Source organism: Pinus tabuliformis, chromosome X, assembly GCF_031772625.1.
Source record: "Pinus tabuliformis cultivar Carrire ecotype Pingquan chromosome X, CPIR1, whole genome shotgun sequence".
NCBI classification, from domain to species: domain Eukaryota; kingdom Viridiplantae; phylum Streptophyta; class Pinopsida; order Pinales; family Pinaceae; genus Pinus; species Pinus tabuliformis.
Genome location: NC_142308.1, coordinates 951,220,426 through 951,292,514, shown reverse-complemented (window position 1 = coordinate 951,292,514; position 72,089 = coordinate 951,220,426). Strand labels below are relative to the sequence as shown.

The 72,089-nt window shown below is 37.2% G+C and overlaps 1 protein-coding gene across 1 annotated transcript; it reads right to left on the bottom strand.

Moving 5' to 3' along the window:
- Positions 1-26,353: 26,353 nt before the first annotated feature.
- On the bottom strand, positions 26,354-49,467 carry LOC149142844 (uncharacterized). The gene is made up of 4 exons (XM_089451599.1): positions 48,770-49,467; positions 38,541-38,635; positions 38,200-38,289; positions 26,354-26,611 (listed from the first exon to the last, which is right to left on the bottom strand). Exons 1-4 carry the CDS (start codon positions 49,434-49,436, stop codon positions 26,354-26,356), a joined length of 1,110 nt encoding a protein of 369 aa, XP_089307725.1. The 5' UTR covers positions 49,437-49,467.
- Positions 49,468-72,089: the final 22,622 nt, after the last annotated feature.

Below are 72,089 nucleotides of genomic sequence, written 5' to 3'. Positions count from 1 at the left end.
TTTTGCTGAAATTTATTTGCTGAAAATTTTCTCTGTAAAAGGCATTTTCCAGAAATAAAGAAGAGCTCTCAAACTGGTTTTCCCCAAGAGTTGTAGGGGGTTTTTCCAGGGTCAAGTTGACCAAAAATCACTGAGTTTAAATGTGTTTTAATGGCTGTTTTAATTGCTGATTTTTTATTTCTGCAATTTCCAGCACTCTGAAAATTTTCCAGAATTTGTGTTTTCAGCAATATTTATTTTTTTCAGTCTGTTAAATGTATAGCTATGGGAATGGGCATTTAACTATATGGGAGAAATAAGGTGAAACTGAAAACCAGGGTGGGAAACAGAAAATTTTACAAGGGATGGGAAGTGTTTTTTAAGGTACTTTAAGGATAGGGGAAGGTGTATGAACATCCGGAAACAAGTTTTGCCGGTGATTTGACCATCCAAGAAAAATTAGCTTTCAAAACCCTAGGAGAGGGAAATGAGCTTGCCTAGGCACAACTGAAGCATGAACAAGGTGTTAAATGACCCATTAGACACTGACATGATAATGACAACCCTATGAATGATGATAGACTCAGCTGAATAGTGACATAGACTAACATTTGGGCAAACCCTAGACCTAATGCCTAGTGACCAAATTTTGCTTGAAAACTCTTTGAAATGACAAAATTTGACTTGGAAACTCTGAGACCACTTTGTAAGAGCATATTTTATCACTGGAGGAAGGCTGGAAAGACTGACACTAACACAACCCACAACAAAATGGAATATCAGAGAGGAAAAATAGATAAATTGTTGGGGCAGCGAAACCAATGTTGCATGATCAGGATTTACCCATGTTATTATGGGTAGAAGCATGAAATACGAAAATTTATTTCCAAAACATGTGTCCACACAAGGTGTTGGGGAGGATTACCCTTGAAGAGGCATTCATGATAAGAAACCATAGGTTAGGCATCTTCACATTTTTGGGTGCTTGGTTTATTACCATGTTCCATCAAATAATAGGACAAAACTTGAGCCTATTGCAGAGAAGAGTATCTTCATTGGATACAAAGAGATCTCAAAAGCTTACAGATCCTACATTCCTACACTTAGGAAGATAATGGTATGGAGGGATGTGAAATTCAATGAGGTCAAGGCTTTCATAAATTCTTGTGGCTTAGTGATAGCTATAGTAGAGGTTTAAGAGAAAGAAGCACCAAAGGAAGAAGGGAGACAACCATTATAGATTGCAGGACCCCAAACTTGTGTGTAGAATGAACAACATAAGCTTGAGGAGAAGAATATTGTTCCATTTACTTTGTTTGTTAGGATGAAGAGGCCAAAATGGGCATAACTTACCTAAGGGAAGCTCATGCGTAGGTGGATGCTCCTAGGACTTTAGTAAGGGAGAGCATACCACCAAGAAGATTTTCTAGTTACATGGCACTTATGAGTGAGTTGATTGAGGTTGAGCCTTCTAGTTTTGAGGAGTCATATGAGAAGCAGATGTGGAGGGATGCCATGGTGGAAAAATACTCTTCCATTATGAAGAATGATGTATGGAAGGTTGTGCCACGACTTGAAGGGAAATCAATGGTGGGATCTAGGTGGATATATAATATCAAACACACTATTGATGGCAGTGTTAATAAGTTCAAATCCCAATTCATGGCTAAGGGGTTCTCTCAAATAAAGGGAGTTTACTATGATGAGACATTTTCCCCTATAGCTAGGTACACTTCCATCAGGGTCATCATTTCCATTACTGTAGAGATGGGTTGGAAGATCCATTAGATGGACATTAAGATGACATTTCTTAATGGTGTGATTGAGGAGGAGGTCTATATAGAGCATCTAGAGGGCTTTGAGGTGCATGGGAGGGATTCTCATGTTTGCAGGTTGAAGAGAGCATTGTACGGACTCAAGCTAGAACCATGTGTATAGTATTTTAGGATAGACAACTATCTGTTGGGGATGGGCTTCACCAAGTGCAATGTTGACTCAAACTTGTACTACATATTAGTTAGGGTAGATCTGATCATTTTTGTGTTATATGTATATGGCTTCTTTCTTTAAGGTTCAAAGAAGCTTATTGCATATTACAATAGCGATCTTGCTTCAAAGTTCGAGATGAAGGATATGGAGTTGATGTAATTCTTTTTGGGGCTAGAGGTGTGACAAAGAAATGGGAAGATATTCTTGGATAGGGGAAGTGTGTTGTGGAGATATTAAAGCAATCAAGATGTAGGACTGCAAGCCTATGTGTATGCCAATGGTGACCAATTGGAAGAAAATTTATGATTCCATCTGAAGATTACAGTCCCGATAAATTTCCAGTAGAATTAATTTTCAGACCATCGATTCCCGATAATGTCACTAACTAGCGAGTATTCAATCATAATGACGACATTTTAAATTTCTTAACTTCTGATAAGTCCTATGATGATCAAATTATTGATGAAAGTGAGCATGATCTTCAAATGAAAGAAAAACTTGAAGAAAACTCAATACCCAAACCAGTGGTCAAACTTGAAGACCTTTATGACATCAAAGATAGGTTTAAACAGGCTACTAATTCAAAGCTTCAAAGCTCTACTCTGAGATTTGAATTAATAAACCTTGGTACTGAGGACAATCCACAAAACATCAATTTGGGATTAGGACTTACTTCAGAAGAAAAAATTGCATTTATCAAACTATTGCATGGGTATAAAAATGTCTTCGCTTGGAAATATGATGATTTGAAAATGTATGATACATCTATCATACAACATACAATTCCAATGCTATCTAAAGGAAAACAAATAAAGCAGAAATTAAGGAAGATTCATCCTAACCTAGAGAGTCAAATAAAAGTTGAATTAAACAAACTCTTGAAAGCTAAAATAATTTTTCCTATTAGACATTCAAATTGGGTGTCCAACATGGTGCCAATAAGGAAGAAAAATGGTGACATTAGAATTTGTATCGATTTCAAAAATATTAATAAAGCGAGTCAAAAGGATAACTTTCCTTTAGCAACCATGGAGCAGACTCTCCATTCAGTAGCTGGATCTAAATTAATATCCTTCTTAGATGGTTTTTCAGGGTATAACCAAATTTTGGTGCACCCAAATGACAAGCTTAATACTACTTTCAGAACCAAGTGGGGAACTTATGCCTACCAAAAAATGCCTTTCGGATTAAGCAATGCTGGAGCCACATTTCAAAGAGAAATGGACATTGCATTCAAATGTCTAATCAATAAATCAATAGTCGTTTATTTGGATGACATTATTGTTTCTCTAAGAAAAGATCAAATCATTTACATGACTTGAAACAAATCTTTAAGCACTGCAAAAGGTATGGAATGAAACTGCAAAAGGTATGGAATTTCATTCAATCCTAAGAAGTCCTTTTTTGCTCTTGATCAAGGTAAACTCTTGGGTTTCATTGTTTAAAAGGATGGTATTTATATTGATACAGATAGAATCAAAAAGATTTTTGATATTCCATTTCCACATAATAAAAAACAATGCAATCATTTTTAGGTCGAATTAATTTTGTAAAAATATTTGTTCTAGATTCTATAGAAAATGAAGCTTTTGATTCAATCAAGCAAGCAATTATAAATGCTCCTGCATTAAACACTCTTGATTTTTCAAATCATTTCATTTATATACTCTTGCATCTGATTCATCTTACGCAGCAGTGCTAACACAAATCAATGATCAAAACTCGGAAGCACCGATTTCATTTTATAGTTCAAATCTTCAAGGTGTTGAATTTAATTACTCCGAAGTTGAAAAACAAGTTTTTGTTGTATACAAAGCCATTAAACACTTTAGACCCTTTCTCTTAAAGGCTCACACAAAAGTTGAAGTACCTTTTTCAGTAGTAAGACAGTTACTAGTTCAAAGGGAATTGGGAGAAAAAATGGAAAATTGGGTCACGACATTACAAGAATATGATTTGGACATAAAACCAACAAAGATTGTCAAAGGCCAAAGTTTTTGTAGGTTGTTAGTAGGAGCTTCAAATATTCAGGAACATGAAGGTACAAACAATATTGAAGAAATCAACGAGATAAGTACCATTAATCCTGAATCCCAATATGCAAATTTGATATTCTATTTGAAAAATGGATTTGCTCCTTCTAATCTTTCGTATAAAAATAAACGTGTCATAAGACTGAAGGCAAAAAACTTCATGATTGTTGATAATGTGTTGTTTAGATGGAATTATGATTCAATTTTGTTAAGATGCTTAGAAAAACCTGAAGCGCAAAAGGTCTTGCAGGAACTACATGATGGTCTGACAGGAGGACATTTTGGAGCTGATACAACAACCCACAAAATTATTCATGCTGGATATTACTGGCCCATATTATTTAAAGATATTCATGAATATGTAAGGAAATGCCAAACATGTCAAACTACCAGTGGAAGACAAAGGATGCCAGCTTTTCCTTTGCAACCAATCAACATTGAGCAGCCATTTGAACCATGGGGATTGGATATCATTGGAGAAATTATTCCACATTCATCCAAACAACACAAGTATATCCTTACAGCTATCAATTACTTTACTAAGTGGATGGAAACAATTCTTTTGAAGACAGCGAACTCTGAGGCAATCATTGAATTCATAGATCAGTTCATCATTACCAGGTTTGGTGTCCCACAAGCTCTTATTTTTGATAATGCATCTTATTTCTCTGGTAATTCCATACTTGAATTTACTATCAAAAGAGGATTCAAATTTAAATATTCTGCAAACTACTATCCTCAGGGTAATGGTTTATCAAAATCCAACAATAAAAATCTTATCAGAATCATTAAGAGAACTATTGATCAGAATCATAAGAATTGGCATAAGTCTTTGATATTTGCACTATGGGCAAACCGTATAACACAGAAGGCCTCAATAGGAACTTCTCCATTTAATCTAGTGTATGGAAATGAGGCTATCATACCATCAAACTTAATACTTCTATCACTAGCCTTAGTGCAATTTATTGAAGAAAATACCTCATCTTCTATTCAATTAAGACATGATCAGATCCTGAAACTAGAAGAAGAAAAGGAGAAAACCCGAATTACACATGCAAAGCATCAACACATTATTAAATCTTCTTTTGATACAACTTCAACCGGCTCAAAACATTTACAGGTTGGCGATCTTGTTTTGAAATGGGACAAAGCCCATGAGGATAAAGGAAAACACACTAAGTTTCAGAAAATGTGGCTTGGACCATTCCAAATCAGCAAGAAGATAGACCCATCTACATTCATATTGCAAGATCTATCAGGAAAGAGTGATTCTCTTCCTGTCAATGGGCTTATTTTGAAAAAATTCTTCAATTGAGGAGGTAACCCCTGTTCACCTTGTAAATAATTAATTTTCAGCTATATTCGTGTGGATAATTAATTATTTTATGTCTTAGGAAATAAAGTTGTAAATAGCCTCCTAATGGTATTTACTATATTGAAAAAGTCACTCAAAAGAAAATAGTTTTAATATTTACTTTTGATAGATGGAAGCCTTGAAGGAAAAAGAAAATTCTAGGAAATTAGGTATAATTAAATTCTAAAAACCCTTTTCATTTTTGTGAAATCTTCTCAAAACTTGAAAATACTGTAAATTATTCAAAAGTTTTAGAAGCCTTAAAAAGGTTATCAATAGAAAGCAGAGACTCATTCAATCCTAGCATCTTCAACTCTTAAAATTGTCATCCATGTTCTCTTAAGGAGAAATTATTCACCCCATCCATCAAAGTTTATGATTTTCAGAGTGTAATTCTAAAATATATTTGATATAAAAGATAAGAGGTCTTATCATAAGCCTGCTTACCATGCTCATATGGGACTAGTTCAACTAACATTACGAACATTGCATACCAAAACAGGGTAATGGATTATAATTATAAGACAAGGGGTCTCATCACAAGCCAGCTTGTTCAGTTAAATTACAACCAGTGAATGGTATTGTCAACAATTGGCCACCAAACCAGGACAATGGCTTTTTATCTTACAAAATAGAGAAATAAGGAAAAAAGAAAATGTAATACAAAAAATGTGGAAACATATCTTTTGGATTCATTCTTTTAAATTATACTCTAAAATGGATGGAAAAATGAATGATTAATGGTTAAAAGGTAACCCTGTCGAGACTATGGACGTTTGTTGGTAGCAGTGGTTCTACCTGTGACAAAGGAGTCATTATACAAGCTAAGTTGGAAAAGTCTCTTCTTTTATCATTATCAGCCAATTAAGGTTTACTTGAAACTTAGAATGTATTTAATTTTGAAATGAGAAGGAGATAGCAAAAATAGTTTTCATTATATTCAGAGTTTATGACTATCCAGTTATATTAGATTTTCTCTATCAATTAAGGTTTTCAGATTAAGAAAGTTAAAACCTTATATTACTTTCTCAGAGATAACTATTTCTCCCAGTGAATCGCCAATTGTTGTGCTCTACAACAACCCCCCATTTCTATAAAAAAAAATTATACAAAATCTTAATATGAAATGGGTCTCTTTTAAATAAACTTAGTTAGATGTGTGAATAAAATGGTATTTACCTCATCACAAGAAAAATCCTTATTAAAAGGCTCGACGTAAATAAATCATTTTATAAAGCCTTTTGATAGAAAACAAAGTGTTCCTTTAAAAAAAGAAAAAATATTGTAAATAATTCCATATTTGTGATAAAGCGATTGGAGATTGCATATCGCAATAATAAAGGGGACACACATAAAAACAAGACCTCATCTAATTCCCTGATTCAATAAAGCAAATCGCAATTGGCAATCGGGGAAATCAAATGCTAAAGGTGCACAAAACAAATCCTCCTCAACTCCTCCGATCTGAAAAGTAATCGCAATTGGCAATCGGCCATGTCATTGATGTTGGCATTATGGCACAGGTGTGACACTATGGTACAGGTGTTGTCCTTGATGGCAACTCTCTCTGATGACAGATCTCAGTTCAGACTACAAGAATGAAGAGAAAATTCATATACGCAGGTTCATTAAGATCAAGTCGCGTATACACGCAGGTTGGAATTTATAAAAGTGGTATGCGTATACACGCACTTTCATGCAAAGAAAAGCGCGTATATGTTGGAAATCTTACCTTTGGGTCCATGGCAATTAGTCCTTGCAATTTGAACCTATGGTTTTGGACCATGGTATCTCGACAAACGTGTTGATCCCTAGTATTGAGTTGATGGTATTGGTTTATTATGGTTTTGGACCGTGGTATTGAGGAAGGCCTAAAACTATAAAAGAGGAAGGAGATCATGTGGCAAGGGATCATCTGAATTATTGAATATCTGATATTGTGATAGATCTGGAATACGGGTGATTGGGTTATGGTGCAGATCTAGATCTGAATGAAGGTGGAACCTGAGCGCAAGAAGGATAAGGACTATTAACGGATCTAAATCTCAAGGCTTGAACATTGGTATTTCTATATGCTTTTGATCTGTTATATGCGGCGCACTCCTGATCTATAAATCTGGGCTAACTAATGTCTGAATGCTTAAAAGAATAAATTATCCTTTATAGATCTGTACGCAGGTTCAGTGAATTGAAGGTGCGTATATACGCGTTTTCTTTGAATGAAAGACGCGTATACGCAGGTTGGGTGTGGTACAGAAGCGTATACTCGCAGGTTGATGAACAAAGAAGTAGCGTATATGTCTTGATTTATGTTCTAGCTGCTTCTGTTTTATTGATGCAGTGTTCTGGGTTCAAAATTGGTGTTTGATTACAGTTACTGTGTTCTAGGTTCAGTAATAAGAGAAGTGCTTAGTTGTTTCAGCTTTTTATTGGTGAAAAGGAGTTTGGGTTATGCAAAAATTCTTGATGTTTGATTGGTGTTACTTGTGGATCCAGTCTGAAAATTAATGAAATGAGGTCCCTGAAAGCAAAGAGAAGGTTGCAGCCTTCTGCAGGTAGGAGCCTGCGTACTAGTATCTCAAGCTAGTACAAGAACTAAGGGGGTTGAGAGCTCCCTTCCAGGAAAGCTGGAAAATGAGAGAGAGTTGTAGCTCTCTGCAGGTTGCAGCCTGCGTACTGGTAAAGTCTGCTCCAGTACAAGACATTGTAAAGAGAAGTTTCTAATTAAAAAGAAGATAGAGATGAATTGCAGCAGGGGGTTTTCACCCACATTGGGTTTCCTCCTTATATCTTGTGTTCTTGTGTGTGACTGTCTTCTGCTTTGCTTCACTGTTTCTGGTACTATTTATGTGCATCTGACTCACAGATTAATAACTGACATTTGAAAGATAATTCAAATTATAAGTCTGATTTATATACGCTCGTTTCTTTATCTGTAGTTGCATATATATGCGGGTTTTTTTAACTGAAGTAGCGTATATCATCTGGAATTTAAAAAGGAAATATTTGGCTTAATAATACTGATTCACCCCCCCTCTCAGTATTATTTCCAACAATTGGTATCAGAGCAGGTCATTCAGAGAAGCTTGATCGCTTGAAGGAAGATCATTCATCATGAGCAACTACGAGAGGGAAGCATCAATCAGGCCTCCTATTTTTGATGGGACAAACTTCAATTATTGGAAGGTAAGAGTTACTGCCTATCTTCAATCTCTTGGTACAGAAGTTTGGGATATCATAGATACAGGCTACACTTTTCCTTCAGCTACTCCTACAGATGCATCCGAGAAGAAGAAATATGAAACAAATGCTAAAGCAGTCAATACTCTGCTAGGATGCTTATCTCAAACAGAATTCGTGAAGGTTATGCAATATAAATCTGCAAAAGAAATATGGGACAAGATTGTCTTGAGCTACGATGGAGATGAACAGGTAAAGCGTGCTAAACTTCAAACCCTCAGGATTCAATATGAAAATCTCAGAATGTATAATGATGAAAGTGTGGCTAACTATTTCCTTCGGGTAGATGAGATTGTTAATTGCATGAAAAACTTGGGTGAAGAAATAAAAGAGGCTATTGTGGTTGAAAAAGTTCTAAGATCATTGTCCCCCAAGTTTGAATCTAAAGTGTCTGCAATAGAAGAAAAGGAAAATCTACGAACTCTTACTATGTATCAGCTACACGAAATTCTAACTGCTTATGAAATGAGGAAAGGAGGTCCATCTGACAGGAGAGAAGCTGCCTTCAAGGCTTTAGGCAAAGGAGAGTACTATGAATCAAGACATGAGTCAGAAGAAGAAGAAGAATCAAATTTTGTCAAAAATCTTCAACGGGTTGCTGGACGGTTCAAAGGTAAGTTGCCCTTCAAATGCTTTGCTTGTGGAAGAGTGGGTCACTACGCTGCCAAATGTCCTCATAAGGATAAGATCGACAAGGGAAAGGAACCTATTAGATGGAACAAGAAACAGAATGCAAATAAGAAGAGCTACTACACTCATGAAGAAAGTGATGGTCTATCAAATAGTGATGAAGATGAACGAGGTAATGACTATAAACTTTTAATGGCCTTTGAAGATGATGACTACATGGATGCTATAGATGTGGATAGCTTTTATGATGAAATTTCTAAACTCAAGACATGTATAGAAGAAAAGAATATGATCATTGATACTCTACAATTTCAAATAGATGAAAAGGAAAAATATCTTGAAAAGTTAGAAGGTGAAATTGTTGGCCTTAGAAAAGAGATTGAGAAAACAAAGGCTATTAATCTTAACTTTGTCAAAGGATCTGAAACTCTGGATGAGATCATCAATGTACAACGTTCTCCACTAAACAAGACAGGTTTGGGGTATAATGGAGAAACTTCTCAAGCATCCACCTCAAAGAGTTATCTTGATGCAGCAAGAAGAAATGAGCAAAAGCACAATGGAGATCACCAGGTAAAGCAGGGACGAATTACATCAAGAACAAACAAAGACTATCAGGTAAACCAGGGGCAATCCTTCTTAAGGGTGAACAAAAGCTACTACCAGCCACAGGTAAAATCTTCTCAATTTGCTTCAAGAATGGATGACAATAGAAATTACAATCATTTGGCTGGTAGATTTGATAACCGCAGAAGTTTCTTCAATGGACAATGCTTCTCTTGCCATAACTTTGGTCACAAAGCAGCTCAATGTGTTGCATATAAAACAATCATGACTAGAGAAGCTCAAAAACACAGAAGTATGACAGGGATTACAAAAAGGACCTATAACAACTTTTCGGCTCTTGAAAATGAAGTTGAATGTTCTATTTGCAATAACTTTGGTCATGAAGATTCTGAATGCAGGAGCACGTTTCCGCAGACAAAGGAACAAGCCTCAAGCACAAGAACATGGAGAATAAAGGAACCACAAACAGAAAGATGTGGGATAGCCTTTTATGCAGAGGGACAGGAAAATCTATGGTACATTGACAATGGATGTTCGAAGCATATGACAGGTGATAAAGAAAAACTTGAATCATATTCTGCTCTAGAAAAAGGAAATAAAGTTTCTTTTGGAAATGATACTCCTGCAACTATAAAAGGAAAAGGCACTGCTCAGTTAAAAGAAAAGGTTAAAGCTGGAAATGTTTTATATGTTGATGGATTGAATCATAATCTTCTAAGTGTCAGCCAGATGTGTGATCAAAGAACCGAGGTGATATTCAGATCAAATGGATGTCTTGTTCATGATCTTGATACAGGTAAAACAGTGATCAAAGGTAAAAGAACTCCAAATAATCTATACATATTTGAAGAAAGACAACAACAATGCTATCTGAGCAAGGATGATGAGCATTGGTTATGGCACCGGAGGTTGGGGCATCTAAGCTTTTCACAAATAAGGAAAGCATGCAAATATCAGGCAGTTCGTGGTCTTCCAGATATCAAAGTTCCAGAAAACACCATATGCAAATCATGTCAGTTTGGAAAGCAAACCAGAACTAACTTTCCGGAGAAGGAAGGATCAACTAGCATGCCTCTTGAGCTAGTACATACAAATACATGTGGTCCATTCAGGAAAAGGACACCTCGAGGAGAAGAATACTTGATATTATTCATTGACGATTTCCCCAGGTTTGTCTAGTTAGGACTTATGAAGCACAAACATGAAGCATTCGAAAAATTCAAATCCTTTAAAGCCTTGGTTGAAAATGAATCAGGATACAAAATTAAGTGCCTCAGATCCGACAGAGGTGGGGAATTTACCTCAAATGAATTTTTTGATTTCTGTGAAGAACATGGGATAAGAAGAGAATTCTCTACAGCTAGAACTCCTCAGCAAAATGGAGTAGTGGAAAGAATGAACATAACAGTCCAACAAATGGCTCGTGCTATGCTTGATGAGTCAAGAACTCCCGCAACTTTCTGGGGTGAAGCTGCATACGTTGCGGTTGTTATTCTCAACAAAACAAATGTCCGGGTGAACAACACTCAAACTCCTCACGAGCTCTGGTATGGTGAGACTCCTTCAGTAAAGCACTTCAAAATCTTTGGGAGCAAATGCTATATTAAGACTACTGATGAGCAGCTTGGCAAACTTGAACCTAGAGCAGATGAAGGAATTCTTCTTGGTTATTCTCCCTACAGCAAAGCATATAAGTGTTACAATAAAAGACTTGGAAGAATTGTTGACAGTATTGATGTAGTGGTTGATGAAAAAGGATACATCCCCAGGCAAGTAAATCATGAAAATATCGATGAGGATGAAGACTACTCTCCAAATCAGGCAGATGATGAAGGAGAACCCCAAGAGGCACCAGAGGAACATATAAGGATAGAAGAGAAGACTCCATCCAGATATGTTCAGAAGAATCATCCAGAATCTCAAATTTTGGGGCAGAAAGAGGCAGGTATACAAACCAAAAGAACAATAGCAAAAGCTTCAAGCTATTTGGCATTGCTCTCTTCCACTGAACCACAAAATGTAAAAGAAGCATGCAAAGATGAGTGTTGGGTTAAGGCAATGGATGAAGAGCTTGAGCAGATCGAAAAGAACAACACTTGGGAGTTGGTTCCTAGACCAAAAGACAAGAATGTCATAGGAACAAAATGGATCTTCAAGAACAAGTTGAATGAAAATGGGGAAGTTATTAGAAACAAGGCCAGGCTTGTTTGCAAAGGGTATGCTCAACAGGAAGGAATAGACTTTGAAGAAACTTTTGCTCCTGTTGCTAGACTTGAGGCCATCAGAATGTTCCTTGCCCTCTCTAGCTTTCAAAAATTCAAAGTTTTTCAAATGGACGTGAAGTCAGCCTTTTTGAATGGAGACTTAGAAGAAGAAGTGTACATTGAGCAACCAGATGGCTTTATCCTTGGAAATGATCCAAATCTTGTATGCAAACTTAAAAAAGCTCTCTATGGGCTTAAACAAGCTCCAAGGGCTTGGTACTATCGGTTGGACAAATACCTTCATCAACAAGGATTTTCAAAAGGATCAGCAGATAGCAATCTATATATAAAAATTGAAAATAACAAATTGCTAATACTTGTTGTGTATGTAGATGATATTATCTTTGGGAGCAATGAAGAAGCCATGAGTCAAAGCTTTGCCTTGGTGATGCAGAAAGAATTCGAAATGTCATTACTTGGAGAATTGACATATTTTCTTGGATTGCAAATCCAACAAAATGAAGGCGGTATTTTCCTGTCTCAAACCAAGTACCTCAAGCAGATCTTGAAGAAGTATGGCATGGAAGATTCGAAACCAGTATGTACCCCCATGGTTACAGGATGCAGCCTTAGTGCAAATGATGAATCAGCAGCAGTACATCAACCAACCTATAGATCCATGATTGGGAGTTTGCTTTATTTGACAGGTACCCGACCAAATATTATGCATGCAGTGGGAATAGTTGGAAGGTTTCAGGCAAATCCAAAAGAAACTCATCTTTAGGCAATGAAGAGAATCTTCAAGTACCTTCAAGGAACTCAAAACTATGGCTTATGGTATCCTAGAGATACAGATCTCACACTTCATGCTTACACAGATGCAGATTGGGCCGGAAGCGTGGATGACAGGAAGAGCACAAGTGGTGGTGCATTCTTTATGGGTTCCAGATTAGTATCTTGGTTCAACAAGAAACAGATTTTGATTGCTTTATCTACAGCAGAAGCGGAATATGTGGCTGCTGCATCTTGTTGCACACAACTCCTTTGGATGATGCAAACCTTGCAGGATTTTCAAATCACTTGTACTCCACCTATCTCTATCTTATGTGATAATACAAGTGCAATAAGCATTTCAAAGAACCCAGTCATGCATTCAAAAACCAAGCACATACCGATCAAGTATCACTTTCTTCGGGAACAAGTGTTGGAACAAAAGGTCAAATTGGAGTATGTTCCTTCTAAGGAACAAATTGCTGATATACTCACCAAACCACTGCCCAGGGAAACTTTTGAATATCTCAGACAGAAGCTGGGAGTTGTTGATGCTTCATCCTGCTGTTGAAGCTTGTCTGTGCAAAGAAAAGTTTATGTACGCGAGTTGGATGAGGGTAATCTGTGTACATACGCTGATTTGTGCAGGTGCAGTCGCGTATATGGAGTTCTGAAGAAAATCAACAAGGGCAGACTCTGGTTGAAGAGCATCTGATATGGGTCTGTCAGAGATCATCAGGCACAGGTTCAGGGGGAGCAATTAATCTTCTAATAATGCATTGTTGGCATTACCTTAGAAGTTCTTGGCTCTAGTACTCAAGCTATTTTGGTTCAGGTGGATCAGCTGCAGAAAGGGATCAGAAGGAGAACTTGATTGCTGATATCAACAGTGATTGTCAGATGATAATTGTCATTGGTATTTTGCTTAGTCTTGTATATTTTTTTATCAAGGTCATGTAACGGCCTATTTTGGTTTCCCCACTATGCCTGGGATGATTGATGCAATTGATTGTCATATGTGAATTTCTGTTGTATCTCCACTTGGTTGGATGGATGATCCCCACTTGGTTGGGTGATGGTTGTATATATTGAGTCTTTTGGTGATAGCAAGGTCCTTTATGATGTTTAAGTCATGGTTCTTCTTGAAGAACATCTTTTTGTAGATCTTGCCTATAGTCAAGAGGAGCATGTTCAGCACAACAGAGCAGAAATCTCAGCATGAACTCAGGGGGAGCACAACCCTTTGCCCTTGATGACAAAGGGGGAGAATGACTTTGAGGATCTTGGGGTTGCCATCAAGTCCAAAGGGGGAGATTGTTGGCATTATGGCACAGGTGTGACACTATGGTACAGGTGTTCTCCTTGATGGCAACTCTCTCTGATGACAGATCTCAGTTTAGACTACAAGAATGAAGAGAAAATTCATATACGCAGGTTCATTAAGATCAAGTCACGTATACACGCAGATTGGACTTTATAAAAGTGTGTATGCGTATACACGCACTTTCATGCAAAGAAAAGCGCGTATATGTTGGAAATCTTACCTTTGGATCCATGGCAGTTAGTCCTTGGAATTTGAACCTATGGTTTTGGACCATGGTATCTCGACAGACGTGTTGATCCCTAGTATTGAGTTGATGGTATTGGTTTATTATGGTTTTGGACCGTGGTATTGAGGAAGGCCTAAAACTATAAAAGAGGAAGGAGATCATGTGGCAAGGGATCATCTGAATTATTGAATATCTGATATTGTGATAGATATGGAATACGGGTGATTGGGTTATGGTGTAGATATAGATCTGAATGAAGGTGGAACCTGAGCGCAAGAAGGATAAGGACTATTAACGGATCTAAATCTCAAGGCTTGAACATTGGTATTTCTATATGATTTTGATCTGTTATATGCGGCACACTCCTGATCTATAAATCTGGGCTAACTAATGTCTGAATGCTTAAAAGAATAAATTATCCTTTATAGATATGTATGCAGGTTCAGTGAATTGAAGCTGCGTATATACGCGTTTTCTGTGAATGAAAGACGCGTATACGCAGGTTGGGTGTGGTACAGAAGTGTATACTCGCAGGTTGATGAACAAAGAAGTAGCGTATATGTCTTGATTTATGTTCTAGTTGCTTCTGTTTTATTGCTGCAGTGTTCTGGGTTCAGAATTGGTGTTTGATTACAGTTACTGTGTTCTCGGTTCAGTAATCAGAGAAGTGCTTAGTTGTTTCAGCTTTTGATTGGTGAAAAGGAGTTTGGGTTATGCAAAAATTCTTGATGTTTGATTGATGTTACTTGTGGATCCAGTCTGAACATTAATGAAACGAGGTCCCTGAAAGCAAAGAGAAGGTTGCAACCTTCTGCAGGTTGGAGCCTGCGTACTACTATCTCAAGCTAGTACAAGAACTAAGGGGGTTGAGAGCTCCCTTCCAGGAAAGCTGGAAAACGAGAGAGAGTTGTAGCTCTCTGCAGGTTGCAGCCTGCGTACTGGTAAAGTCTGCTCCAGTACAAGACATTGTAAAGAGAAGTTTCTAATTAAAAAGAAGATAGAGACGAATTGCAGCAGGGGGTTTTCACCCACATTGGGTTTCCTCCTTATATCTTGTGTTCTTGTGTGTGACTGTCTTCTGCTCTGCTTCACTGTTTCTGGTACTGTTTATGTGCATCTGAATCACAGATTAATAACTGACATCTGAAAGATAATTCAAATTATAAGTCTGATTTATATACGCTGGTTTCTTTATCTGTAGTTGCGTATATATGCGGGTTGTTTTAACTGAAGTAGCGTATATCATCTGGAATTTAAAAAGGAAATATTTGGCTTAATAATACTGATTCACCCCCCCTCTCAGTATTATTTCCAACCATTGATACAGGGACATACATAAAGGCCTAATCAAATCTCCCGATGTGATAAAGTAATCACAATCGGCAATCAGCAGAGTCATATGACAAAGGGATAAAGCATAAGCCAAATCCTAATTGTGATCAATTAATTGGGCGCGTATCTCAAAAGGTAAATATACATGGAAAAACAGTTTGCATGCATAATACCCCTCTCCATTATATTATAATATTACCTTTCGGCAAACGAAGATATTCATTGCAAGTGCTAAATCCCTTTCCTTGGATACTCCCAATTTCTGATTTGTGATTTATCGCCGATCGCCTATTAATGAAATCTAAAGCACGCTTGAAATAATCATTTGGTATACGACTGACAAGATGGGAATTTATGGTATTATTTACCACGATTGGCAGTTCGGAAGGCTATTTAATATTATAGTTAAGGATAGATCCTTTAAAAGATTTTATCTATGGTAATCCTTAACTGTATTTCATTTATCATATGCCAATCAACGTAATTCTATTCATTGTCATATTGGCTTGCAACAACACTATCTCTGTATTACTATTTGCAATTGTTTGTGCAAAATTCCTTCGAACCCAAAAATCCAGAGAAAATGACGAAGAAATCAAAGAAGTCCACAACAACTCCCGCAGCCAAAGAACCAGAACCAAGCAAGAAAGGATTAATCTCAAATACAACGTGTCTTGGTCTGGGAAATACTAGCTAGGAAAGCATTTATAATCTGATAGAAGCAGAGGAGCCCGAAGAATTATCAGAGGAAGCCACAGTCGATTCAACCAACAAATCAGAGGGAACTCTTAAAGAATTGGCTTGTTCTTATCTTCACAAGGTAGCAGCGCGAGCTAAAATCTTGCAATATACTGATGTGGTAAGATGGGTAGTAGAGAAAATTCCAGTGTCAGATAGAACATTTTCGACGGTAGATGGAAGGATATTCGGCTCATTCAAGCTTGAAGATCTTAGGAAAATGTCTCATCTGCGGCCACCCAAGAAGCAATACAACAAAGCATTTCTAGAAGCATTTGCAAAGGAAAACAACTCGGAGTCAGTGCCAATAAAGCAATGGAGGCATTTCCTGGAGAAACACAAGCACAAGTCATCGGTAAGTACTCTATTGACTCATTAGCTTCCCCTTATTGCTATGTTGGAGCTATGATATGTAGATTATGGGGACAACATGATTCTGCCAAATTCATAATAGAGATGGTCCCCCTAATGGAAGCTACAATCAATGGTTATGTTATGGATTGGGCAAATATTTTGTCTGATAGACTAGCCACAACAATATTAGAGTACAGAACAAATGCATATAAAACTTCCCGGATCATTCCCCCTTTCTACTACAGTGCATATATTATGGACACTATTTTCTTTAATTCCGAATATCTGATACTCGGACGGAAGTGGACTGCATAAGATCCAAACTCAATTCATATTTATCATAAGCAGTTGTGGAAGAAACACTACAAAAATCACCTATTTAGAATTTGCAATGGTTTTATTTTACCTGTATATTATTCTATTTTTAATAAGCCTGCTCCCAGGATATCCCAAGAAGTAGAGACTGACTTGACAGCAGTAGGTAATTGGTTCAGGGAGGAGAAATTTACCTATGTAAGGCTTTTTGGTAGCCTCACTAAACCCCATGTTCTCCCCCTGTATGTTCTTGATAAATTGTTAGCTCGGGAATTGGCTTATCAGATAACAGTGGAAGGAACATCCAGAACCCTTAAGGATTCAAAGAAACACATGTGGCCTATATTTCCCTTGTGATGTGGCATTTTCACTTTACATGACTACAAGCATGTAGAGAAAGAGGCAGAAAAGATTCAAATGCTGAATCTTGCCACAATTTCGAACAGGCAATATGATCCAAGAAAAGTTGCTTATAACGTCACATCTCAAGCCAAACTTGCCAAATTCGATCATGAAGCAGATGACTTCGATGATTTATTTGCTTTAGCTGAATCATTATTTCAGGTTAAAGGATTGGCCAGGATGAAATATGAAGAAGAAGGGTTAGAAACATTCAATAGGCTCAGAGACCAGAGGTTGCAAACTCTGCCTTTGGACCTATTAGCTACAACCCCGACAATCCAGCCAAGTGAAACTAAACAGAAAGCTACCAATAAAACTTTTGCAATGGAAAATGTTCATGAGTAAGAAAAAACACCAGAGCAGGAGCAGGAACGAGGAAAAAGCAGTGAACTCATTGATTCAGACATTCATATTGATCCCAAACTGCTTAAAGAATGGCAAAAATTTGACTCAATCATCAGCAATATTGAGAGCCTACAAGGATTTAGCACACCTGAGATGTCAACTAGTCAAAAGACAACAACTAATACAGTTCTGACCGAAGGAACTAGTGGCCCACCCATGACTCAAAAGGATATAGATATGATTCGAGAGAACCCATCCGATAAAATTGTTTTACATGTAGAAGAAATACCACCCTTGGATGTCTTCTACAACCCTAAGCATAAGGTTGTAATAAAGAGACAAAAGAAAAAGAGAAAACTTGATCAATCTTCTTTTTTGCCTGCACAGATGGAGATAACTAATGTGGTATGGAGAGAGGAATTCAACCATTCCGAAGATCTTACTAAACTCTCTCAGTATGATGGAGCATACATAGCAGCTACTATGGACAAGGCATCGGAAGTCAGCAATTTTCTCAAGAAAAAGGATCAAGTGATTATCTTGTTAGAGACACAGGTACAAGAAAAGCTGTAGAGGATAGAATAGTTAGAACAACAGTTAGCAGCACAGAAGCAGTCAAATGACCAATTAAACAAGCAATTGCTCAAAGAGAAACAGAAGATAGATCAACATGCAGTTCAGAAGCAAAAGGAACTATCTCAAGCATTAAACAAGCTGAAGTCAATGAATGAACAGTTGAGCAAATCAAAAAAAGAATAGATCGCTCAACTGTCACTGCAAATAGAAAATTTCAAAGGATTTCCTCAAGTGGGAGAATTCAAATCAGAGGCTCTCCAAATTACTAAATCACTATTTAATCAGTTGAGCTTATTATGTCACAAGATCTCTCCCGCTCTTCCTCTATGTGAAATTTCATCATCTATGATTGATAAGTCAGTTGATCAAGACAGAAATTGGAGCAAGCAGATGAGAAATTAATAGAGTTTCTCTCTTGGCAAGAAACCAAGGAATGACAAGCTGCAAATCTACCCCAAATCCTGGAATTGCATAAGGAAATCCTGTTCCTTGAATGGAAAACTCAACTGATGAAGGCAGAAAGGGAAACATCACGATGCAGATCAGCGACTAGTAATCTGATTAAGTTAATTAATGATACTCTTTATTTGTCAAATTTAATTTCAGAATGTTCTCTAGGGAAACTCCATCAGTGAAAGCATTAGAATAGACATGAAAACAGGAGTTGGAGAAGAGGGAAAGATCAATCGCAGGCATTCAAACTTTAACATGGGAAACCTTTTGGTTCTTCCTTGTTAAACCATATAGTCATCGAACAACAATAAAATGCCTCATCAATGTAATCAGTTACATGATTCTCGAAATTACTGATGTCACATATACTGCCCAGTTACATTCGCGCATGAGTCATCCTCCAGAACTGCAACCGATGCTCGCCATTTGCCAACTCAAGCCACAAGATAGTCAGTCAAAACAATGAACCATTCTAACCGACTACAAACATGCATATTTCAAGAAGATTTTCATATATTTGTGATTTGGTTATACCAGCACACAACATTTTTATTTCATAGTTAGTTAGTCTAGATAGTATTTGTAGACCCTTTTGTGTTTTTAGAAAGGGTCCTCAAATTTTGTATTAAGACTTGGATCGGAATTTGCACTACTGTGTTTCCGATATATATTTTTTTATAAAAATTGGCCCTGAATTTTGAGTTTTAATGAAGAGTACTTTTATGTGATATGCACTATTGCTTCTTGTAAAAGTATTTCCAAGTTGAAAGGCGGGATATAAATGCGATTTATATTGGAGAAGACTCAAACACATATGGTACTACTATTTATGTTTTTCCTTCATGCTTTTATGTGAATCAACATTCATTTATTTTGCTATTATTGATATATGTATGTGCTTTCACAGCAATTCTTCGGCTTATCACTATTGAATGTTTAAGAGTTGTTATTTTTCATTCATATTTATGTCAATGATATATAAAGAATAATGTAATAACGTTTTAATTATTACTTTGTTCAACTACTTGAACAAAGTAATTATCATATGAATAAATGTTTTTGTTTATAAGTAGAGTCATCCATATGCCTACTTGTCAATAAGAATCATCAAGAATTACACTAAAGAGAAAGACTTCCAGGGATATATTAGTTATTTTTATTGTTGCATTTTAGAATTAAACATCCATCATTACCTTTAGATATTAGAAAATCAATTACTTATCCATCCCATTTATAAATCATTAGGAAATTGGTCCCATTATATCCAATCGGAGCCACCACACCAAACGGAAAAGGAGCTGCCTTTAAGGTCCGGACCAAGTGGTTTTCCTCGATGTTGATGCAGCGATTTTCGAGGCATCAACACACATGGACTGAAGAATCATGCACACAATTCTTCTAGAGGAAGAGGTGGTCGAAGAGGAAGAGGAAGGAGGAATTTTAGAGGCAGGGGGATTAGAGTGTTCCAAGGAGAAAAGTATGATCTTCATTGCATATGTTGCAATAGAGATGGACATGATGCATCTACATGCAAGTTTACTTGGGAAAGAATTGAGCAGGAAATAAATGAAGGGAAAGGTAAAACCAAGGACAAAGGGAAAGGTAAAGCACCTGAATCCACTCATTATGTTGTGGCACATTGTAACAATGGAGTAACTGAAGACTTGTTTAATGCTTCACTTGCTTCATGGAAAAATGATTGGTTGCTTGATTCAGGAATAACTTGCCACATGACATGTAGGAGATATTTTTTTGAAAAATTCACTGATAATGTTGATGGAGCAATATATTTTTCAGACAAATCAAAAATCAAGCCATCAGGGCTTGGCACCTGTTATCACCCCAAGAAACTCTCCTAGGTTGTATATCAGAGATGCTCGGGAACATTACAAACTCAACAAAAATGTTGGAAAATGGTGGATGAATGAAAAAAATGTTGCATATTCAAGCCAGATAACCAATTCTACTATGCTTGACCCCAGACATGGGTGAACACCCCCAGACTACAAGGCTTTAGACCACCAACTACTCACAATTTGAGGATAAGGTGATAATGGAGAAGACTGACCACACCAGCAGATGCACAGGACCCTGTGATGGCCAGTTGCAACCAGTTAAAAGGTTGTAAATCTGTTTTCTAATACACAGACAGGATTGCAACTCTCTAGCATTAAAACAACATAAACCTGCATACAAATTCAATGATACATGCTAAAACCTAACACAGAGGTGGGATGACAGCCCCTCTAATGCTAAACATTAACAACACATGAATAAATGCAAAACAGGCACAGCCTGGAACAAGAAGAAGAAGTGGACAGTGAGCAATCAATAGCAAAAGAAGCTTGCATTAGTTGAAAAATGAAGACCAAACGCTGTAGGTATCACAACAGTTACAATCTCCAGAATTTGAACCTTACATCAAAATAACACTCATCCAACCACTCATCAACCTAATACATTGTGTTTCTGGGTATAAATAGAATTTGTTTACAAAGGTGCTTTGCTAGGCTATGCGTGGAGGTGTCAATAAATGACCACCAACCACATTTACAATATGAAATGGGCCTTTGCTGCAATTCTCAGAGCTTTAATGGACAAATCGGCCGGTTCAGATTGTCTGATGTCCTTCTCTGGTAGCTGGAATGAATTATGGATTAAACTCCATGCCTGATAAATGTTCTTCACTACTCAAAGTCACCTGCTTTTCCTTTGGCCATTCTGTTGTTTAATGCGGTTGCTGAGATATTAATTGTAAGGTACGGGATGATGGCTTCCTTCCTCCATCGTGAGCTCGAGACAGTCAAAAGGAAATGAGATTTCATGGCAGGAGTAAGAGCCAGCCGTGAATAAATCTCAGCCGTTAGATCGCAGAGATCAACGGCGGAGATCGCTAGCGGGTGGAATCGATAAGAAGCAGGCGGAGTAAATATTAGCCATTGGATCTCAGAGATCAACGACGGGGATTTGATCAGGGGAGTTATCGGGAGCAATCACGGGTGAATGAGTATAGGCCATCGAATCATAGATGGGGATGATCGAATGGTGATCGCATGCAGAAGATGCCGGATATTTAAACAACGAGAGAGCAGTTTTTTGGAGGTGGGCGACATTCCCCGCACCGCCTATCGGTCGTCAGCGGTTTCCGTATACAAAGGCGTGATCCAATGAAACAGTGCCGCGTGGCAGCTGGAAACCACCCTCCCGTGGGTTAACGCGCACGCAAGTTGCGTGATCGGGGGGAGCGTCCACAGTGCGATGAACGATGGACGGTCAGATGACAGGGAAGATGCACGGCGATTAACAGGTGGGGGGCCATACCGGAAGGGCGGTAAGCGGTTTCCCCGCACTGCTTTTGGGAGAAGGCGGTTTACATACATGAAGGCGCGATCCAACAGATTCGTGACGCGTGGCAGCCCAAAACCACCACCCCCGCGAGTTATCGCATGCGCAGGTCGCGCGATCGGGGGATGCGTCAGCCGTCGGATCTGCGATGGACGGTCAGATCACAAGGAACGAGCACGAAGTTTAACACGCGGGAAAAGGGACGAGAACCGTTGGATCGCGGCGATCAATGGTAAAGATTTAGCAAACGACGAGAGGTTAAAATAGCGCGGGTTCGTGTGTTATGCGCCCGAGGGTTAAAGCAAATGGGTTATAATGGATTAAGAGGTCAATGCCTGGGATTAAACGAAGAATGCGTTTAAAGGAGGTTAGAACGGGGATTAGGGTTTAAAAGAGAGCGCAGAGTTATATGCTCGGGTCATATGGTGACTCAGAGCTAAGCGCTCGGGGCTTTAAAAAACACGGGTTTACACAGCGAAACAAAGGAGAACGGGAATACTTAAACGGGGAACAAAAAGGTTTCGAGGAAAGAGAAACGAAGGCAGGGCTATGGAGTTACAATGAGAACAAGGGAGAAAAGGAAGCCAACAGCTGCGAGCACCTTAGCAACCAAAACCAACATTGTCCATGGTACCTTTGAGCCTGTAAACGTTGAATTGTGTAGCAGAGCTAACATTGGCTCCTTCTGGGGATGAGATCCTCCCTATGAGGTCTCAAGAACCTGCAGACCAATGCCTTCAAACAAAACTCAACTTTCAAAAACATTTTCCTAGTATCCATTGGGAATGGAGTCAACTGAGCATATAATAGAAACTTGTAAAAAAACATGATTATAATCATTAAGTCCGAAAAACTTAAACTTCAAAAATTGCCCATTTGTTGGGCCATTAAAATTGTATCCTGTCATCGGTTCATCATAGATCAGCAAGACATGATTTATTTGATCCTCCACCTCAAACAGTTTAGGACTTTTGAGCTTGATAGGCAGATATGGATCAAATTTCATTTCCCTTTTGTGTATTTTCCTCCATGAATGCTCTTTAGAGGAGCCTTTGTACACCTGCTGAATAGCCAGTGTTGTTGTGTACATCTCTGTGTATTTTGTAGCCTGCACAACTAATATGAAAGAGGCACCATTGAATTTTTGTCCAGGGACACAAAAACAACATCTGCTCCTGAATCTTTCTTTGAACAATCCTCATCCAAGGAGGAGTCCCATGACTGTACATTTTCTTCCTTTGTCATCTATAAAGTTGCCCTTTCATTCTGTGTGGAAGCCATCTGAGTAGATTTCAGGATATCAAGACTGAGTTGATCAGTCTCAGCCTTGAGCATTGAATTTTTTTATGCCTCAATGTTCAAGGGGCGACTGTGAGGGATTGTTATTTGATCAGACAGAGAAACGAAAAATGACGAGGAGCTTTCTTCTCCCTTCTTTACCACTGGACTGGGGATAATAGCAGGCTGGAAAATTGGCAGATCTGCATAATCATGGGAAGATTGGTAGGCTTCAAGCTCAAATTCTTGGAGGAAGGGATCTGCTGCTGGCCAACTTGTTGTTCTGCAGCTACAACAAATTGTTGAGTAGTGCCCTTGGATATTGCTTTCTCATAAGCATCCCTTGTTAAGAAAGGAGCACCTTCCAAACATGGACCTCCTCCTCATGGTGCACCTCTTCCATGACTATATTCTGTAAAAGGGGCCTCACCCCTTTATCTTCATTTGTAATCTTATTTCTTTGCAAAATCTACACTTGCTCATGTGTTTCTCTATATGGATTTGACTTTGGAGGAGAAAAATCACAATGAGCTCCTACTTCCTCAAAATGCTGCTCAGCCTTTAGCTTGGAAACTTCAGAGGTCAAAAACTCAATCATCCTAGCTAATTCATCTATTTCAGAATCATAGGATGAAGAGGGTTCATCTCCCTACCTTCTTGTTTCAGCATCACCTTCAAGTCTCTCTATAGCCATAATGTTTGATTCTACTTCAAAGGCTGCAGCTTGGATCTCGGCCAAAGAATCACATCTTCGTTCTCTTAACAGCATGCAGAACTGAGAATTGTAGGCATTAGAATAAGTAATCATGGCAGAAGTAGGGGTTGGTCTTATTTTAGTTGGCATTCGGTTGTACCTATGATTGAACCTGATGTTGAAATCAGACAACAGCTCACCATCTTCTCTCTGCAAGTTCCTAAATTCATCATGATAAAAGAGCATATCTTTATTATTTCCCAAGTGCTTTAAAAATACATCATCTAAAGCATCAATGTCTGCAATAGACCTAGGGGGTAAATTTCTGAACCAATTTCTAGCTTCCCCATCTAGGTTTTGAACAAAAGACCTCATCCAGACATCCTCTTCATTGATATCCAGGTTATCAGCATAGTTATAAAAAGATTCGAGGTGCTCTTCAGCTGATACTCCTTCTACACCAGTAAACTTAGGCATAAATTCTTGATAATCTCTTGCAGGCATGGCATTCAAAGGGGAAGGCAAGACCAAGGGTCCATACCTAGCAACAACTATTATTTCTATCTTTGTAAGAGCTTGCTGGCCTGCCATGACTGAGGTATACAAAAAGGATATTAGTGGACTGAGTGAAATGAATCAATGAAAAGGATAATGGAGACAGAGGAATATGATGGACAACATGGTGCTTCTTTCTGTGAACTGAGGTCCAAAAGGGAAATGAATAACAAGGAGCTGCATGAATCTCTGAAGGTGACAATCACTAACAGAGATACATGGAATTTTTAAGGCTTACCTGACCCTGATGCTCCTTACTGCAATACTTTCTTCTGCTGAATGATCTTCTCAGGATCAGGCACTGGTTCAGCTGATGGTTTCTGAAAATTTCTTCGAGCATGCCTCACCAACTGCTCCAGAACTGCAATGTGGAGTCACCAAAGGATGGTCTTCCTCTAATGGAGTCGTCAGATAGATGATTACAACCAAAAAATATGTTCAAACCTTGTCTATCATCAAAGTTTGAAGTTGTGTCATTCTCCTAGGGAAGCTGAGCTTCAATTCCCCTCTCCTCGACAACGATGCCAATTAATGTTATCACCCCAAGAAACTCTCCTAAGTTGTATATCAGAGATGCTCAGGAACATTACAAACTCAACAAAAATGTTGGAAAATGGTGGATGAATGAAAGAAATGTTGCATATTCAAGCCAGATAACCACTTCTACTGTGCTTGAACCCAGACATGGGTGAACACCCCCAGACTACAAGGCTTTATACCACCAATTACTCACAGTTTGAGGATAAGGTGATAATGGAGAAGACTAACCACACCAACGGATGCACAGGACCCTGTGATGGCCGGCTGCAACCAGTTAAAAGGTCTGTAAATCTGTTTTCTAATACACAGATAGGATGACAGCTCTCCAGCATTAAAACAACAGAAACCTGCATACAAATTCAATTATACATGCTAAAACCTAACACAGAGGTGGGATGAAAGCCCCTCTAATGCTAAACATTAACAGCACATGAATAAATGCAAAACAGGCACAACGTAGAATAAGAAGAATAAGTTGATAGTGAGCAATCAACAACAAAAGAAGCTTGCATTAGGTGAAAATGAAAACCAGACGCTGCAGGTATCACAACAGTTACAATCTCCAGAAGTTGAACCTTACAGCAAAATAACACTCATCCAAACACTCATCAACCTATTACATTGTGTTTCTGGGTATAAATATAATTTGTTTACAAAGTTTCTCTACTAGGCTATGCGTGGAGGTGTCAATAAATGACCACCAACCACATTTACAATATGAAATGGGCCTCTGCTGCAATTCTCAGAGCTTTAATGGACAAATCGGCCTGTTCAGATTGTCTGATGTCCTTCTCTGGCAGCTGGAATGAATTATGGATTAAACTCCATGCCTGATAAATGTTCTTCACTGCTTGAAGTCACCTGCTTGTCCTTTGGCCATTCTGTTGTTTAATGTCGTTGTTGAGATATTAACTGCAGGGTACAGGATGATGGCTTCCTTCCTCCATCACGAGCTCAAGACAGTCCAAAGGAAATGAGATTTCATGGTGGGAGTAAGAGCCAGCCGGGAATAAATCTCAGCCGTTGGATCGCAGAGATCAACAGCGGAGATCGCTGGCGGGTGGAATCGATAAGAAGCAGGCGGAGTAAATATTAGTCGTTGGATCTCAGAGATCAATGGCAGGGATTTGATCAGGGGAGCTATCAGGAGCAATCGCAGTTGAATGAGTATAGGCCGTCGGATCATAGACGGGGATGATCGAACGGTGATCGCACGCAGAAGATGCGCGATACTTAAACAGTGGGAGAGTGGTTTTTTGGGGGCGGGCGGTATTCCCCGCACCGCCTATCGGCCATTGGCGGTTTCCGTATACAAAGGCGTGATCCAATGAAACAGCGCCGCATGGCAGCCGGAAACCACCCCCCTGCAGGTTAATGCGCGCGCAAGTCGCGCAATTGGGGGGAGCGTCCACCGTCCGATGAACGATGGACGATCAAATGACAGGGAAGATGCACAACAATTAACGGGCGGGGGACGTATCGGAAGGGCGGTAGACGGTTTCCCCGCACCGCTTTTGGGAGAAGGTGGTTTACATACATGAAGGCGCGATCCAACAGATTCGTGACGCGTGGCAGCCAAAAACCACCGCCCCCGCGAGTTATCGTGTGCGCAGGTCGCGCGATCGGAGGATGCATCAGCCGTTGGATCTGCGATGGACGGTTAGATCACAAGGAATGAGCGCGAATTTTAACGCGCGGGAAAAGGGACGAGAACTGTTGGATCGCGGCGATCAACAGTAAAGATTTAGCAAACAATGAGAGGTTAAAATACCGCGGGTTCGTGTGTTATGTGCCCGGGGGTTAAAGAAAATGGGTTCTAATGGATTAAGAGGTCAATGCCTGTGATTAAACGAAGAGTGCATTTAAAGGAGGTTAGAACAGGGATCAGGGTTTAAAAGAGAGTGCAGAGTTATATGCTTGGGTCATATGGTGACTCAGAGCTAAACGCTCAGGGCTTTAAAAAACACCGGTTTACACAGCGAAACAAAGGATAATGGGAATGCTTAAACGGGGAACAAAAAGGTTTCAGGGAAAGAGAAACGAAGGCAGGGCTATGGAGTTACAATGAGAACGAGGGAGAAAAGGAAGGCAACAGCTGCAAGCACCTTAGCAACTAAAACCAACATTGTCCATGGTACCTTTGAGCCTATAAACGCTGAATTGTGTAGCAGAGCTAACGACACCATCAGGCTCAAATAACCTGGTCTTCCAAACTTTATTCTACATGATGCTGTATACCTCTTAGAGATGAGGAGAAACTTGTTGTCTTTGGTCCACATTTGCCAGCAAGGACACTCCATTCACATATTTGATGGCAAGGATGAGGTCAAAAAAGCATTAGATCACTCACTTGTCATGACGGGATAGAAGAAGAAAGACTTCTGAAGCTGCAAGGTACCTCTACGCATGAAAAAAACTTTTCATATTATTCTCAATATGATGAAGGTACATTCCCATCAAGTCTTTTATGGCATGCTATATTTGGACACTTGAACTATGACAACCACAATTTTATGAAGAAAAATGGTGTTATTGGTTTGCCTACAATTCCTAGGAAACTTAAGTAATGTGATGCTTGTATCTTAGGAAAGCACAACAAACAGTCTTTTCATGATTCTCATTCTAGAGCACATAGAAAACTTAAACTCATTCATTCAGATTTATGTGGCCCAATGCCTATTCCTTCTGCAAATGGTAATAAATATATGATGACATTTATTGATGACTACACCAGAATGTGTTGGGTTTATTTATTGAAGAACAAATGTGATGCTTTTCAAACATTCAAGAACTTTCATGCATGGATTGAAAATGACGCACAATCTCATATTGGATCTATTCACACTGGTAATGGAAAATAATACACTTCAAATGAATTTGAAAACTATCTTCGCCAGCATGGGATCAAACATCAAACAACTGTGTCTTATAATCCCTAACAGAACGGAGTAGTTGAAAGAATGAACAGGACAATCTTAAATATCGTATGTTCCATGATGTTTTCAAGAATGTTAAACTGATGTTTTGGGCTGATGTAGTTCTATGTGTTGTGTATATAGAGAATAGGTGTCCATCTAATGCTATCAAAAACAAGACTCCCTATGACATGTGGTATGGATACATTGGTTTTTGGTTCCACTGGTTATGCATTGTTACCTAAGGAACAAAGAAACAAAATTGGTGCAAGGAGTTGCAAATGTGTCTTCTTGGGGTACTCAAATACCTCCAAAGAATACCATCTCTATGATGAAGTGAACAAGAAATTTATAATATCTAGAGATGTGATATTTCTTGAATCTTCCAAGGCAGACGATGTTGTTGAGCGACAACTTGATCGCTTGGATAGATTTGGACACGCACAGTCATTTCAAGAATTTGATAATGAGGTTCCACATCTTGAAGTGGGGATTCCTATACTGGATCAATCTGTGGAATCTTCTTCTGAAGCACTCTCTCCCCCACATGAAGCTCCAACCATTGATTACACTTTGTGATGCAGGAGCATTCAACTCAGAAGAATCATTGTATTTTAGTAGACATAGGGGGGTCTTGTGTTTCCAAGGAAGTTCGTTTCCTAAGTGTTGAATTAATGCAATTATTAAGGTTTTGAGTGGTTTTAATGAGAGAAGCTAGAATAGGGATTTAATTAAATATAATGAGGCATATTTGTAAATGTTCTCGAATGTAGGAGAACATGAGAGAATCAAGATAGTTGAGAGATTAAGAGGTTTGAGAATTAATTGTAAAACTTAGCTTAGGAGTTAGTTCATGATTTTGTGGATTAGAAAGGATCCTTGGAGATAAGGAAGAGATTTTAGAATTTTGTTGAGAAGTTTATGGATCTAAACCAGGAATTGGTTATAGAATCCTTTTGTATAAATGTAAGCCAAAAAGACAAAGAAAGAGTTAGTAAAGTTAGATAGTTAGTTAGTTAGGGAGTTAGAGTGTGAAGAGGTTGATTGTAAGCCTACGAGCAGATTGTAAAACAGAAGCCACTGATTAGAATATCAGGACAGAAAGAGAGAGATACTCTTATATAAATATTTCTTTATCAATACAAAGAATTTGATTCTGAATTGTGTGGTGTGTATTGATTAATGGAGTTATGAATTTTGTGTGAATTAGAAGTTTCTTCATAGTATATGTATGCAGGTGAAGTTCAAGCAAAACACAAAGAAGAAGGGGAGTATGTAGGATCAAGGTTTGATCAATGAATCTGATCAAAGGATCCAAGTGAATTTCAAGGATGGCAGTGGATAAGAGTACACAAAGTTAAGTTCTGGATGGAGCTTTGTTTCAAAACAACCAGAAACCCAAAACCACAGAAGAACACTGAGAAATGGCATAAACCCGAAGTAAAGAGAAGGATGAAGAAATGAGGTGACGATGCACAAGAGCCATTGGATCTATAAGATCAACGAACGAAGTTGAAGGCAATGGGCGGCCAAGATTAAGTCGTGCAACATAAGGTAAAAGAAATGAATGGCGAAGATTAAACCCAAGTGGTTGCAGAAGGTGAATCGCGGAAGTAGATATGGATCGTCAGATCGACAAATCTGTAGATCGACGGTGATTAGCAATTGCGGGAGTAGTAGAGAAGAGATTTCCTTAATCGTCGCTGAAGTCCCGCACTCGCTCCTAGCTGTCGAAATCATATTCAAACTCTTACGTCATAGTCAACTGCGGGGGTTAAGAGCGTTTTTGATCCGAGTGCTAGTTGAAGTCCTGCAAACCGTAGTTTGGATGACCTTTTATATCTAACAATCATCGCACACCAATCAACTCGTGCAATAGTTAAGGAAGAAAGGTGGGTTTATCAGCGATGATGTTTATCGAGTGGAGAAAAAGTGGTAAGTGGTAATTAGGGGCAGTCACCCGATTCCATTTAGTAGTCGACATGTAACACGTCGGAGGAGAGATGAAACCACTTTATTGGGTGGGTAATCCTTGTGCAAGTGACTCGGCCGATATCGTTGTTGACCGTTGGATCAAGTGTGCTTTGGTTAAACAGTGGAGGATCGTTGTTTAGTTTCGCATTGCAATATTTCATGAGTGAATGAACCTTGGTCCTAAGAAAATGTGATTTGCGATGTGCGATGCTCGGGTGTATCAACAACCATCGGATTAAATGATGAGATCAATGGGGGAGATTGAAGCTGATAAGGCTTGGGCCTAAGCGAACCTGATATGTTATCAACGCAGGTTAAGTTCATCTGAGTTTCGGAAGATGAATGGGTTAAGTTGTGATACGATGCAACAGTCATTGATCTGATGGAGTGAAATCAATGGTGGAGGATGAATGCGATAAAGGTAGAGCATTGGGAAATGTGCAAAGACCGTGGATTGATGGAAAGGATTAATTAAGGTCAAACCGTGGTTAGTCAATTATAACGTTTCCGCATGAAAATTTAATTAAGAACATTAAACCTTGGTTTAAGAAGGTTTTCACCATGGAGCAAGTGATTCAGGCCTGGGACCAGTGACATGCAATTTTATTTTCATAATGTGGGTATGGTCGGCTTAGGCTGGCATCACTTTGGGTGATGTGATTGATAGAATTGGGAGACTAAATATTGATTCGGCCCCAACTCAGTCAACTGAGCAACCTAGGCCATCTCAAAAAGGTCCTCCAAAATGGATGACAAAGGCACTTGACAATGTTCATCCTGATGAGGTTGGAAACACAAGAACAAGAAGCACAACCAGATAAAATGGAGGTGATGTAGACGATTCTGATTCACCTGTTGATATGGATGTTTCTTATGATCGTGAACTGAATTTTTCTACATTATTTACACCAACTTCCTTCAAATAAGTAGCTTCTCATGATGAATAGAAAGAAGCCATGAAAAAAGAATATGATGCCTTGATAAAGAATGGCACCTAGAAACTGGTTGATCCTCCATTGAGAACCAAACCAATAGTTTGCAAGTGGGTCTACAAGAACAAGTATAAATTTGATGGCTCACTTGACAAGCACAAAGTCAGGCTTGTGGCAAAAGATTTTGCACAGAAGGAAGGGGTTGATTATGAGGGTATTTTTTCCCCCACAAAAAAATGGGCTACCATCTAGACATTCTTTTCTTGCAGCACAGAACGGTTGGAAAGTCCATCAAATTGATGCAAAAATTGCTTTCTTGAATGGAGATTTGAAAGAGAATGTTTTTATGTCCCAACCAGAAGGATTTGTTGTGAATGGTCAGGAACATAAAGTATGAAAGCTTGTAAAATCCTTGTATGGCCTCAAGCAAGCTTTGCGAGCCTGGTACGAAAAGTTAACTGAGCATCTTCTAAAACTCAACTTCAAACATAATGATCTTGATGATGAAACTATGTTTGTCGAGAAAGTTTGCAAAACAATTGTATATCTTGTGGTATATTTAGATGATCTTTTGATGAAAAGGAACAATGAGAGTTATATTGCATCCACAAAGAAGGAATTGAGGAAAGGTTTTGAAATGACAACTTGGGCTATGTTCAATACTATCTTGGTATTGAAGTAACTCAACATCCAAAGTTTATATTCCTCTCTCAGAAGAAGTACATTGGAGATTTGTTGAATAGGTTTGGCATGAATGAGTGCAATCGTTTAACAACTCCAATGGAACAGAATTTAAAGTTCACTTCCACTGAAAGAAAATAATTTGAGGATGCAACAAAGTATAGACAGCTTGTAGGAAGTCTCAACTACTTGACTACTACTCGACCAAACATTTCATTTGCTATTGGAATCCTCTCCAGGTTTATGCAAAAGCCTTGTGAGGGACATTGGTTTGCTGCAAAAACAGTTCTAAAGTACTTGAAAGGAACTCAAGACTTTGAACTTAAGTATACATAGGTGGGTGACTTCAACTTGATTGGATACACTAATACAACTTCGATGGAGATAAATAAATTGGGGTATCTACTTCAGGTTATGTTATGAGTCTTGGATCAAGAATTATCTCATGGAGGATTCCATAACTGAGGCAGAATATGTGGCAATAGCTGAAGCAATAAATGAAATTGTGTGGCTTAGGAAAATTATGGAATATTTGCAAGAGAAACAAATGCATTCAACTCCTCTCATGATTGACAACACTTCTGCAATAAAGTTGGCCAAGAACCCAAAGTTCCATGATCGAACGAAGCACATCAATACAAAATACCATTTGATTCAACTTCATGTTGAGACCAAGACAATCCATCTATGCCATTGTTCCACAAATGAGTAGATTGTAGACATCTTCACCAAAGCGCTTGGAAGAGAAAAATTTGAAAGATTCAGAATGATGCCTAAACTTTGGGATTAGGTAAACCATGTAAATATTGTAAATAGAAAATAAGGAGAATTAGAAAATGAAGAGACACTAGGAGATGAAACCCAAGAGTCTCTCCCTCCATGTATATATCTATGATCAATCTTAACACAAAAACACAATTCACTTTTAGGAGTTACCTCCTAGCCTGACAATATTCGATGGTTTTTCCTTCCCCATAATCTAAAGGCTCAAGCGATTTGAATATATAATCATGAGGTGGGTAGGTAGGAGCCTCATTTCTTTCCTCATTATAAGCAACAAGGATTGGGTTTTCATTAAAAGGTGAATCAATCATTTCCAATTGTCCTTCTTCATGCAAGGGAAATAATAATTCTCCTTTCCAAGGGTATCAATGGGTATGTCATCACAAGTAATGCCCATGATAGAGGGAAAACCAATCTCAACCTCATCTTCTTTGTCAGTATCATAAATGGGAGCATAATCAAATTGAGACCCAACAATATACTATTTCTCCTTTTCAATGCGGAAATAATCTCTAATGTCATCCTCCAAGGAGCCCATGGGATCACCTTCCTCAAGGTTCTCACAAGGAGAGTCATCATGAATAATACCCTTGAGGGTCTATCTTAGCCTTACTTTCCGTTGCCTCATTCTCGTCAAAACTTGTGCTCACAAAATCATCGTGGCCATCTTATGGCCCCAATGAGGAATCATCTTCTTTCTCATTGGTGAGAGCCTCAAGGTCATCTTCATATTGGTTGTTTGACAAGCAGGACCTCTCTTCTTCTCTCTTCTCTTGAAGAATAATGGCTAAGGTATTTGTTACATGATTTTGGTAATATGATTCTAAGAGGAGAGAATTAGTAGGGTTCTCTTTATATTCACATTTCATTGTATGAAGCTTCACATCTTCATCATATAAATGGGAGAATATTTCATTAGAGCTACATTCCCTTACTAACCCCCTGCATGACCTACTATATTCATCCATTCTTTCTTGCATGATTTGGAGGCTTTCAAGATCCAACTCTTCGTCATCGTTAGAGGAGATGTATTTCACTTTACTAGTATTGGCCCCCAATTCCATAATTGATATTTGCTCATCATCCTCATTTTCTTGATCATCCAAATCCTCCTTTGGTAATGATCCCTATTTTCTTTGATCTTGTGAGACAAGGAATTAAATGCACCAGTATAATAGGCAAGCTCCAAGAAGAGATAATTTGTGGGCCCTTCTTCATATTCCTACCTTATTCTGTCAAGGTTTGACCTACTCCTGTTATAAAAATTGAGTATGAAGTCCTCATTCTCGTGCTCTATCAGATGATGACAAAGATTACACCACGAATCGAATCTTTCCCATAGGTCTTGTTCTTTGTCGGGGCTAATGTCGTGGATAATTTATTTAACCATTTTGCATGATCTTGCATATAATGCCAAAATGGAGTTTCCAAGGTGAATTAAAATGCCTTCACAAATGTCTACTTCACCCTACAAGCATTTGACCTTGAAGTTCAACGAGGAAATAGGACTTTGTTCCTCCAATGGAGTCGCCAAATGATATATCAATAATGTCGTATGGGGAACAAAGCACACGTTTTGTGTCCCTAGAAATGACGCCAAAATGTTACCGTTCAAACTAGCAGGGTACCTAAAGAGTATTCCCAAAGGGTCACAAGCTAGGGGAAGTGAAACAAATGGAGTCTTAGCCACTGTCACCTCAGCTAAGACTCCTTAATATTTATGTATTATCACCGATGGGAGGAGACACGGTATATATGGAGTCACAAATGAAGGAAAAATCAACAAATGGATATAAAGTGATCCAAACAATCCCTTTCCAGAAGAGGGTCAAGAATGGAGCTTTCTTTCTTTATAAGCAAAGTATAATGTCTTCTAGGAGAAGGATGTGGGGATTTGAGGGTTAGGTTTAAAGAATATGACTTGTGAAAGAGTGTCCCAATCCCTAAAATCCTTATTGAAATTGGTATCCCAGATGGTTCTTGAAGAATAGTATTTTCAAAGATGCGGGACCACACGAGACCAAGTAGACTCAACCTAGGTTAAGGAGCACAAATGTAACAACCAATGATGTTCTTAACCTAGACAAGGAGTGGGAAATGATCAAAGCAAGAATCTTCACATAAAGGTGTCAAATTGATCCTATTAGGCACTAGCCTTGGAGATTCTAAGGCAAAGTGTGATCTCGGAGCTAGGGCTTGGGTTATCTCACAACTCCACCATTGGAATGGATTCAAAGTTGGAAGAGGCCTGGAGGACACACCAGTGTAGGAGAGGCTCGGAGATCAAACTTTTTGGAGGGCTACTTTGTCGAGAAATTGATGCCATAGGTGGCCCAACGTGGCTAGACCTAGAAAAAAAGAGGAAAAGGTGAAGAAATAGGTTTAAAGTGACCACCTTTTGATGGATCAGTGCCTAATTCCTCTTGGGGATATGGAGTCAAGGAGAACTATGAATATGGATCTTGTTCCTTGTTCAAGGAGGCTCTCAAAGTCAACTTCGTCCAATGTTAAGGGCAAGAGAAGAAAAGTGACCTTAAAAGCATTTATACTTTGTTGCAAATGGAGAAGGCTTGTCAAGATAACTTCAACCTCTAGGACAATTCGTTCATTGAACATGGCTCATACATAGAGATAAGCTATATAGAGACATAATTCCACATTGATGTCATAAATGCATGCAACAACTAGCTCAAAAATAGTGAAAATCGCATGATCGATGCATGCAGCAAAGTAAAAGAAAATAGCATCAAAAGTGTACTTACATCTAAGAGAATATATCCAACCATCAACACATTTGCAATATAAGAAACTCCAAGATAAGAAGACCCAATCCACACATCAAAATCCATCCATGATCCAAAAATATCCTCAAAGGAAAAATGTGAAGTTCTCAAGAGAGAGAATGATCCAAGTCAAAGTGATGATGAGAAAATAAACTCACCTCACTTGTATTTATACACTAATGAGGAGTTTGAATTAGTCTCCTAGGCTTACATAAGCCCCAAAAATAAAATAATGTGCTAATAATCTAACTTTTGGTGACAAGCCCACCAAACTAGCTCACAAATGAAATAATAAGCCTCCTAAGAGGCCAGATGATGAATAATACATGTCGTAGGGCCCTCCAAGTATCCTGATGAGGTCCAGAGGTGCCATAATGAAGAAAAGGACCCTCAAAAGTGATGGACAAGGGGCTGGCCCCTTGTTCTCCAAACAATAAACATGTGGTACTCCCAGTGGGTGTGGGGGCACAATAATAACCTCACCAAAGTAGAGTGTCAGTTCCTTTGTTCAAAGAAAATGGTCTTCTTAATGATGCAGATAAGGGTCTTATTAGTTGACTCGGCAAGACCATTTCCCTATGAATAACAATTAGCAGTGTTTCAATACAATACCGTTTCCAATGCAAAATAAGATAATCTCAGCGATGAAAAGTACGTTGCATTGTCAAAAGCAAGTGAAGTCAGAATTCCAAACCTAGAGATGGTATTATGCTTGAGGAAGTTGATGACTTCTTGATCATTCACTTGCTTGAGTGGAACCACTTTTGTCCACAACGTAAAGTAATCTGTGGCAATGAGAATATAGTGATGTTGCTTCGATGAGTGTGGAAAAATCTCACCAATAACATCCAAACCCCATTGTTGAAATGGTTTTTCCACGGCAATAGGCTGCAACGGGGTGACTGACTTCTTTCCTCAGTTGGCACACTTCTAACAAAGTGGACACTTGCGGGCATACGCATGAGCATCTTTGAATAATGTGGGCCAATAAAAATTGGCCCGCATAACTGCCCTCCAGCTAGTCCATCATGGAGGTCACGTAACACCTTTTGTGAATCATGTGCTTCTAAGAATCTTAGCATGACTCTGTTACAATGCTTTCTAAAAAGAACCTCATGCACTGACTGTAAGATAAAGCTTTTAATTGAATGCCCTCTTCTATCGTGTGGATAAGTGAGAGGGAAAAGTACCATGCTCAAGATATTGATGCACATCTGTGTAGAAAGATTTTGAGATAGTAGTGGGGGTAGCTTGTTCAACCTTATACATCTCGATCTCCTACTCCCATCCAAATGGATCATCTTCTGGTGCATTCGGTGCTTCTTTTTCTAAACGACATAGACCATGGCCCTTGATTGTGTGAACTATTTTGAATTCCATATCATACTCTTGTAAACTATTCATCCAGTTTGCTCTTCTCTCACCCAACTCTTGTTGGACAAACAAAAATCTAGTTGTTGGATGTGGCACGACAATAATACAATGACTCTTCAAAATATAGGGTTGAAAGTACTTCATCGTCTTCTAGACCACATAAGCATGTTTATCGATGGCAGGTTAGTTGAGTTCAAGTCCTTGTAAGCTAGCACCCATAAAAGATATAGGCTTCTCATTATTCTGATCATTTTTCTGCGTGAGCACAATGGTGAGAGAAGTATCAGAAGCAAAGGTGTAGAGCAGGAAATCCTTGTTGTAATATGGGATGTACAAGGTTGGTTCTTCTGGAATCACTTGCTTAATATAGGAAAATGCATTTTTTTCCCTTTTTCCCCACTTGTATATTACATCCTTCCTCACCATCTCATGCATGGGTTTCACTATTTGTGCGAAATCAGATATGAAATTGTAGAGAAAGTTTATCTTCCCCAGGAATGACTACATGGATTTCTTATTCACTGGGAAGGGAATTTGTGTGATAGCCTTGACCCTTCCAAGGTCTACTTTAATCCCACTCTTTGCTATGATATGGCCCAAGATATTTCCCTCAGACACTGCAAACATTCTCTTCTTAGGATTAAGAGAAACCTGTATTTTCAACATCGCTCAAAGATTTTCTTTAGGTGGCATAGGTGGTTAGATATCTTCTTTGAAAACATGATGACATCATCAAGATACACCACCATGCTATGACTGATAAGACCATGAAATGAAATTTCCATCGCACGTTGAAAAGTGGCACTGGCATTAACCGACCCAAAAGTCATTCTCCTGAAAGTGAACGTGCCCCACTTCATTTGGAATGTGGTTTTAAGTCTATCAGGCTCCAAGACTAGAACCTAGTTGTAGCCAGAAAATCCATCAAGCAGATAAAACATTTATGACCCTAACACTGTTTGTAATATTTGCTCCATTGACAGCACGGGATAATTGTCTTCATCTAAGATGTGGTTGAGATTTCAAAAATCTACGCATGAGTATATTTTCCTGGATGTCTTCCTCACTAGGACCAGATTAGAAACCAGCGTTCAATGTCACACTTTGTTAATGATCTGAGCATCTAGTAGCTTCCTTAACTCCTTCTGAATCAGGGGCTCAAGTGTCAAATGTACCTTCTGCAACTTTTGTTGAAAAGGCTTAGCCCTTCCTTTATTGGAATAACATGTTGGATTATTTGTGTGTCATAAGTTTTGAGTTCATCGTATGTCCACGCGAAAAAATCTCGATACTACTTGAACAGACGGATAAAGTCTTACCGCTCTTGAGGTGTGTAACAAGTACCGATATTGACAATCTTTTGATCTTTCTCTGTTCCAAGAGTGATATGCTCATGCAACAGTGTTGAACTATGAGTTTTAGCATTGGCTAGTCCTCTATAGCAGTTCTACAAGTTATACAAATTCTATAATGATACCATGCCTTTCGGCATGGGGTTCTTTTTTCTTACTCGAGCTGCATCTTGCAACGCTTTATCGTGCTCGTCTTCGTCAATGGCTACATATTTGAACACATCAGTGTTTGCCATAAAATTCAGTATCTAATGGTCATCATTGAAAATGCGTAAATTAGTAATAGTGTCAAGGATGGATGGCTTATAAAGAATTTCAATAGAAAATCTTCCCTAAGCAGTGACAACCTAGCAGCAGTTTTTTCTAATGCATGTGTAGTTGCATTACACATTCTAGGAACATATATAATATTGAAAGCTTGGAGTTGAGAAATCAAATTCCATGCCTCTTGTTGATAACTTTTCAAATTAGGTGACACACAATGTATAGTATTTCATACCTGTCGTACGATGATCTCAGGGTCACCTATTGCTTTAAGAGCCCCAACTTTGAGGGCGATGATTTCCTGTAAACCCACAATGAGTTCTTTGTATTCTGTAGTGTTATTAGTGCACTCAAATTCCAAGCGGAAAGAGATCAAGTGTTTCCTCAGTTGCGGGTCTACTAAAACACAACCAACTCCAGAGCCCTCCTATGTCATAGAACCGTTAAAGTCCACAAATTAAAATTACTAGGGCTACATCCTACACTAGTGATAATAATATCTACTGTACATAGGTCATTTCCACCAGTTGGACTAGGAAGGAGTTCCAATTGTGTGTCTGGTGGGTCTGGGGAAGGTTGAGCAAGGTAGCACCCAAAGTCAATCACAGAAAATAAATTTCCAAAAAATCATATCTGCGAAAGAGATTTCCTCACCTGGATTTGTTTATTCCTACCCTATTCGGTAACAAAATACCCCTGTAATTTTTTGGACCAGTCTCTACTCAGTAGTACATCGTAGGCTTCTGGGACGTCCACAATTACTATGTTTATGCATTGGTGAACTCACTGATCAGATGATACGTAAATAAGGACATTTCTGAGTTCACTGGTGGTTTGGACAAGAGACTTGTCCAACTGAATGATCTATGCATCGGACTTATCCCATTTAGAATTGATTTTCTTGGCTAAAAACAATGTAATTACGTTTACAAATGCACCAAAATCAACTAAGCAATTGTGTACATTATAATTAAAAATTTCAAAAGTCAATAAAAATAGAGGGAAATGTGTGTTAGCTTCTAATATTAATGCATTAACATCGACTCCATGGGACCAGAAGAATTAGTAGATCCCTTATGTGAAGAAGCACTATCACCTGAGGAAGGTTGCTTAAGAGTTCAGACAAGCAATTTTCGTTGGCTTGTTATGCTTGTAAGCTCAAAGATTGAAATATTAGTGCGAGTTTTATTCATATCTTCGACTATATTATAATCCAACGTGGCGGGGATTTGCGAAGTGTCTGGAGGAGTGGCTTTATTTGATACTTCCAGACTTATCCTGAGTGTTCTGAGCTAAGTTGACAGACGATGCGATTTTCCTTAACAAGTGTTCTTTCAATTTATGCCTCGTTAGTTCTTGTTCAGAAACTGGCCCTTGGCTCCTCAACTTATATCAACTATTTTTCTTTTGATTTGGGGCCTCACTTAATGGTGGTTCTTTGGCATTTTTCTTTTCAATTATGAACACACAACTGAAAGCATTCATTGTGTGCCTGACACTTGTTGTCTCTTTAGCCACAACAGTTTCTTCCTTTTATTCTGTTTTCTCAGTTTTCTCATCTAAAAGTACTGTGTGAATGATGTGCACAGCCATAACGTTCATGTTGTGATTCCACTATGGGTATGTCTTTTTTGAATGATATTCTTAATGAAAAGAACATTATTAGTCCATGCCCATACTTTCGACATTCAACACGACGTTCAATCTTTATGCAAACTTAGCTAGTTGATTGTTGTTGTTGGTAGAAATCCTCAAGAAGTTGAATTTTGGAGGCTTATTGTTGGTAGTTGTGAGGACCATAGCTCTCTAGACTATATACATTTTTTTTTTTTTAAACAACAAATACAACCAGAAAAGAAACACATTGGAATTCAAATTTATTTAGCACACACATTCCTGCCACTCATTTCAAGAAACATATCATAACATTTTCATACTTTTAACTAAGATCAATAGTAATGAAATACATATGTACCATTCACCAGAAGGCGAGACTCCACTTGCTCTGCTGTTGTTGGTATTCCCTTGTAGCTGGTCACCTCCGCGAGTGAATGATGACGCACTTGAACCGCATGCGAAGACCCACCGGTTAACCTCCCAGCCTACTCCTTGGGTACTCTTCTTCCCTGCGGACCCCCGAGATGCAATGGGGTTGTACAATGGAGACAAGCACTAGCTAGTAGAGGAGAGCACACCTTGGCTCAAGAGTCCCCTCTCTAATTCTTCTACCTCACCAAACTCACTATAGCTTCGTAATCACTGCTCTCACAACATCTCATCCATCCAACAATAGGGTTCCCCAAAAGTCCTTTCTTCCATGGCTTGCCCCTTCTTTTATAGGAGTCCTCATAGGTGACACTTGTCATGTCATGCATAATTAATTATTTTTTTTATAATTCAATATCTTGATTATTCACCCACCCATGTGTCATTCTCACATCAAGGGTCTCCCAAAATTATTTACTTAAATTTCTATTTAAAACTAATATTTTCCTCACCTCAACAAGATTCCTATTTCTTCTTCTAGTTGTCTCTTTATTCCCCCCTTTTATTCCTTAATTTGTGTTCATTACTTGAAGTCAATTAATGAGTCAAGATTTTATCCCCAATGTACTCCCTAATTTAACTCAGGTTATCTCCTAGATGGATATTCTTATCTTGGTTGTTGACACATGGAACTTCTCTACATTTCTCTAAATTTAATTTATTATTCTCATTTTAATTCACCTTCCCCTTTTCTTAATTAGGTTTAAATTAATTTATGATTAATCTTTATCCTTACCATTATGTTTGTCTTTCCCCTTTTTCCTAATTAAACCACATAATCTTCCTAGTATTTTCCAAAATGGGAAAGGTAGAGTTTTTAAGGTACTCTATTTTAATTCTTCTTATGATCCTCCTTATTCCAAGTTTTATTTTTGATTTAATTACATTGGTTTCTAATCATCATTTACCCTTGATGTAAATTTACCTAGTTTTCATTCCTTGCTTATATTTATTTATTATTATTTATTTTTAATGATTCCAAGGATGCCAAGCTTTGGTTGTGCCCTTCAAGAACTTCCCTAGAAGTTCCAAGGATGCCACACCTAATAGCTTATTTGTGATGTCAAGGGTGCCAGTTTGGTTGTGCCCTTCAAGAACTTCCCTAGAAGTTCCAAGGGTGCCACACCTAATAGTTTATTTGTGATGTCAAGGGTGCCAGTTTGGTTGTGCCCTTCAAGAACTTCCCTAGAAGTTCCAAGGGTGCCACACCTAATAGTTTATTTGTGATGCCAAGGGTGCCAAGTTGGTCGTGCCCTTCAAGAAATTCCCCTGAAGTTCCAAGGGTGCCACACCTCTTGCCCTTCAAGCATCCAGTGATTATGAGGGGAAAATATAGTGCAACGTCATAGACCACTATCATCTCTTATGTTGCCTGCTATAGTGAGACTAATGGTGTCAGGGATCAAGGAATCCGCATTGATGTGCGCCCCGCGGTAAAGTCCTCATGAGCGACCCAACTTTGGAACCTTCCCTCATGGCATCGTGATCTTCAAGGCGAAGGTGCTTCAACCCTTCCAGCCCAAGTCACGGCGGGAGTGCTAGTGGGTGGGATCAGGGACTCTGTCCCACCCCTCCCATGTAGTTCCATCCACTTGTACAACCCCATCACCCATATGTGAGTCATTCGGTCAAGCAACTAATCTGTGCCTGCAACCATTAATATATCATCAGAATATAGTTAAACATATATGGCAGATTCTAAGATTGACTTAGACTTTCAAAGATAAAATAATATGAATTTTCGTCAAACCATGTGTCATCAACTCGTCATATGCGAGTGCCTCTGATGGTTCCCTGCCATACTCAATAATCATCAGTAACATGGTTTCTCAATGTTAGTCAATTATCATAATAGCATCATTAACAATTCCTGGTCATTCACATCATTTTCCATTGTAAGTCTGAACTAAAGGAAGTAGGTAACATAGGGGACACATCCCTCATGGCTATCATCAATAATCATCAATGGAGACATACATATTCATTAAGCTATCAACATCGTAACATCGTAGAAATATACCTATCCATAAAATTTATACTCATTATGCTTTTAGTAGAGCACATACATATTCTTTACTACCCTCGTCATAATTTCAAATAGAGACCAACTTAACTATTTAATATTGCAATCATCAGAATACTGATAGATAAGATACATAACCATTCATGCTACCATAATATCAATGGAAAGCATTCATAACATCACAACCATGAATATCTCAATCGCTAATAATAGTGTCATGGGTCCAGATCCTCAATCTGAGGTCCTCGAAGAATAGAGTGTCTAAGATAATGTTGTATTAGGGTCAGGAGACTAGAGTGGGCACTACATACACCCCCTCTTAACAATGGACTTCGTCCCGAAGTCCTTAGAACATAAAGGAGAAACGGCGGCACATAATCTTAGGAACCCTTTCTGAAACTCTTGCCAACCTTCTGGTGGGTAGGTTAAAATTTTCCCAAGGTATCTATAACACGAATTCCGTTATAACTGAAGGACTATATCTGGGGAACATTGCAACCTACTTGTTGTATAAATGTACAAAACATACATTATAGATATTATTAAAATTAATAGTTAAAGGAAGCGTCATACATAAACTTTTCCAACAAAATCATCATAATCCAAAATCACAACTATTTAAAGCAACAATTAATAACACCCACCTTCCTTCAAATGACAAATTTGACTAATTTAGGAGAAATCTCTCTAGTTTTATTCATTCAATCATGCAATTTAGATAGCAATAATTTTGTATTAACTCAAATGCATAGGGGATGCCTATGCCTTTTTCATAGGAGGAGCTACCCACCTTAAGCTTGGACTTCAATATTTGTAATGGTCAATAGTAATTGTGTTAATTATTGTTTGATATTTCACCTATGACGTAATCCACCTTTGTTTACCATGTTCTAAATCTTCATTTTTGTTAGGAACTACAATCAGTACTTTGAAAATAACATATGCCACTGCTTGCTAGGGGGACCTAACAATGCCTACTACACCTTCTTAGAGACTTGATTTACCTTCATGATCCATGTTATGAAAGTTCAATGTTGTACGACTACCATTTGCACTTTAAAATAAATGCATACCACTCCTTTCTAGCGGATACCTAATGGTACACACTATCTAGAGATAGAAAGATGTTAACTACATAGAACGTAATCATCACTTGCAATGAATGAGTAGTCCAAACCTTCATCCCTTCAAACCCAGCTACCCTACTTCCTTTCGCTAGGGTAAGCGAGTGAGGCTAACTGGGGCCTATCTTCATTTAATCCTACTGAGCCTAATGATAAGGAGTGCAATATTGTTGCAATCTTTAAAGGTATTGTGACTATTAAGGCTCTTAATTTCCTAGTGATGAGGAATGCATATTCTCGCAGTTTGGCCATCCAAGCTAATGGAAGACAAAGCATATAGCAAGTTTCACTAGTGACCAAAGATGGCAGGCAGACATCATTTACCAGTCTTTGCTTGATTCCAAGCAGAACTAAAAACTATATGGATTGAAGCCAAAGATATGCACAGAATGTAAAACAATAGAGAGAAACCCATGTCTAAAATGATCATTGACTGTATCGAATGGCATTGGTAGAAGTATGGTGCTCCAGATAACCATAAACCAATACTATAGCTCTATTTCTGCATTACGAACTAGCAAAGAATCCAAAAAGTCATAAAGGAAAAGTTTTCTTGTTACATTACAAAACATTGAACAAAGAAGTCAATCAAATCAAACAAAGAGAAGCTCAAACTCCCTGTGAGATTACAGGAAGAGAGCAGAGAAAGAACGACTAAGTTTGGCATCTAACATTCAAGGTGATGTAATTGAAAATCTGCTGCCTATGGTGGACAATTTTGAAAGAGCCAAAACACAAATTAAGATATAAATCATAAATATTACAATGTATAATATTATCATGATTGTAATATGCTCCTATGTCGCTTCTTGTTGTTCTGGTCCATTTTCAATTGTTCTAATTGGAATTAGTCTCAGTTAATCCTTTACTAAGACCTATTTAGACATTGCATGTACATAATCACTCTTTGCTGGATCATTCTTTGTTGTGGATAAAATAAATATTAAATAAGGCTGAACTCTTGGAATCAAACTTCATCTACCAGCAAGGGTTTATTCAATTATAAATTTAATAAATTCTTTATAGAAGTTTCAAGAATAAATATAGTTCTATTACTACTATTATGATTTAAGTTTATATATTAGATTACTTTTTATTGTATCAATTTATAGGGAACCAAAATGAGCAAGCTAAACATCAAGAGAGAAATCACAATAAGTCAAGAAAGTTGAATACTTAATAGAAACTAAAATAATTAGAATTACACTGTAAATTTTTATTGGAGATTTTATTTCAATTAAAAATAATACCTTCAATATATATCCCACTTAAATCCCCCATGGCAAAACAACCTGCTCGAAAACATTAAAATATCAAATGATTTACAGACCAAAATACTCGACCAACCGCACAGAATCCATAAAATTGCAATTGAAATGGAAATCGTTGCAAAGAAAATTGCAATACAAATATCGAAGAAAGATATTTTAAATATTCTAGATTTACCAAATTTGAATGAATGGAAAATGTCGAATGTATATGATTACATGTTCCATGTTTTAATGAATGGAAAAGGCTTCTGAATATTCTTCCACAACTTTATTTTTTTTTGCCAGTAAAGCAGAGAAACAATATATGTAGGAATTAACTGAGAGTTCTACGACACCATATAACTGGTAAACCCAGAATACAAAGAGATATATGTTCAAGAATTCCGTAAAAAGAAAGCCAGTAAGATGGCTAATGTCAGGCAATTGGAAAATTGAATTGAAAATATAGAAATTGTTTAAGATATGCCTTGAACCCCTGTTATTTTCTTAAACTGTTTAAGAGATGCCTTAAACTTTTTTATCAAATATTTTTATAATGCTTATTATTACTTTTATGAACCCCTGTACGAAAATAGTTTAGCAATGTAGGCACAAAAACAATTTAGAAATGAAGGAGTCGTCAATCCTATCATTCCAATTTACTTTACAGATTGGCTTCCATTAGATGCTAATAATGCTCCTAATTTGCCTGGAGTATTTATAAACAGTTCGTAGAAATCATGAAAGGATTTAATGTTAATGTGGTCAATACTGTTGGAAAACCATTTGATCCCATGCTACACGAAGCAATTATGCGTGAGGATGAAGATTGTCACTGACTACCATTTTTATGTACAAATATCTCACTTTAAGTTATGACAAATACATCACCTCCCTCGAAATTAATGACTGTCAGATCTACCAACTTCTTACCCTCATTGGGCCCTAAAGCACTGAACGTTTTTCTCCATTTGTCCAAAACAAATTTGCATAGATCTTGAGCATTGAGTCAAATCAAACACTTAACAAACAAAGCTAGACAGCGCTTTGTTGTAAATGACGAATTCATAATGTTCTCTCTTCTCAGAAAACGTGTTGAATGTCATGTGCTAGACCATGGAAGTAAAGCTATAACCTTGCCCTCCAAACTATTGGAGTTCATCGACAAGAACATCCTTAAAAACAAAACCATGTGAGCAAAAGCGAGAAGGATTTAAAGCAAAACAAAGCCATTTTTAATATCTAAGGGTAGATGAATGCAGCATATATTCAAATGCCCTCAAAATTCTGGAAGGCTCACCAATTCAAGAGTCACCTCAAGTTCACAAAGCACAATGTGCAAAGTTTATATGAAATTCTCGAGATCATCTAGGACAAATATACTGAAACAAATAATGAGGAATGAACCACAATTCAGACTACCACAATTCAGACTAAATATATATGTTTTATCATTATTAAATAATAATAATAATAATACCAAATCTACTCAACTCACATAAATTACAATTCTTTTTTCAAAAATAAAAATGTGAGGTTGAATATAAGTGTGGAAGTAATTAATTTTTTTTATCACTATTAAAAAAAAACACAGGGATTTCTCCTCAAATTCGCAGGTATTTACCTTCAAATTCTCTTCCATATGTAGATAGTTCCCAGAATCTAATTCTGAAAAACAAAATGTACCTCCAATAAATTTGTATATTGTTCTTATTTTTCTCATTATTAAATTGCCTTAATTCCCTTATAGATATAGAGGTATCTTGTCTATCTTATAATATAGATCTCATAATATCATATAGCATTTATCGGTGTACATAAAGTATAAACAAAAACTAAAATGTATTTTAAGAGAAATGGATGCTTCCAGCGCTGCAAAATAAAATTTGTCAGTGTCTTTTGCTATCCCCTTTTCGAAAAAGATCAACTAGCAAGTGAATATCAGATACCTATTAAACACCAAGCTGATCACTCTGTCTTTTTGTTTTGCTTGCTTTGCAAGCTAGCAATAAATTATGTATTACATGCCAATGTAGCAGGCTTTCAAGTGCTCGAATTCCTAATTTCTACTGGAAAATTAAGATATCACAAAAATTCAACCTTTTAGAAATTCAAAATTTTCTCTTTTGTAACCAACATGAAGAACACGTCTTAATATTTTTTTTTTGACAGTGACATGAAGAACATGTCTTACATTTTTCATTATGTACATTTCAAAGGCTAAAATATAAATTATGAAGACTGACCATAGCTACAAAAATTCAACAAAAAGACCACTTTTGTCTTTTTCTAGTGCAATTTAGCTGAGTACTCTCTTCTTTAGTGCAACTCCTTGATGATTTCGTGGTTAAGAAAGATATATTATGTTTGAGTAATAGTCAAATAATAAAATGTGGTTTACTCTTTGCAATTAAGCTCCTCATCTAGCTCAGATCAAATATAAAGGCCTCTTTAAAGAGTGGATCACAGGCTAACTGTTCTCCAAGTTGACAAGACTGAGTTTGAACTCTAATGCAAAATGCATAGACAATTGTAAGAATAGTTAAACGCCTGGTGATTTGATACTAAAGGCTGTACCTTAATAAAATTATGCTGTTAATTGCTAAGGAGAAAACCTATCATTAAACATTGCTTTACAAAAAGGACAGTTTTCTATGATTCTGAGATGGAGATGAATTATGGGACCGTCCTTGAAGCTCTGTAGAATCCATCATTGATTTCTACATTTTCTTCTAATCTTCTGGAATCTTAAAACCACTCACACTTAAATGATATCTGAGCTATCTCGTTAATCCTGATTTCCATTTTTTAAATATAGGGGCAATTATTGAAGGTACTGTCAGAAGCATACACTTGGAAAAGTTCATTCCAACTCCCTATCCTGGTTTCACAAAAATGGGCTCCAAACCTTAGGAGATATTCACAAGACCTTATAATTTTATCTTTTCTGCAGTCTAAGCTGCGCAAGCTAAATCTGTGTTGTCCACCCACAATGATATGATCCTTGCAGCTGCCTGGTTGTTATTTCCATAAAATGAACTGAAACAAAAAGATGTTAATGTAATCTCATATTTCAAAAGAGAGGAGATTCAAAAGGTGAGGTGAGGAACTAGTCTGGACTCCCGAAGTTGTTTTGTATTTTCTCTTGAGCTTGACACTTATCCTGGTCACATGTACAATGTCTGAAGTCTCTAGTTCATCCATCTTTCCATTTTTTGATTGCTAAAGTTCAAGGTTAAACATAGAAAGCACTCCCACGTATATACAACTTGAAACATTCCTTCCAAATTCCTCATCCCATGGAATTCTCACAGCAAGACAAGTTTAATCAAAAGGACACACATAACAGTTCAAAGTCACATGCCTATGGGGAATTTCCATCATGTTTAGGCCTCTGCACTAAATCTCTGAGCAATGAGGGCCATCATCTTTCAAGCAAGCAAGCTAGGTATCAGACGCAAGATTAGGCAGAAAACTTTGTTGTCCTGGCAGTGTCCTTTTTTTATGCTAGTGTACACTTCCAACACTAGGAGGAAAACCAAGCACCAAACTATTCAAGTTAATAACCTTCAATGTTCAAAAATGGTAGTTGACAAAGACGAGCATTAGTAAAAAAATAGGCTGCATCCATCATGCACTACAACCCCTGTTACACATGCATGGACAGTACAAAATATTGTTTCAATAATTGGAAACACTGCCAGTCATTAAAACTGCAGCCTAATATGGGAAACATTTATGTATTATATAAGTTGTGATACCACACCCAAGTTAAAATCCATCAAATGCATTATGCAAGCCGTCAATCCAATAGCTCGAGATTCTATTCAATCTTTGAAGCAATCACTTTATACAATTTATATGATTACCACAAATAAATCAATTAGAATTGCATTTGCAATAATGGCTCTGCACCATTAGATAACAAGACTTCTGATTCGTCTAAACCCAGCCGCTCTGTTAAGTTCTCTACTGGAATTTTAAGATATCACAAAAATCAAACGACAATGATCTTGGTAACCCAGATGCTTATATTCATTGATTGGTTCATCGCGGAAAAGATCATCTTCATTTGTATGATGGTCATCAATATGGATATCCCCAGAAGCCTTTACTTGTATGTCAAAGAGCCCATGTGATGAAAATTGATCCAGCATGTGGTCCAGAAAAGGTATGCCAGTGTTGCAGTCAGAAACTCCTGAACCATCCAAGCTGATTTTCACTTGAATATTTGTTTCTTTTGACACTCGCACAATCTCTCCAAAGCGACCTTTTGTAAGAGATGTCTCAGGAGCCCCATTTTGGCTATCGTTAGCAGCACGTAAACGCATTAAACGCTGCGGTTGTCTAGTGGGAGTTATGGTGAGATTGCTCCGAGACGAATATAGGGGACATAAATCCCCCACAATGCAGTCAGTCTCCTCCTTATCGGATGACGAGCAATGTAGTTTTGGTCTGTTGTTACATCTCAAATTCTTTGAATTCGGCCATGAATCCTCTGTTAACCTCGTGCCCACAAGCTTTACGGTGCTCAAACCCACGAATCCTTTCCAAGCATGGTCAAAATTGGAGGGTGTAGAGGCAAGCAGTGTTATTGGTGGAAGACTTGGCAAGGCCATCGCTAATTGTATTGGAGGATTCCCTTCGTTCGGCCCTGCTACTAATTTAGTAGTGGCGTCTGCATCCATTGAACTATGGAACGCTCTATGAGTGTGAACAATCTAGGATTCCCCACACGATTTTCCAGAGGATGTGGTTTACGTAATTTTAGGTTGCTACATTATTTAGCTCTTCATGGGATAAAACAAAGCAAAACAGAATCCATGGAATTTCAGGGTATTGAAGAAAAAGACCAGAATTCATGAAATTTAAACAGAGATGTTTTAGATTTCCTCGGCGGATAGAATTTCAAAGGAAAAAAAAAAACAGGGCGACAGCTACAATTGACGAATTTGTGAGCAAAGATTCTTTTAAATTCCCCGTGAGACGAAATTGCAAGGGTAAACGAAGGAGGAGGTCGGAGTTCGTCACATTAGTTAGGGATTTTCATCATATTATTTAACAAACTAGCCATACATGCATGGGCCCATAGGCCTCAAGGGATTCAACATGGCTCTGATACCAAGTGTGAGGACCATAGCTCTCCAGACTATATACATTTTTTTTTTTTTACAGCAAATACAACCAGAAAAGAAACGCATTGGAATTCAAATTTATTTAGCACACACATTCCTGCTACTCATTTCAGGGAACATATCATAACATTTTCATACTTTTAACTAAGATCAATAGTAATGAAATACATATGTACCATTCACCAGAAGGTGAGACTCCACTTGCTCTGCTGTTGTTGGTATTCCCTTGTAGCTGGTCACCTCTGCGAGTGAATGATGACGCACTTGAACCGAATGCGAAGACACACCAGTTAACCTCCCAGCCTACTCCTTGGGTACTCTTCTTCCCTGCGGACCCCCGAGCTGCAATGGGGTTGTACAATGGAGACAAGCACTAGCTAGTAGAGGAGAGCACACCTTGGCTCAAGAGTCCCCTCTCTAATTCCTCTACCTCACCAAACTCACTATAGCTTCGTAATCACTGCTCTCACAACATCTCATCCATCCAACAATAGGGTTCCCCAAAAGTCCTTTCTTCCATGGCTTGCCCCTTCTTTTATAGGAGTCCTCATATGTGACACTTGTCATGTCATGCATAATTAATTATTTTTTTTATAATTCAATAGCTTGATTATTCACCCACCCATGTGTCATTCTCACATCAAGGGTCTCCCAAAATTATTTACTTAAATTTCTATTTAAAACTAATATTTTCCTCACCTCAACAAGATTCCTATTTCTTCTCCTAGTTGTCTCTTTATTCCCCCCTTTTATTCCTTAATTTGTGTTCATTACTTGAAGTCAATTAATGAGTCAAGATTTTATCCCCAATGTACTCCCTAATTTAACTCAGGTTATCTCCTAGATGGATATTCTTATCTTGGTTGTTGACACATGGAACTTCTCTACATTTCTCTAAATTTAATTTATTATTCTCATTTTAATTCACCTTCCCCTTTTCTTAATTAGGTTTAAATTAGTTTATGATTAATCTTTATCCTTACCATTATGTTTGTCTTTCCCCTTTTTCCTAATTAAACCACATAATCTTCCTAGTATTTTCCAAAATGGGAAAGGTATAGTTTTTAAGGTACTCTATTTTAATTCTTCCTATGATCCTCCTTATTCCAAGTTTTATTTTTGATTTAATTACATTGGTTTCTAATAATCATTTACCCTTGATGTAAATTTACCTAGTTTTCATTCCTTGCTTATATTTATTTATTATTATTTATTTTTAATGATTCCAAGGATGCCAAGCTTTGGTTGTGCCCTTCAAGAACTTCCCTAGAAGTTCCAAGGGTGCCACACCTAATAGCTTATTTGTGATGTCAAGGGTGCCAGTTTGGTTGTGCCCTTCAAGAACTTCCCTAGAAGTTCCAAGGGTGCCACACCTAATAGTTTATTTGTGATGTCAAGGGTGTCAGTTTGGTTGTGCCCTTTAAGAACTTCCCTAGAAGTTCTAAGGGTGTCACACCTAATAGTTTATTTGTGATGCCAAGGGTGCCAAGTTGGTCGTGCCCTTCAAGAAATTCGCCTGAAGTTCCAAGAGTGCCACACCTCTTGCCCTTCAAGCATCCAGTGATTATGAGGGGAAAATATAGTGCAACGTCATAGACCACTATCATCTCTTATGTTGCCTGCTATAGTGAGACTAATGGTGTCGGGGATCAAGGAATCCGCCTTGATGCGCGCCCCCGGTAAATTCCTCATGAGCGACCCAACTTTGGAACATGCCCTCATGGCATCGTGATCTTCAAGGCGAAGGTGCTTCAACCCTTCCAGCCCAAGTCACGACGGGAGTGCTAGTGGGTGGGATCAGGGACTCTGTCCCACCCCTCCCATGTAGTTCCATCCACTTGTACAACCCCATCACCCATATTTGAGTCATTCAGTCAAGCAACTAAACTGTGCCTGCAACCATTAATATATCATCAGAATATAGTTAAACATATATGGCAGATTCTAAGATCGACTTAGACTTTCAAAGATAAAATAATATGAATTTTCGTCAAACCAGGTGTCATCAACTCGTCATATGCGAGTGCCTCTGATGGTTCCCTGCCATACTCAATAATCATCAGTAACACGATTTCTCAATGTTAGTCAATTATCATAATAGCATCATTAAAAATTCCTGGTCATTCACATCATTGTCCATTGTAAGTCTGAACTAAAGGAAGTAGGTAACATAGGGGACACATCCCTCATGGCTATCATCAATAATCATCAATGGAGACATACATATTCATTAAGCTATCAACATCGTAACATCGTAGAAATATACCTATCCATAAAATTTATCCTCATTATGCTTTTAGTAGAGCGCATACATATTCTTTACTACCCTCGTCATAATTTCAAATAGAGACCAACTTAACTATTTAATATTGCAATCATCAGAATACTGATAGATAAGATACATAACCATTCATGCTACCATAATATCAATGGAAAGCATTCATAACATCACAACCATGAATATCTCAATCGCTAATAATAGTGTCATGGGTCTAGATCCTCAATCTGAGGTCCTCGAAGAATAGAGTGTCTAAGATAATGTCGTATTAGGGTCAAGAGACTAGAGTGGGCACTACAGTAGTGGTCTTTCTTGACCTTTGTTTTAACTCTTCCAACTCATTGGATAGAGACTTGATGGTCCTGGTCAAGTTCTCAAGATCAATGGCTTCGTTATCCTTGGCCTTGCTTAAAGAGGCATGAGACCTTTTACATGTATCCTTGAAGTCTTTTGATGGTTCATCATCAACAATGACTCTAATTGCATGCAAATCCTTTTCAACTGCAATGGCTTCTTCGAAATTTTCAGCCAAAGTTTCTTTCGCAGTTCTCTTCACGAACTGCACTATGCTTGTCAACAAGGCAGAAATGCAATACTCAATTGTCATGGATGTCGTGAGGCTTCGTATTCAGAGGAAATTTGTTCAATATGTGATTGAACCTCTGATTAAAATATTTAACGTTTTCTTTTTGCTCCATCCTCAGATTGCCCAAATCCTTTAATAACATGTATGGGCCCTTTTTTCATCAACGAACTTTTCAAGGGACAACTTTTTAAACCCCTTCCAATTTTGAATTGAGTTTGGAGGAAGACTGTGGTACCAAACAGTTGCTCTACCATCTAAGGTACAAGGAAAGAGTCTACATGCAACATCATCGTAACGTACCTCAAGAATCTGCAGTTGTAGATAGAAGTTATCCAAATGGTCTTCTGCTTTGATTGCTTTGTTAGGGTCATACTTCGTTCATGATTTTTTTAGGTATCTTGGCATTTTGTGTAAAATACCTAGAAGAGCAAGTGGGCCCTAAGACATCCAATCCAAATCTTGGTTTGCCATGTTTTCGTTTATGTGCTCCTCCTCTTCTTCAAAATCTAATGAATCTTCTTCATGACCGCCTAACCCGTGAAAAGTGTCGTCTGAGAACACAACGTTGTCCCCGTCACCCCTATTAAAATATGGAGGCTACTCTAGTTTCTCTACATTTTCTATAGATTCCGCTAACTCTTCGAGGGTGGTGAAAACCAATCTTTGAATGTAGAAACCATTATCCCAGTAGGATTTGTTTCTTTCCTCTTTGGAAAATAAGTAATATTATGTGCTCTGTGCATTAATCCAATAGCCTTTGCAAAGCGATCGGTTATAGGTCAGACCGCCCAGATGTGCTCATAAGAAATTTCACAAGTTTTTTTTCTAGACTACGCTGAGAAGATTCACCAACTTAAGGAATATGAGTCGCAAAGGTGCTGGGAATGTTACTACCTTGACCGGAAGAAGTATGATGAGGGTGGGTGGAGTTATCAGTAATAAAAATCTGGCTACCGTCCTTCTAGTTCCAGAAATGTTGACAATGCTAAACCTGTCAACATTCAAAGGGGTCTCCTTGATATGAGGTCCCACTTAGACCTCACACCATTTGGGATAGGAGCCCCATCTAGAATACAACCCAGTTACCATTTTCTTAAAGGTTTACCTTGGCTTTAGCTATCGGCAAGAGAGAGGATTGCATAGGTGCCTTCGAAAAGCAAGTAGGTGTGTCTGGTGAATATTCAGTTGTAGGTGCGTTAGGGTTCTTCTACTGGCGGAGGGGAAAGAAAGTGAGCCTATAAGAGAAAGGTAATATTACCACCCTATCAGAGACACACATGAAAGGGAAATATTTGTCTAACATTCAGCAAAATAGTCCACAAAGACGTGAAATTCATTAGAACCATTACAACAGATTCTTAATATGATAATCACTAACATAATTGAAATAGTTCAACTACTTTAGTACAGGTGAAAACAAACATGAATCATAAACATTGATAGAACAATCTTACAAATATTCATAATCCATGCATGAAGAACGTGTTGGCCATCATGCTTCATATATTAAGTAAAAGTCCCAAGGCACATGTATACAACGAACACCGCTTGTTCCAATAGTGGAGCATTGGAGCCACTAATTGCTCCCCAAAAGAACTAACTTGTCTCTCCAATACCTTATGGGAGAAGCCAAGGTGAAAAATCTTTTGCTTGTACAATGAGGGTCTATAGATAACAATGAGGTGATTCTTCACCTCTCTTTTGACTCTTGGACTACCCTCATGATTGTTTGGCTTCCCTATAACTTTTCAACTCTCACATGACTCTTTATATTCTATACATGTCCTTTGGACTTCCAGTTTAGAATACATTTCGAATAAGAATTTACATAATCCACACAATGATGTGGCACATGATAACTCATGACATGACATGACACTAATGACATGGACTACATGATGACATGGCAATGTCAAGCTACTCTTTGTTGTTGCTTGCCTTGTGTCTACTTGAAGATAAAACATGATATTTTCTTCCACCTCCATATGGATAAAGATGAGGAGTCTTTAGTGTTATTAGATCTCGAGTTGTTGTCATAAACTGATGTCCCTTTTCTTCCTCCTAATTGATCAACTTTTATTTGTAGCTTCAGAAGTGACTTCTAGCATGGTCTCTTTCTCTATCACTTTCTTCATCATCTTGTCATAGCATGATAGAGTACTTGCATCTGTGATTCATTCATGAAAAGATGACATCAGTTTGATAAACCCCCTAGTTTAAGATGTTGCATAATTATCCACTGACTGAGTTAGAACTGGTTGGCAGGCTAAGGGAAAGGCTCGTTGACTGCATAATTGTGCATTTCGGGCATTCAAGGGTCAGGTCTAAGCCTTGAGATGACTCAATGCATAGTTCAGGCTGGACTAGTCTTGAGGATTGTGTAGTTGAGGGATTCAAGGAGCCAAGCTAAGGGCTTGACCACTTTAATTTCCCACTACATAGTGCTAGAAGGATAGGGAGGTCAGGTGATTGCGCAATTGCACAATTCAAGAGCTCAATGTTGAAGCTTGAGGATTGAGACTGCACAATACGTAGTTTAAGGCTGTCTGGAGAGACAGATTGTGCAGTTTTAGAGATCAGGGGATGGGCTTGAACACTAAGATTGTGCAGTGCATAGTTCTAGGACGAAGGAATTGTGCATTACGTAGTTCCAAGAGGCAAGGTTGTTGCTTGAGAGTTGAAACTGTTCAATGTGCAGTTTAAGCAAGGCTAAAAGAGGTTGGTGGCCCGGTCGGGGAGTTTTCCCAATTTGACTATGTCGAATTAGTGAAAGGAAGACGGGCAAAAGCATGGATTTGAACATGATCACACACTTAGATTCTTTTATGACACAACATGGAACACTTAGAACACATGAAAAACATCCTCTCCCCAATAAAACAACTTTGCGACGACTTAAACCAAGTGTGACACCCAAGATACACTTTGTGACAACCGTGACGAATTGTGTGACAATGCTTGCAACTTTGGAAACGAGTGTGACACATGTTTACATGGTAAGACCAACTCATTTACACAAAGATTACCCCTTGAAATGCCAGAAATAGCTTTTGTGCATTGTGCGACATTCCACATGCTAAAAGATGACACTTTGATTTTCTTACAAATGGGGCAAGGACACTTAGAGAAAACAAATGCAATAACTCTTAATATTTGTAATGACATCATGCAAAGTCAAAGTGGGCTCCGAAATTTGGGTCCAAGCCAAAATTTTGGAGGGTGTTGTAGTAGCAACAACACTAAGTAAAAATCATTTTTTTTACATTTATTCCAACGACGTTTGTTTATGAAACCAAATGATGATTAACATAACCAATGTAATGAAACTTACTTAATTTTATGAAACCCCTGAGATTGAAGAGGTTGTAAACCTAATTGTAAAAATATTCCTTATTAGACCAAAAATCACACTAAGAGGGGGAGGGATGGATAAGTGTAATGACAAAATTATCATTTGAAAACATTTCATCAATAATTAACCATGTAGTAGTGTATCATAACAATGTGCATTATAACAATGAATGAAACTATGCATTTAGAGGCCATCATCACATCAACACAAGAGAACACAAACTTTTACATGGAAATCCTTGCTCTAGAAAACCACAAATTCTTGTCTTCTTCTTCAATTCATTTACATATATTTGTAGGCACTGACCCACTAGAGCACCCACCCCCAAGAATCAAGATGTGCAAGAAACTATTTTCAATAAGCTATAACCGGATTGAGGCACCAACCTTGAAAAATGTGCAAGAACCTACTTGCAATAAGCTACAACCTCACTGAGGCACCAACCTCATAAATGTGCAAGCTTCGACTTGTTGTAAGCTTCAACCTAATTGAGGCATCCACGTCTTTCTTCAACTTCATGTGGACTACTTTTAATAGTATTTCAAACTAGATACACAAGCTCAAACCATCAACTTGCCTTTTGTTCATATATCAAAAACTTGTTTTCCTACTCATATTGCCAATAATCATGATCTCCTAGGTCTCAACAATTGTATTTCACTTCCCTTCATCAAGTTAAAAATCAATCCAACCAATAAACCCTTTCCAAAATTAATTTGCACTCAAATTGGCCCCCCAAACATTAGAAAACATTAAGTATCCTACAAAACAATCCAATTTGAACAACGTAAACTTTGAAACGGGAACTGATACTTTTACCTGTTTTGTAGAGATAGCAAAAAAGTGACCCGATTTTGAAAGGGTTGATGCAGAACACACATGTTTTTTTAGAGCATAGTTTTTGGCACTATAATTTTTTTATGTACATTGCGTTTTAGAATGGTAGTGATTTTGATGTTGATTTAAAAAAGTGGTAATTCTACACCATGCCCCTTTTTTAAAAGGTTTTTTTTTTTTTTGACTTTTAATTTTATAATGTATGAAATGTAAATAATTATTTTGTAAATTTTAATAATTTTGGAAGTGGTCTTCTTCTTCATATTTTCTTGTTTTTATTTTTATTTTTATTTTTATTTTTTTTGTAGTGAGGTTTTTATTGTTTTGCATATTTAAGAAGAAGGTCGATATTTTGCATTCTCGATATTCTACAGATTTATACATCGTTAATTAATTTTTCAATCCACATGAAATAATTATCTCTAAAAAACAAATATATATATATATATATATATATATATATATATATATATATATATTAAAAAAATTATCTCATAAACCATAAAAAAATTGGAAAAAAAAATAAAAAAAATATATATATATATATATATATAGAGAGAGAGAGAGAGAGAGAGAGAGAGAGAGAGAGAGTAAAAAAAACAAACAAACAAACACACTAGCAAAAACTAGGAAAAAAAATTAAATATAAAACAGCTAAAAAAAATTAATGAAAAAAATTAAAAAACTAGTAAAATTAATATTAAACAAAAAAAAACCATCTCTAAAAATCAAGTATATATATATATATATATATATATATATATATAAAAAGAAAATTATCCCATAAACCGTAAAAGAATTTGGGAAAAAACAAAATTAAAAAAAAATATATATATATATATATATATAAAAGTAAAAATAGAGAAATTAAAAAAAAAAAAACATTAGCAAAAACTAGGAAAAAAAAATAAAAACAAACTAGTTAAAAAAAACAACAACAACAACAAGAAGTAAAATTAAACTCATATATATATATATATATATATATATATATATATATATGAAAATGGCTTAAAATATATGTCTTTTGAAATGAAAAAAAAAATAAAAAACATTTACATTTTATAAAGAATGCATATTCTTTATTTTAAAAATAATAATAATAATAATAATAATAATTATTATTATTATTATTATTAGTATTTATTAAACCTACATTTTTATTTAAAAATAAATAAAAATAAAAATTTAAATTTTTTTTTTTAAATTATTTTTTTATTAAAAAAAAATTATGAATTTGTTCTTTTTTTTAATTATTTTTTTATTTAAAAAAACAAATCATTAAAAAATAATTAGTTTTTTTTAAAACAAATTTAATTTTTTAATTTAAAATTTAAAAAGAAATATTTAAAAAATAAATAAATAAACATAAAAAATTTAATAGTATTTTAACAATTTTTTTTATTAGAAGAAAATAATAATAATAATAATTGGTGTGGCCCGCCCGCTCCCCCACCACCCATGGTGGCGTGGTCGTGGGCGGAGGGGCCTGCACGCAGGTCCTCTGCCCACAGCCGTGCCACCACGGGCAGGCGGGTGATTCGTGTAGGCTCCTCCGCCTACGACCACGCCCAATTTCTTAAAAAAAAATACGTTAAAAAACTATTAAAAATTTTTAATTTTTTTTTTTTAATTTTTTAAATTTTAAATTAAAAAATTAATGATTTTTAATGTGATAATTTTTTTTAACATTTTTTTATTTTTTATTTTTGTCTCTTTGATATATATTTTTCTATTTGGTTTTTAAGTAATCAACATTTTAATTTTAATTTTAGTAGTTAAAATTTTTTTTTGTTAATTTTCTATTTTTTTTAAATCTAGTTTGTTTTTAACTTTTAATTTTTATTTTTTAATTTTTGTTAATTTTTTTCTGTTAATTTTTCTATTTTTACCTATTTAATTTTTAGTTTTTTTTAAATGTTTTTCTTTTCTTTTCCATATTTTTGTTTTTTTTTTTTTTTTTCCAATTTTTTTTTTATGGTTTACAAGATATTTTTTTTCCATTTTTTTTACTATTTATTTGTTTATAATTTTTATTTTTTTTTTAGTTTTTTAATTCTTATCATTAACTTTGATTTTCTTTTTTACATTTTTATGATTGATTTTTTTTTTATTTGATTTTTTTTCCTTTTTATTTTTATTTTATGTTTTGTTTTTAGTATATATTTTAATTTATGTTTTGTTTTTTTTTACTTTTTTTCTTTTTCTTTCTTTCTTTCTTTTTTTCTTTTATTTTCTTTCTTTCTTTCTTTCTTTTTTTTTTTTTTTTTTGTCGGGGTCATGATAAAATATTTTACACCATTATTTTGAAATGTTGAAATTCTACTTTTGAAGAAGAAGGAAAAATAAAAATAAAAAAATATATATATATATATATATATATATATATATATATATATGTTTTCCTAGCGTTAACACTTTTTGTTTCGAGGGTGTTTTTTGGACAATTTTTGCGCAAAAAATTGGTTTTCACCGTCATTTTTAAAACATGTTGAAAATCTACCCAAGAGAATAATAATAATAATAATAAAATACAAATAAATAAATAAATAAAAATAAAAAAATGTTATTCCAGCATCAACACTTTTCGTTTTTAGCACTTTTTTATTTTTTTTCGAGGTTTTTTTGCCAGAGTTCCCGTTTTGAGTTTATAGTTCCCATTTCAAAGTTTACATTGTTTTTGGCACAAATCTACAAAATAGACAAGGTTCAATGGCATTCAAAATAACAAGTCTCTATTGCAAGAATAAAATGAATAAAGTAATCAAATATTCATCGGATTCAAACCCTTGACCTCATGGGAGACAAACCATATGCCAACTAAACGTGCTACAATATACATCATGTAGGGAGGGGTCATCAATTCTATTTTTGAGTGAACCACCAATACACATCACTAGGATCAAGCCATTTAGATCCATGTCACAACAACAAGCCAATAAAATTGTGCCCTCGACACATAGAGAAATATCCACATCACAATGTTGAACTAATAAAATTATGCCCTCAACACACTCAGAGCAATATCCACGTCACAACGTCGAGCCAATAAAACTATGCACTCGTCACACAGAGAAATATCCACATCACAACGTCGAGCCAATTAAACTATGCCTTCGACACACTTAGAGAAATATCCATGTAATAGTGTCGAGCCAATCCCTTGGCACACTCCAAATCAAAACCATGTCACAATGTGGATCCAACCAAAATATGCTCTCGAGACACTTCAAATCAAAACCTCAACACACTCCAAATCAAAACCACTTCACTACATCAAGCCAATCAGTTTGAGCTAGAACAATATCATAGTCACAATGTTGAGCCAATAAAATTGTGCCCTCATCGCACTCCAAATCAAAACCATGTCACAACGTCGAGCCAATCAATCTGATCTAGAACAATACCATAGTCACAATTTCAAGCCAATAAAATTGTGCCATCGACACACTCTAATTCAGAACCATGTCACATTGTCACACCAATCCTTCTAAACCATAATCATGTCACAATGTCAAGCCAAAGTGTGAGCCAAAAAAATATCATAGTGACGGTGTCGATCCATTAAAAAAATGTGCCCTTGATACTCCAAATCAAAACAAAAACAATATCCACACCATATGCATTGAACCAATCAAATTGTTTCCTCAACATAGTAAAGGGTTTCGACCCTGCGACCAACCAAACAAACTTGCTTTAGACTAGCCACAAAGGCAAGGCCTTCACATTATGTTATTTTTTCATGTTCAATGCATTTCAAACACAAATCATGCCTCAATATATACATGATAGAGCCCTTGTTTTAAGGGATGGGTTGACTTATGAATTCCGATAGAACCATCCCATAAGACATGAGGGCTAGGGTTTGTTACCCTCTAAAGTGGGTGACCCCTAGGAGAAACGCTTCTTCTATTCGTCTCTTCCATCTAACAGCTAGCAACCCTTGAGAGCCACTTTGTAGTCAATGCAACATGGAATTCAAATCTTCGTCAATTACATCAGTCATATGTTTCCTTGCCCAGTAGTCAAGAGCACATGTTGGAAGTTGGGCTTCTGACATGGATTGTGAGGTGACTTTTAAGAAAGAAGGGTCTTGGCCATAACTTTCTTCCCTCACCTTAAATGGGGGATTAATTTTGAATCCTAATCTAGTGGGACTTCCCCTCATGGCCCATGGCTTTAGGGAGATGCACTACTTGGGACACCCTAATTGAGATAGTGTAGTCTCGTCTACCCCTATTTCATTACTTACCACTTTCCATCTTACATTATGAGCCCTTATTTCACCTCCCTTCTTCGGGTAAACTAACCATTGGGAATTGGGAATAGGCATCTGCACATCCTCATACCTTGGGTAGAGACTAGAAACACACCCTGGGAGGTTTATGAAGCTAAAAGAAAAGAAAAGGGCATATGATGGCCACAAGAAAAACAAAAGAGAAATCAAAATGCAAAATATGGTTGGGACTTATAAATTAGCACGTGGGAAAAAGCCAAGCGTGAGCTCTACCTCTATCATATGGCCATCACCTAGTTTCTATGCCAATGTTGTCCTATCTCATGGAAGACAAGGAACCCTTGCATGTCCCAACCTCTGATGGGCGATGAACTGCCCCATCCTAAAAGGGTCAATAATTGTTATATGTTATTTTTTCACAATGTTCTATGTTGTAAAAATCACTTAAACAGTTTCTTCTTTCAGTAGAAATCACTTTTCAAATTTATTTTCAATCAACCAATAATAATAAGCAATTATAGATATAACAATAAACAATATGCACAATAGAAGACAACCAAGATCAATGAGACACAAAGATTTAGGTCAAAGACCAAGGAAAAAACCCACAAGGGGGAAAACCCAACCAGATCCTTCTCCTATTAGATGTTCATGAAATGTTCAGCAGAGATACATAGTCCAAGTACATCCATCAACTAGTCAAAGGTCAAAGACTTGACCAACCAAGTCAAAAAATCAATATCTAATCAATGATTAGCATAAAAGTCAAATTTGGTCAAAGTACTAGTCCTGCAATTTTTGGCCCCATCAAAGTTCATTCAACAATAGTCAACAACAACCCTAACCAGTCAAAGTGTACAAAAAAGTTTAATCAAAGCAACAAACAATTCGGCCTCTCTTAGTCAAACCTAGTCAAAACATTTGTCAAATCTACCTATAAATTTGGTCAAAGTCAATAGTAAACCTCCAGTAACCCTAACTTCATATCTATGGTCAAAGATGGTCAATGTGCCCAAAATAATTCGATCAATATCTTAATTAAAGTGACCTTCCAAACCATATTAGATTTCAGTCAAAACCAGGTTAAAGTCTCCCCAAGTCAATGCTGGTCAAAGATGCCCAAACACAAAAGTCGACACAGTCAACAAAACTTCTCTCCTCCTCTCAGATGTGTGAATTTGGCCCTACAAGTTTTAGAAGAGCTCGAACCAAATGAAGAAGATGTGATGTGTGATGTGATGCCTCCAAGTGATGTCAACTCAAGTCTATTTATATGTGAGTTAGGAGGTTGAATTTCTCTCTCCAAGCCAACTTGTACTTTTCAGGTTGACTTGGATCAACATTAAAAACAATAATTTTCCATGTACAAATTTAATTTTTCCAAGTGCAAGAGGGGTCTCCTTAGAGTTTGTTGGGCTTCTCCAATGGGGAAATTTCTCCCTCAACTACCAATTTTCAACCCTCCCTCTCAGCCAAAGAGCAATTTCTAACCACATAAAAAGTCTCATCTCAGATGTACGTGTCTCAACATAGGGCAGCCCATCTCATCTCATCTTGTCTCATATTGAATCATTTGTTGAATAATGATGTATCGATCTAAATAAGAAGAATCATCGTAGGGGAGATCAATATCCAATGAAAATAGGGGAGATACCACTTATGATGAGAGGTAAGGATCAGACACATCCTATTTTCCACTGATCTGGGCCACCTTGACCCTTAAGAATCAAGTGGTAAAACACCTACATCCACTAACTTGGGGGAGATACCAGATACAATAGGAGGTAAGGATTAGACACGTCCTAAGTCTCCTCACCCATTGGCCAAATGGGTGGCAATCCTGACAAGCCCAACTTGTGGATAGGATGCATATTGGGGTGTAGTTGGTCAAGTCCTAAACTTGATAGTAAGCGAATGATACTGCTTGCCATAAATGGGAAGGATCTGACACAACTATAGTAGGGGACATATACAACTTGTCATAAGTGGCAAGGATCAAACACCCCTTCAATGACAACAGGGGAGTAGGGGACAAATATAACTTGCCACAAGTGGCAAGGAGCAGACACACCCTAACACCCTCAACTCCAAGAGCTCCCCTGCTCCAATCCCCCCCAAAAAAAATGGAATTTAAAATACAAGGGGGAAGAGCATAGCTCAGTGTTCTCGATTAACTATGGCCCCTTCCCGGAAGAGTCACATACGCTAGTTCAAGTTGCTCTCTAAAGACCAAGAACTTATTTTCCAACAAAGGCTTGGTAAGAATGTTGGTTATCTTCTCATCAGTCGAGATGTGTTGAAGCCTTACAACTCCTCTCTGCACCATATCTCGAATATAGCGTATATGATCTCAATGTGCTTGGACTTGTCATGGAACACAAGATTCTCTAAAAGTCGAATCCCACTTTTATCGTCATAATATATCATAGTCATAGACAGTACCTTCTCAAACAACTCTCCAAAGAGCTTCCTCAACCATACTGCATCACAGCTAGCCATGCTAACAGCAATATACTCAGCCTCAATGGTACTAAGGGAAACTGACTTTTTTTCCCTACTCATCCAAGATATCAAGGCAGACCCCGAACTAAAGCAGCACCCAAATGTGCTCTTCCTACCAACAACATTTACAACCTAATAAACATTAGTGTATACATGAAGTCTCATGTCTCTGGCAATGTATCTCAATCCATGATTGATAGTCCCATGCAGGTATCTCAACACATGATTAGCAGCAACCTCGTGTGCATGTAATGGCTCCACCATAAATTGATTCAAAGTGTTGATAGAAAAACATATCCCTGGTCTAGTGTTCACTAAGAACATCAGTGCCCCAATCAACTACCGGTACTCAGAAGTATTTTCCAAATCAAGTCCCAAATCTTCATCACATAACTTCTTAAAATTCATCTCCATCGATGTGGCCATGGACTTGCATTCCACCATTCCAAATCTTTCCAGCAACTTGACAACACATTTCCCTTAAGAAACAAAAATCTCACCACTCTGCCACACATCTAAGCCCAGCAAGTAGTGCATCAAACTAAGGTCTTTCATCTCAAACTCAAAGGCTAGCTCCCTCTTACATTGGAGAATAAGAGGTTATCCACATGTCAAGAATAAATCATCAACATATACTACCAGAATCAAAGGCATACCTTGGATAAATTTGAATTAGATATTTGGATCAACATTGCTTATAATAAATTCAAGCTTCATCAAATAGCTATCAATGCAGGCATATTGAGCTCTATGGGCTTGCTTCAATCCATAGACGGTTTCTTCAACTTGCACACATGAGTCTTCTTGTCATGTTCCTAAAAGATTTGTGGTTGTTCCAAGTATACTTCTTCCTTGCATATGCCATGTAGAAATGTAGTATTCACATCCATTTGATGAAGTGTCCATCTCTAGCTAGAAAAAAGAGAAATGATAGATCGGATGGTAGTATATTGAACAAAAATCGCAAGAATCTCATCATAGTCTTCTCCCTCTTTCTGGGAGAAACCTCTAACCACAAATCTCGCTTTCTACTTCTCGATACATCCATCTACACCATGCTTAATTTTGTATATCCATTTAGAAGTCACAACAGACTTCCATTTGGGTCTTCGAACCTATTCCCACACATTGTTCTTCATGATAGACTCATATTCTTCGACCATAGCATCATTCCACACTTTTTCTTTCACTAATTTTTCAAAAGTGCATGGTTTAGTCTATATAATGTTTCCCATAGCTAAAACATATCCCTGATATCGACATGGATTTTAGCTTTCCTTGAAGATTCTACTTGCAACAACATGTATCTCAGCATCTTGTAAGGTGTCACGAAGCCATAATGATCTCTTTCTAGTAAAGGAAGGATCACATGGAAGGGCATCCAAGGGATCCATGGGTGCCATGGGTTCATCAACAAAATCAGGCTCAGGCTCAAGCATAGAAGGCTCTTCTTGTACATCCATGGCATCATCTAAACTCTCAACATTGGAAGGGGGAGGAGTCTCCCTTGCTTTCCCAAGAGTAGTATCTTCATCAAATTCCACATCCGTGCTAAAATCTATAATCCTTTGAACAGGTACATATATTCTACAATCTTTGGAATTTTCATAATAACCAACAAAGGTACATTTCTTTCTTGAAGCTTCCAGCTTAGTCCTCTTCTCCTTCGGCACATGAAAGTATATGGGACAACCAAAGATATGTTAATTTGGCAGCTCAGGGACAAATTCCCTCCTTTGGAGAATTTAATTTGGTTAAGAAAAATATATTTTTACTATGGAAACCCACGTGCACAAATGGACAGGTCATCCCAAAAGAGAAATTGGACACCCTTGGATGGCTATAAATACAAGTCAAGTGACCCTCGTTTGGAGAAAATCATCAAGAAATCTTCTTTTCTCTTCTATGGTTCTAGCTCGCACAGGTCTGAAATTGGTTCGCGGGGAATTCGTTCGCACAGGTCTGAAATTAAAGTTTGAAAGCTCGGACATGTGATTAAGGTTTTTAGTTTGTAGCCACAGGGTTGCCACAAGAAAATTTCAACTGTAGTTGCATGCACGCAAGCCTTTACATGCGGTCATAAAGTTTCAGTTGCACACATATCTCTCTCTCTCTGTGCAACTGGGACCTAGGGTTTCATTTGACAATTGATCATAGATTTCAACAGTTGACTGCAGATGTTGACATTTGACCATAGGCTTCTGAATTATGGTTTTGATTAGTAATATTATTGGGTTCATCTATGGGATATGATTTGGTTAATTTTGTTGGATATTCTTATGAATGAAGAAATGGATTATTGTATTCTCTCTTTGTTGAACATTTTATGACAATCTAATAAGAAGAAGAATTTGAAAGGGTTTTCCCACTTGTGGGGTTTTGTCCTAGTCTCTGACCAATCCTGGTGTCTCTATGTGTGAATGTTTTTCTTCCATTGTTCCTTTATGTTCTGCTACATTGATAATGATATTGTTCTTTCTACATAATTGCATATGTTTTTAATGATGTCATAATGTTGTGGGGTGAATTCAATATATAAACAATGAAATCAAATTATCTAAAGCAAAGAACAATATAGCCCTAAAAAAAATTAACATGGTTTCAAAGTTGGGCTAAAGAAAAGTCATTGAAGATCACCTCTATGAAGACACCATTGAAGGAAGCAAGAGAAGATGGAGGAGACCTAAAAGAATGCTAAAAACCCTAGGCAATTTTTTTCTTTTTTCGATGGATTACATAAGGTTATGGTTTGAAATAAACCTTGGAATATGATAAAAGTTTGAGTTATGCAATCTTGAAACCCTAGCATGATCAGTCAAAAGTTGTTCTAGCACTTGTGACGGATTCAGTATAACCCTAGATGGGCTAGTCTCAATTAGGCTTGGTTGCTAATGAAGACGATTGAAAATATTGAAGGCAATAATGGACAACAATATTTCTTGAAGGCTGAGGAAGATGATCACTTCTCATTAAAGATAAGCACCTTTTAGATTTTATGTTATTCTTGTTTAGATTCACTGATTTGATTATTTCATCCTGCATATTTGAGTATTTGAATACTTCTAACCTCCAGATCAGATATGATAAGTAGATCTTTTTTCAGGATCATCTAAGTTGTAGCAAAAGAGAACCACTACAGGAAGAGAAGAGTTGGTGCTGGAAAAGGAAAGAAGTAGCTAAGGAAATTTTTTGAAATTTTTCAAAGTAGCATCTAGAAATTACAATATCCAAGTACTACAACTACCAAATAAGTGTTACAAGTTGCAAAGGTATATGAATACTACAAGGTATGTGTAGTATATTGTTTTAGTGTTATGATTTAGCTACAAGATTGGATGGAAAATTAAGTCCTAAGGTATGTTGAATATCACCTTCATGAATGACTCATGCATGCATTTTGGTACATGTGATATATTTGTGCTCTTTATATTTTGCAAGGTATGGTGGATTTGCTGGTTTTATAAAGTTGGCTAGAAACATTGATTTTGATAACTTGATATTATTATTAATGCGTGTGACAAGCATGGTAACCCTAATGATAAAAGTGTGACAATAAGCTGTATACTCTTTTCTTGGTTAGGTTTTGTTCAGCTTAGTAAATTTGACAAGTGGTAAAATTGGATGCCCTAACTTGATGCTTGAAGCAGTGTGACAAAGAATTAATGTTGTGATTTTGATCCTTGAAGTATGAAGATACACTTATATGACACTAACCTCTGATGAATATTTGATGATACGTTCATTTGTGATAATGAAGCAGTTGATGACGATTTGTTATGACTATGATGCATATATATTTGATAACCTGATATAGTTGATTGACATTTTTGTTGATACATGACAGTATTATGATAGATAGGTTGATGTCTTGAATGATGATTGAAGAGGATTTCCATTCAGAGGGAGAAACTCCATGAGACCCCAACACCCATTAAATAAATAGAAGACTCTTGATTGTTGAAGCAAGGTTTCTGGACATGAATAGATGATCATCTGATGTTGTTAGTTTTGACAAGTTTTGATCTGAGCTGAGAGGGTTTCTCCTAGTCCAAGCCCCAGCCGCTGGGAGAAAGACTGAAGAGTGTGGCTATAAGCCTCTCAATGGCACAGAAGAAGGCCTACAAGTGCAGCCAAGCCTATAGGATACAAAAAGAAAAAAAATCTAAAACCTTATGCATGAAACCAAGAGCGCATGATAGAAAGTTCTATGGATAAAAAATGAACAGTAAGATCTACATAATGTTTGACTTGTTGCAGGGATCAGAATGAAGGTTGTTTAATAGCAAGACCTCTCTAGAAAATGTGAAGTGACCTACCTTTTGGAATCTACTCTTACTTGTGTTGACAGGATTGAATTCTAGAGAATCATCACTAATAGAATCTTGAGGAGAATTTCAATGATTATTGTCTTATGTAGAGATCTTTATGTTGTAGAAAATGTGAATGTCTTAACTCATATTGTGTTTGCAAGGGTCTATAATATGCATATCATTATGTTAGTTGTCTTGATTTGATCATTGGAGCTAGTATGACAATAAAGGATTGCTCCTCAATATGCAGTAATTTCTATTATGGTTATTATAGATATTTCACAATGAATGGATGGCAAAAACTTATATGACTTGTCCTTGGTGTATGCATTTACATTTAGTGACAAAAATGATTCATATTATGATCACGTGGATGGTTTGATGAAGTTTGGCTTGATATTGCTTGGTAAATGACAATTGTTGTTATGACAATAGACAAGGTTGTAACTTAGTACTTGGGGACTTGGATTGAAAAGTTTAATAGTGATATTGGCAGAAACTTTCATGGTTTTGATATTAGTTTTGGTTTGGCATTTAAGGCTTGATAAGTAGACTTGGTTGATTTGATTGCATAGTATTGACTTGTTTGAAGCTTGGTATATTGGTTTGGTCAGTGTTATGTTTGCAGAAAGAATTGTATGGCTTGAAGCAAGCTCCCCAAGCCTGGTATGTCTGCATTGACAGCTACCTAGTGAAGCTTGGAATTCGTGCCAATCTGAACCTCTACTTCAAAGTGGTTCAAGGTATGCCTTCATTTTGATTTTTTATGTTGACGATATATTCTTGATAGGTAATGAGCCTTTGATGATCAAAGTAAGAGGGAGTTGGCCTCAAAGTTCGAGATGAAGGATCTTGGCATGATGCATTACTTTCTGGGATTAGAAGTTTGGCAAAGACCTAGAGAGATATTCTTTTCTCAAGGAAAATATGACGTGAAGCTATTGGATATATTTGGAAAGACGAAATATAAATCCTTGGACACCCTGATGGAATTGAATTTCAAGAAGTTATGCAGAGATGTTGAGTACCGACAACTAATTGAGGCATTGATGTTCCTTGTGAATGCTCGTCTGGATATATGCTTTGCAATGAACACCTTGAGTCAATTCATGTTTGAATTGGGTTTCTACTAAGCACATTTTGAAATAATCTGCATGGGACAATCAATCTTGGTCTAATATATATTACAAGAGATGTACGATTGCATGGATGCACTAATGATGATTGAACTAAAATCGTTATTGATAGATAGAGCACATATGGGTGTTGCTTTAGCTTGGGATATGCCATAATATCATGGATGAGCAGGAAATAGAATTCCATAGCTTTAATCACAACCGAAGTTGAGTACATTATTGCTAGCATGGCTATCTACAAGACAGTTTGGTTAAGGAAACTCTTTAGAGAGTTGTTTGAGCAGGTTCTAGATATGGCAGTGATATATTGTGGCAACAAGAGTTGGATCTGATTAGCAAAGAATCTCGTACATATAGTTGGGATAGAGATATCTTCATAGATTGAGATAGTGTTGTTGTATGAGACAAGCTTAGGCTTTGTGGTTGCTACCTTTGTGAGAGGGAAAAAAGATGAATAAGGTAATTTTATGACATGTATTTGCTCTAACATGATATTTGATTTAATGTTCCCTATGAACAGGAAAACAAAGGACTATTTCTCGAAAGAACTGCATAAAGTAGTATGATTGAACTCTTCAGTGAATTGTTTGAGCCAATACAAGATATGAGCACATTGGTATGTTTCCGATCTACAAAGAGCAGCATGGATTGATGGAAGTGACCCTCCTGGGAAAAGGTTCGAACTAATCAAGAACATTGAACATATCTCTTATCTCTTGGTTTAGCTCCCCAAGGAGGGAATGGAGCATTGAGGTCTCCTCGGGTTGAGGGATCTTTGGAAAATACGACATCGCCCCTATATGTCACCCATAGAGTGGAAAATGTATGCTTCCCTATCTTGGTCTAGCATATTATACCCCATTTGGCATCATACCCACAGGTCGCGCTTGTTGGGATTGTCCCTCCCTATCAGGCCAATAGGTTGAGGAGGCTTGGGGGTGTGTAATCCTTACCTTTGGTAAGTCAGGAATCTCACCTAAGCTCAGATTATGATGTAAGTGTTCTACCACATGAATCTTGAGGGTCATTGTTGGGGAGATCAATAGGCAATATGAAGAATGAAATATTATCTCGCCTATTGCTCAACATAGGATGGAATACATATGCTCCCCTATGATATGACTTGGGGTGAGAGTGACCCATAGGACCTTCCCCATTGTCATAGACATGAGTTGAGAGTGTCCCATAGGACCTTCCTCATTATTAGTGGATTCTAGGTTGAACTGGGTTCCCCGATGTGGTTTCAGGTTGAGCAGGGCTCCCTAATTTTGTTCTGGATTGTTGAAATTTGATGACTAAAAAGTTTCCTACAATCCCAACCTGGTTTTAATTTCATCTTATCACTCCCATTCAATTAAATGCCTTTTCCCATAAACATACATTCAACATATAGAATTCTGGAAATGAAATTTTCATATTAAAACACATTGGATTGTCAACACATGCTGAAAATAACTATGAACATAAACAGACCAACAACACACACAAAAAATACACACAGATTTTTGGTCAACTTAGACCCAGGCAAAACCCCTTCAATCTTCTCCAGGGAAACATGTTAGAGAGCTCTTCAAATTTATCTATCTTTCAAGGTCAGGAAAAATACATTTGCAGACAAAACAAAACAGTAAAATACAACTTATCTCTTTGTTATGAAACCAGCCCACAAAAAGATAGAAAAGATAGTTGAACGCCTTAGAATTCAGCCTCTTCGAGGGGGCAACCTCCTTTACATTGCACAAATGAACAATTCTTGGATGATTCAAATGAAAAAACCTCCTTTCTATATATAGGAGTCTAAGGGGTCACAATATAACCAAGCCAGCCTAGCAATAATAATATAAAGACACAAAAATAACAATAGAGGGATTCTATGGGACACAATAATAACAATATGGGGACAATAGGGGCCAACAATATTAATAAGGGATACAATTACAATATTAATGGGGGCATCACTAGTATTATAGGGACCTAACATGCCCCTCTCCTTCAAAAAAGTGTTGTCCTCAATGCTTGAGTAGTTTTGGATGCTTCTGTATAAAATTCTCATCCTCCCATGTGGAATCTTCAGCGGATAAGTTCTTCAACTTGATGAGATACTCTGAAATGGATCAATTTGGTAGTTGTCGAGTTCTTGTTTCTATGACTGCTTCCGGTTCCAATATAATTTTTCCTTCCTTGTCAAGTTCTGGCAATATTGTTTGAACTGAGAGCTTGTCACCTATAACCTTCTTTAAACATTAAACATGGAAAACTGGGTGCACTCTAGAAGTTGCAGAAAGCTCCAATTTGTATGCCATAGTACCAATCTTTTGCAACACCTTGTACGGACCATAATACTTTGGTGACAATTTGTTATCCTTCTTAGCTTGCTTGAAGGACATTTGTTTATATGGTTGTAGCCGTAGGAATACCCAATCACCTACATCAAAACTTCTTTCACTGCGATGTTGATCTGCCTGTTGTTTCATTCTATTCTGCGCCAACACGAGGTTATCCTTTAAGAGTTGGAGAACTTGTTGTTTATGCTCGATGTGATGTTCCACTGCTTGAACCTTATAATCTTTTCTCAAATATGATGTGATGGATGGTGGTTGATATCCATAAAGTGCCATAAATTGGGTCATTTTTGTTGCAGTATGGAAGGAAGTGTTATACCACCATTCAGCCAGAGGCAACCAGTTGACCCATTATGTTTGTTTATCATATACAAAGCAACGAAGATATCCTTCCAAACATTTGTTTACTATCTCTGTTTGCCCATCACATTGAGGATGATAAGATGAGCTATGAGCTAACTGAGTACCAAGACAAGAAAATAATTATGTCCAAAAATTTCCTGTAAAAATGAGATCTCTGTCACTTACAATAATCTTTGGGTTTCCATGTAGCTTTTGAATTGTTTCCATAAATGTCGTAGAAACTGCACTGGCTTTAAATGGATGTGATAATGCACAAAAGTGTG

Excerpts from the sequence above, each read along its gene's own strand:
- LOC149142844 (XM_089451599.1), bottom strand. The coding sequence starts at position 49,436 with ATGGATGCAGACGCCACTACTAAATTAGTAGCAGGGCCGAACGAAGGG. Across the intron at positions 38,290-38,540 it reads CTGAGATCATCGTACGACAG|ATACTGAATTTTATGGCAAA; the intron begins GTATGAAATACT and ends GATGACCATTAG. Across the intron at positions 26,612-38,199 it reads CGTTGCAAGATGCAGCTCGA|GGGGGTGGTTTCCGGCTGCC; the intron begins GTAAGAAAAAAG and ends ATTAACCTGCAG.